The following is a 72,089-nucleotide window of genomic DNA, read 5'->3' as shown; positions in this document are numbered from 1 at the left end:
GTCTGTCTAAAGACCATACTGGTTTCTGGTTTTGTTTTTGTTTTTAATTGGAAAGGAACCCCAAGGGCAAAATTCAAAATTTGTTGGGATTTATGCATACATTTTTTTTACATTAATTTATGCTTTCCAATGGATGATTAAAATTTTCTTGAGACTGGGACCCCTGAGTGCCTCAGTCAGTTAAGCGTCTGCTTTCAGCTGGGGTCATGCTCCGGGGGTCCTGGGATTAAGCCCCAAATCAGGCTCCCTGCTCAGGGGGGAGCCAGCTTCTTCCTCTCTCTCTGCCTGCCACTCCTCCCTGCTTGTGCTCTCTCTGCGTCTCTCTCTGTCAAATAAATAAACGCTATCTTAAAAAAAAAAAAAAATTCCCTGAGACTGAGGACTTTGATGGCTCAATAGAAAAGTGAAGAACTGCTGGCCAGAGCTGGCCTCACTAGGTGGCAGGAGCTCTGAGCTGGGTCCTGAAAAAAAAAAGCTGGAAGGTTGCTGGGTGAGGCACCTACTTTCTGGGCCAGTTCTCAGCTGCAATATGAGAGATTTGGACTGGATAGCACTAAGGTCCTTTCTAATTCCCACAGTCTGTGGTTATCAGATTTTAAGCAGTTGCCAAGTGTAGAGGCTCCTGAAGGCCATTTAATTTTATTCCAACTTACTGGAAAGGCATATGAATGTCATGAATGTTCATAGTATGGTACAATACTCTTGTTTAATGTGAATGATGCTCTTGTTTCATGCCAGAAGTGATGTTCATTCCTGGAATTCCAAGATAGGGAGTGAAAACTTTGGAATTTTAGTTAAAGAAATGATGAAACTGTTTAGTACAATATCATCTTAAGCTTCGTCTTCTCTGTCAGTGTATTAGAAACCACTGGCCTTCTATTTGCTACATTTAAAAGCATGTCAGAAAGTCAGACAGAAAGACAAATATTGTACATATATTGTCATCTATATGTGGAATCTAAAAAAGCTAAACTAAAAGAAATAGAGTAGAATAGCGGTTGCCCGGGCTGAGGGGGTAGAGAAAACAGGGAGATGGTGCTTAAAGGGTATAGACTTCCGTTATAAGATGAATAAATCCTGGGGAGCTAATGTATAGCGTGGTGGCTATAATTTAAAATACTGTATTACGTACTTGAAAATTGGTAAGCGGTGGTACCACTACACACACACACACACAGAGGACACACACAGGTAATTATGTCATGGGATGGAGGTGTTAACTACCTCATTGTGGTAATCATTTTGCAATGTATGCATATATCAAATTATCTTATGTTCCCCTTAAACTTACATCTACAGTATATCATTTTTAAAAAAGATTTTATTTATTTATTTGAGAAAGAGAGAGAGAGAGACCATAAGTAGCAGAGGGAGAGAGAGAGGGAGAAGGGGGAACATGAGATGGGGCTTGATCCCAGACACCTGAATAATGACCTGAGCCTAAGGCAGATGCTTAACCGACTGAGCCACCTAGGTGCCCCATTTATGGTGTATCAAAAAAATCTCAATAAAGCTCAAAAAATTAAATTCACGTTAGAATTTTTGGATCATAATTGTGACAATAAGAATTATATAATCTTGTAAGGATGTGTTCTATTTTACAGAGTTGTATGTATATTCCCTTTGAATTGATTTATTCATTAGTTTTCTTTTAAGTGATGTGTTCATAAATTCAGAGAACCAGTAATGTGCTCTGCCTTCAAGGAGGTTATATTTTTCTAGTCAGATAATTAGACAAGCAATTACAAGAATGTGTGGGTATGTGATCTATGTGGAGAAAAACAAGATTCTCTGAGAGAACATGGCAATAGAGATGAAAATTACTATACTGTAGCAACTTCACAAGGAAAAACTCTAAGTTAGATTCAATTTCACAGGGATGTTTAACCAAAAAAAAAAAAAAAAAAAAAGATCTTTTAACAGGGAAAACAGGGAATAAGAAACATTGTGTGTCTGTATTAAGTGCTTTTTCCATTTTTTTTTACATATGTAAAATTTTTTCAACATGTTGATTATAGATGTTATAGAAAAGCTACGAGAATAAATATGAAAGGAATGTTTTTCTTTAATTTTCAAGTCACACAAATGGTTGTATCAGGAGAAAAACTTTAAATAACCAGGAGGCTTTCCACTCGCTGTGAAACTTCCCCCTGCCTTTGTTACTCTTATCCTTCCTTGAGGAAAATTATGAACTTCTAATTAGAACTTCATAGTTGCCCCAAATTTGAAAACAAGAAGAGCACATTGCGTTTGCAACATAGACCGTTTCAGGTTAATGACAACTTTTGCTTAGGCAAGAAATAAACACACTGAAATCTGTCATTCACACTGTGAACAAAGCAAGGGAGAAAATATTCCTAGAGCCAGTGATTCATAGTTGTTTTTGTGGGGTGAAAAACCATCTTCTGAGAAGAACAGTGGTTCAACGAACAAATGCCACGGTTCCTGGGATGACACAAGCCATACTTGTAGATGAATGGAGGAGGAAAAAGTTTTTTTTTTTTAACAAGGTCAGTTTTGATGCAATTGAAATATTAGATTTCTAAAATGCTACTCCTTGTCAATGAGTAACCTGATTTCACTGATGGTCCTTTGTTTGAGGTACATATATTCTGGCCACTTAATTCCTCTTTCCACCTCCAAATAGAATGTTTGAAGTTTGGTATTATCCTTCATGCTTTCTGGATTATTTCCACACCTTGGGCTCCTTCTAAGTGCCACATCCAATTGTAGCCACCAGAATATATTGTGGATCCATCTCCCAGGGACAATTTTGGGGGGATTTATATTAAATTAGAGATTGTTAGGGGTGGACATGGCTTTAAAGAGCACCTAATCCCTTATTTTACAGATGGGAGATTCAATTGTGCTTATTTACATATCTCATAGGTCATGGAGCTCCAGCTATAACTTGGAGAAGAACAGAAAGTACGAGAGAATTTGTTTTTATGAAGAATTTACTGGGATAGCCACACCTTATTTAATTTTAGTCCTCACAATAATCCAAATCTTTGTTTTTAGATGAAGAGATTAAGGCTAGGAAAGTAAAAGATAGCAGTGTAGATCTAATTCGCTGGCTTTCCTCTCCCTCACTTGTACCTGTTGAGAGCCTGTTAGTGTCACGCACTGTGCTAGGGATACGGAGGTGTGCAAACATAGATGGAGTCCAGGCTCAGCTTGCTTGGAGTCTAGCTGCAGAGAAAGACATCATCTAAATAATTACACCAAAAGATGTAAAATGACCCCGTAAGGCTCTGAAGGATAGAAGTCTTTTGGTTTATGTCGTGATACAAAAGCTGAGTGGAGCCATTGCTCATGAATGTGGTCCTTGCGGTGGCTTGGCTAACTAAGTGCCAACCTCTTGGAGAGCCAGTTTGGGGAAGAAGCTGGACCAGCTGGTTCGATGACAATGGGTGGACAGGTGTGACCCTTTAAGTAACTTCTCTGGAGCCTCATGGTCTTGCTTTCATATAGCTTCCTCTAGTGATTTTTCTGGCATAGTTTCAACAATAGCTGTGTCAACATTTTTTTTTTTTTTTAACTGTAGAAAAGATTTGTTTTGTGAAATTGTGCTCAGGAAGGTACAGCTTGCACTGCTCTCTCCCAATCACACTTTCTGAATCTTGATAAAACTCCATGGAAATTGATAGTGACATTGATGGTGACTTTTCCTTATTATGAACTGTGATCTTAAAAAGTAAGTTGTCAGGGCGCCTGTGTGGCTCAGTTGTTAAGCGTCGGACTCATGATCTTAGGGTCCTGGCATCAAGCCCTGTGTTGGGCTCTGCACTTGGAAGGGAGTCTGCTTTAGAGTCTCTCTCTCTCTCCCTCTCTCTTGGTCCCTCCCCTAGCTTGTGCTCACTCTCTAAAATAAATTAGTATATCTTTAAAAAAAAGTAAGTGCCTTGCTGATTTATGAGTGAATATCTGTCCATCTATCCCTCCATCCATTTCTTTCTTTTAAAAAAAATTTCTTTAATATAGATACTTTTTAAAAAAAGATTTTATTTATTTATTTGACAGAGATCACAAGTAGGCAGAGAGGCGGCAGAGAGAGAGGAAGGGAAGCAGGCTCCCTGCTGAGCAGAGAAGCCGATGTGGGGCATGATCCCAGGATGCTGGGATCATGACCTGAGTTGAACGCAGAGGCTTTAACCCACTGAGCCACCCAGGCGCCCCCCATTTCTTTCTTTTATAAGTTTTTCCTTGTTTCTGATGCAGTAGAATTCTAAGGAAGGTTTTGTTAGTGATTATGATGACTCTGTCAAATTTTGTTTGCTTATAAGGCAGAAGTCAAAGGGAATATGGGAATATGGAAAACAAAATGATTTTGTTTTGACAAAAATGGAAACTTAGAAAAATAGGAAACAAAAATGGAAACTTAGTTATCTTTTTTATATCCACTGTTGTCATTATAAAGTATGCAATACATTTTTATTTTTCTGTTTTTATATCTTTCTAGATATATTTTTCTTGCAAATATATATACATATATTTATACTTACTCATTTTTATGAAAATGAAATCATATTCTGTAAATATTTTTGTGGCCCTTTTTCTTCTTAGCAATTTATCACAAAAATGTTAAGTTCACTTCATAAAGTCTTCATAATAGTTTTAACGGCTGCATGGCATTTCATTTTAAGAATGTGACATAATTTACTCTATTGAATTAATTCAATTAATCACCTTTTGTTGGGTACACTTTAGAATTTCTCCATTTTATAAATTTTACTGCAGTGAACATTCCTGCATGTCTACTTTGTGCACTTGATCATTAATTTCCTTACAATAGGTTTCTAGAAGTGGAATTGCTGTATGAAAGGCTTTTGATATAGTCTGCCAAATGGTTGTTTTTCAGAAGTTGAATCGATTTATGCTTCCATCAGTAAAGCATGAGGGTATTTGTCTCTCCTGTGATTTTCTGTCATAATTCACATAGCAATGCCAGTAAGCATTTTTTACCATTGAAAATTTTTCCATATATCATTGATCTGTTACTTTTCTTATTTTGGAAATTGCCTGTCTATATCCTTTGGTCAATTTTCTACTGAAGTGTCTATCTTATTTTATTTGTAAAGTCTTTTTACATAGAAAAGACATTTTCCCAGTTTATGGTTTACATCTTGACTATGATAATGATGTTTTTTTGAGTTACAAAATTACAGCATTTTGATATAGTCAACTTTATTTACTTCTTCCTTTGTGGTTATTCCACCTACTGTTACAGTAAGGAAAAGTCTCCATGCTCCAAGTTCAAATAATTATTCTACATTTTTGTTCTAGTGTTGTATTTTAAAAGATTTATATTTACCTAGAACCTATTTTAGAATATAGCATATGTTAGACACATAATCTTCTTTGAAAATAATTCAAAGAAATACTTCGATTTGTTTCTTGAGCTTTTTATATTGGTCATTGTTCTGTCTGCAGGGAAGGCACCAATATTACATTGTTCAGATTAATTTTTTTTGCTATTTTTAATTGCTATTTTGTTATGCAAAATGTACATAACATAAAATTTACCATTTTAGTCATTTTAAGTGTACAAATCAGTGGTGTTACCTACATTAACAATGAACTGTATCATTATCCATTTCCAGAACTTTTCTAACATCTCAAATAGAAGCTCTGTACTCATTAAACAATAATTCTTTTTCCCTTTCCCTCCTGCCCCCGTAACCTCTGTTCTACTTTCTATCTCTACGCATTTGCCTATTCTAGGTACCTAATATAAGTGGAATCATACAATATTTGTCCTTCTGTGAATGTTTTCAAGGTTCATCTATATTGTAGCATGTATCAAAATTTCATTCATTTTACAACTAAACAATATTGTTATGTGAATATACTGCATTTTAAAATACATCCACCTGCAGATCTACATTTGGGTTGTTTTCTTCTTTAGGCTACTGTGAATAATGCTCTGTGAACACTCGGGTATAAGTATCTTTTTGAAATATAGTTTTATAATACCCTTAAATACATTATAATATATATTTTTCTTCAGTATTATTCATCTTAAATTTTTTCCCTAGATATTCCTTCATGACTGTTTTTTTTGCTAACCTGAAAATAATTTGATTTGTTCTTAAGCCTCTGATTAGAAGTTGAAAATCCCAAAAGCCAGTGCTTTTGTAATTTTATTTTGTATCATTGAATTTACACATTAATATTGGCAAAACTGATACTGTTATACTATTTAGACTTCCTATTACAATATTATGGCTTGCCTTTCCTATTGTTTTAGTTTATATAATTATGCCCTCAGTAGAGTTTTTGAACTTACTTTTGAACTTCCTCTGTGTTTTTCGTTAAGACTATTCTTGGTATTTTATAGTTTTTATGGTTATTTTTAGTGGGATATTTTACATTTTATTTTCTACTGCTTATTGTTGGTACACAGAAATTATTTATTTATTTGACAGAGAGAGAGATCACAAGTAGGCAGAGAGGCAGGCAGAGAGAGAGGAGGAAGCAGGCTCCCCGCTGAGCAGAGAGCCTGATGCGGGGCTTGATCCCAGGACCCTGAGACCATGACCTGAGCTGGAGGCAGAGGCTTAACCCACTGAGCCACCCAGACGCCCTGGTAAACAGAAATTCTTGTATGTTAATTTTGGTTACCAGATGCATAGTTGAATAACGTGTGTGTAGTAAATGTTAAACTGTTAGTATTTCAAATTGATAGTGTGCTTGGGGTCCTCTCTGGTTCCAAAGCATGGATTGCTTTAGTATTTACCAGATACATATTTAACAGGAAAAAATTTGCTTTCAATGGTTAAATTGTTGTTGCATATCCATATTATATCTTAAAGGCAGACAGCTCTTTTCTTTAGGAAAACTCTTAGTAGATATTTTGGTTATGGAAATCCTAGATGAGTGAAGAATGAAAAAAAAAGTGTTCTGCTTAGTAAAATAACAGGAACATTCATGCATTTTTCTGCCATCTGAATAGGAGGGAGTGGGGAACTGAAGGATGAAAAGAGAAGAAACCACAGGGAGTAATAGCCTCAGTGGGGAGCGGCATCCCACGATAATATCAATAATATCGCTGCTAAGAAATTCTCTGTAGAGACGGCTGAGGAACAGGGACATCTAGTAATTAATTATAAGTTGACTCCTGTTCTGTGCCTGTTGTGATTTGTTCTAGACTATAGTGGGTTAATAGAAAATTTACAGTAAAGCCAAAGGATCACCAGGAGGAACTGGCATGCCATGCTATGGGGGATGGGGGGTGTGGGTGTCGGTGTCATGTGAAGGGGCACCGTAACCCTCTGTCATGAAGGAGTGAAGGGGAAAAAACGTGGATTAGAGTTTATTGTGGTTTCTTCATAAAGGAACAGTGGAGGCAGAGTAAGCAGGCTTGGAATTGGCTAGTTTGAATAATTTCAGCAGACCTCAGGGCGTAAGAGCTGGTTGGGTTGTTTGGGGTGATTAGGGCAGTTGGATAGTGGCCCACAGTAAGGAGGTGGTTGGGGGTGTGGATTCTGGGTTGATTGGTTTGTATCTGAAAAGCAGACTAAGAGAAGGACTCCTCTTTGGGAGGCAGGGGCGACGACTCAGTCAGGAGGCCAAGTTGAAGTGACTCAAACATATTACTGGGTTGTCCCGAATGAGGCATGTCCAACATATGCAGAGTGTAGGTAGTAAAGCATCAAGTTTACAGAAACTAGAAACATGGTTATTCATGATCCTTCTCAGTTTTTCAAAACCTTCAGTAAAGTGACTTATGATAATGGTACTTTGGGGAATTAAGGAAACAGCTATTTTCCATGTTACAGATGTTGTTATAAGAAGTGAATACAGTAGAAAATCAGAGTGAGAGCTGACCAGGAGAAAAATGAGCTCTCTCACCAAGAATTCTCAGAGCTCCAAACACTTACCCCCTTCTCCTTAGCTCAGAAAGGGATATAAATCTCAATTTCCTTAACGCCTATGGACCTCATATTCTTATGGAGCCCCCATATATGTGTAATTACATTTAATTTTTTCCTTTTAGTCTGTATCATGTCGATTTAATTCTTAAATGAGTCAAAAGAAATTTGAAGGGTAGAGGAAAATTTTTCCTCCCTGGACTTTGGGAATCTGATAAAAATAATGCATGAAAAAATCTATATCATTTTACATATCACTTCAGGAGCCCTTGAGCCCATCTGTAGATGCTTGTCCATGAACATTCAGTGAAACATCTCCCATATTAAAGATATAACTCATAGTAAAAGAAATGAATATTATGTGTTCTCCTTAAGTTGGTCATAACACACCTGGTCCAATTACTAGCATATGTTCATTGATAGAACCACTTTTTCTTTAATCAGCTCTACTTGTTGGGTTCTTACCTATAATATAATGTAAAATCAGGTCAACTTAGAATGAAAGAAGTAGTGCTTTCATCATAAAGGCCAGGGCAGTTTTCTAGTATTTATTATTAAAACTTATGATTTTTCTCTACAACCAATGAAGTTAAGGACTCATTTTTATACCCTTGCTTCTACCCAAGAGTGTGGAAAATCTGGTTCTCTTCTGTTCTGAGTAGAAGTGAGGAAATATGATGACCGAAAAGGAGATTTTTATCTTCAAGTTATTGAAAAGTTTGCTGAATAGTTCAGAGGAGAAATAAAAATCACATAATGGAAAAATGAAAGCTTGCTTGACATTTTTCTTAAAATTTTAATAAGAGGTAATTTGATAACTTACTGCTCGCTAACATCTGCCCTGGGACCATGAATTAGAAGTAATTTCACTGGTAAAATGATACCTACAAGGGAATAAAACAAAGCTGTCAATAAGGGTTTCATAAGACACATTTCAGGAGCCTCCATTTATCTGCTTATGTATGTTAAGTTGTAGTAAAAATTGTTATATCATAAATAATTTGTCTGGTCTTTGCCCTGGTTCCTGGGATGGAGATCTTAAACCTTTGGAATTTCCCCAGGGACTGTGGTATTCAAGGTGGGCCCCTCAGACCCTCAGACCCTGCCTGAGATTATGCAAATGAGATGATTCAATGTAGCCCGCTAGGTAGTTTCACGGTGGGGGCTGGCCATGCTGGAAAGACTGACCATGCAATTAGAGGGTTGCAGCTTTTTTTTTCTTTTCTTTTTTTAAAAGAGGGTTTGAGCCAGGTGTCATTAATATAACCTCTGGAGAGGGAAGAGGGGCTGGAGATGAAATTCAGTCACATGTCCAATCACTCAATAAATCATGTCTACTTAATGAAACCCCAGTAAAAACTCTGGACACCAAGGTTGAATGAACTTCTTAGATGGTGACTTTATCAATGGGACAAGAAGGTAATGTGTTCCGACTCAGCAGGAGAGGTCATGGAGCTTCTGTGTTTGGAAGCTTCCCAGACCTCACCCGACAGGTTTCTTCTTTCACCTGGTCTTGATTCTCATCGTTTGTAATAAAACAAAAATCATAAATGTAGTGCTTTCCTGAGTCCTGTGAGTCTTCCTATCCAATTATTAAACTGAGGGGGTAGTGGGAACCTCCAAATTTTTAGTCAGCTGGAAAGAAGTTTGGAGGCCTGGGAACTCCGGACCTTGTAGCTGTGTCTGAAGTGAAGATGCTGTGGAGGAGGTTGTGATCTTAACCTGTGAAGTCTGTGCTAACTTCAGGTTGTCGGATAGTTAGCATCACAATGGCACTGCAGGAGGAGTTTAGGTGGATGTAAGAAGAACATCCCTTCCTTGGATGTAGCACTGGAAGTTGCTACACACTGAATAGACAATCATCTGTCTTGTTCAAAGTGTTGTCTTGACTAGAGCTAAGAGATGTAGGCTAAATATAGTTTGTTATGAGTTTTTACACAGTTACCTGGTTCTGATATCTTATAGCCAGTGTTTTTTTTGGAGGGAGGGGATAACACAGCATTTTTGGAGGGCACTTGGGTGGCTTAGTAGGTTAAGCATCTGCCTTTGGCTCAGGTCATGATCTCAGGGTTTTGGGAGCAAGTCCTGCCTCAGGCTCCCTGTTAGGCAGGGTGTCTGCTTCTCCCTCTCTCTCTGCCCTTCCCCTCTGCTCATGCTCTCTCTTTCTCTCGCAAATAAATAAATAAAATCTTTTTAAAAATTTGCCATTTTTTGTGGTTAATTAAGGATTTTAATAAAAAGTCAATATTAAGATTAGTAATACATTTATGAAATTATGTTGAATGAACATCTGAAGATCTCTACAGTAGAAAGAGGTCTATACAATAATTTTGAAAGGATAAGAAAGGTTGATGAAGCACTTATTAGCACTATGTGATAGAGTAGAAATCTGGTTCCTGATCTTAAATATGACAAAGTTGCTATAGAGCTTTTATTTACATACGATTTCCCTGACACTTGTCAGTAGTTTTTTATAATGGAAAATGTTGCCCTTTAAACATACAGGCCTTCTAACAAAAAATTTAAAGAAATCTCATGCTTTGAGTATTTGGACATTCAAATAAGAAAACGGGGGCGCCTGGGTGGTTCAGTGGGTTAAAGCCTCTGCCTCCGGCTCAGGTCATCCCAGGGTCCTGGGATCACCTCTGCCTCCGGCTCAGGTCATCCCAGGGTCCTGGGATCGAGCCCCGCATCAGGCTCTCTGCTCAGCAGGGAGCCTGCTCCCCCCACCCCCGCCTGCCTCTCTGCCTACTTGTGATCTCTGTCTGTCAAATAAATAAATAAAATCTTAAAAAAAAAAAAAGAAAGCAATTCAGTTATTTTAGACTGAAAATAAAGAAGTGAAAAGCAACTTATTGGATAAATGATTATTTTATCGTGACTATCTTAACCACCTAATCTTCAGAGAAACTTGGCTTTTATATAACAGTTTATGTTAAGATTATATGGACTGAGACTTTAAAATTTTGCCCAATTTGATTAGGGAACCAACATTATCGGTTGTTATCTCATTAATTCCCACAATAATTCCATGAGATAGGTATGGGGAATGAGGGAGATAAGTTTCAAAGAGGTTAACTAACTTGTCTAAGACCAATTATAGAAAACATAATGGGCCCTGAATTCAAATAAAAACCTGTTGGATATTATAAAACGCAAGGAAGCCTCACTATTGCATATACATAGTCAACATGGAACAATAGTGATCTCTCTGTTAGAATATTCTAACTAGAGTGGCATGAAAGCCAGAACCAAGTTTCCTTCCACCTTCACTTTTTGGCCAAAACTTTCAATTCCTTGTATTGGTGAAACTTTGTTATTTTTGAGCAAAGGGTGATACAACCAAAATAAAAATAACCTTAATAAAAATATCTTTATATTTGCTCCCATAGAGACAGTGGATTAGCAAGAAAAGTCTCTGAGTACTGAGGCAAGGGTCTGGGCATGTACCATTCCCACATCCAAGTGGATGAGCTAGTGGGAAAAGTAAATTTTCCGATGATAGCCAAGAATAGAATTAATTACTGGTGAAAAGCCTCCAGGGTCCTGTCTCCTCTCCCCAGGCTACGTGTGTGTGTGTGTGTGTACATGTGCATGTAATGACATTATACCCCAGGTAGGCTAGGAGTGTGTGAGTGCATCCCTTCCCAAACTAGACTTGGGGAGAAATCTAAGCTTGATAGAGAAGCACCTCCCAACGTAGGGTTTGGCAGTGACAAACACCTGCAGGGAAGGTCTGGGCAGAGTGTAGGGAATGAGAGAATGGTTGCCTCCAGCATCCCCTGACCACCCGGAGGAGTGCAGAAGAGCATTAGAAAATTCCCCATGCTCTCAAGAGAGGGTTATGACTGGCTGAGAAAAGGCTGATGGATCAGAAGTTGTCTCCAGACATGAATGAAGGCACATCATGGTGAAAGAAAGCAGTCAGCAGATGTTGCACGGACCATTAGAATGAGATACCACAGCTGGAATAGACGTTCACCACTGAAGACCCAATGAGGTAAGTTTTATCTCTGCAGATACCCACAGAAGACAGAGAACCATTAAGAACCAGATACCTTACCTGGTGAAGTATAGGTACTTCCATAAGTTCTCTGGCACTTAAGACCTTGGGAAATGTCCCTGGATTTTCCTGGGAAAAAAAAAAAAGTCCTGAATTGACTGACTAAAAAACACAGAATGACTGAGTAATCATTCATTTGACAGAGTTTACCTAGAAATTATTCTATTTAACTTTCTGCTATCAGATAATATGGAAATCCTGAGCTTCCATACTGCCTGGTAGCAGTAAATGAAATAAGTGAAATTTACTTCAGTGATAGGAAAACAAAATCTAGTTTTGCATATTTGGTTTATGACTAAAAATCCATTCCCTTCTATGGAATCAGATTATTTTCTACATGTCTCCATGTTTTTCCATAATTTTTCATTGATTTCTTTTTTATTTCTTCCCACACAGTCTGAATTGCCAGGCTATTTCTCTCTCCTTTCTCAGATTTAGGGGCCAAGAACTCCAGGGGACTTGAAAGATGTCAGGTTGTTAGTTATTATTGTAATAACTGTTCAGTTAAATAAGAGCTCCATGGGGTGCCTGGGTGGCTCAGTGGTTTGGGCTGCTGCCTTCCGCTCGGGTCATGATCTCAGGGTCCTGGGATCGAGCCCCGCATCGGGCTCTCTGCTCCGCAGGAAGCCTGCTTCCCTCTCTCTCTCTCTATCTCTGCCTGCCTCTCGGCCTACTTGTGATCTCTGTCTGTCAAATAAATAAATAAAATCTTTAAAAAAAAAATAAGAGCTCCATGCATTCGTGTGTTGAAAAATTTCAGATAGTTTCTATTTATTTTAGCTTTGTTCCTTTGCAATAAAAGCTTTGTATTTAATTATTAATTTGGTTGTTATTTCTGGCAATTCTTGGCTATAAATAAATGTCTTCAGAACATTATCTGCAAACCACTAAGAGTTTTTTTTTTTTTTTTATTCCTGGTGGTAGAGCTGTTATATATGAAATCATTGACTCTGTAAGTAGTGTTTAACTATGAATAAATAATGTAAATTAAATGTAAGTGTTAATTTCTTCATGATTTTGGAAGGACTGGAAGCAAAAAATATAATTTAGACAAAGTTTGCAAGGTCCTAATTGTGTTGGATAACCAAAGGGATTGTGTAATTATAATGAAAATAGAAGTCATTATTACAGATTATGATAGTTTTATGGGTCAGCTTGGTTAGGCTATGGTGCCCAGTTAGTCAATCAAACATTAAGTCTTTGCTCTGAAGGTATTTTGTAAATGGGGTTAACATCTACAATTACTTCACGTTAAGTAAGGAAGATTATCTTTAGCAATGTAGGTGGGCTTCATTCAATCAGTTAAAGGCTTTAAGAACAAAAACTGTAGTTTCTCTGAGGAAAAAGAAATTCTGCTTTAAGACTGAAGCAACAGGGGCACTTGGGTGGCTCAGCTGATTAAGCATCTAACTCTTGATGTTGGCTCAGGTCACTAGCTCAGGGTCTGGAGATTGAGCCGTATGTCAGGCTCTGTGCTCAGCAGGGAATCTGCTGAAGTTTTTCTCTCTCACCCTCTGCCCCTCCCTCACTTTTATGCACTCTCTCTCTCTCTCAAAATAAATAAATAAATCTTAAAAAAAAAAATAAAGACTGCAACATCAGCTCTTGCCTGAGAGTGTTCAGCCTACCCTATGGATTTTGGACTTGCCAACCCCCACAGTCCTATAAACCCATTCCTTGAAATCTATCTCTTCTATAATATATAGTATATATATTATATAGTATCTATCTATTTATCTATTTGATTGTTTCTGTTTTCCTTGACTGATACATATTTGGTTCCCAGAGTATTTTTAGAGAAACAGAATCTTAAGGATGTGTTTTCTGAATTGGTTTTGGGTTTTCTGGGATTAGTTCTGTAATATGATTGGATTTAAAGGCATGAATGACTCTCTTTCTAGTGACAAAGAGGCTATTGATAGTCCATGGCATGATGCAGCAAGAAAGATTCGCAAACTATGACCACCATATACTCTCAAACAAATAGTTGTAAGAAGTAAGATTCTGGGTAACCATATATTTGAAACCTTAAAACGTTGTCAAACCAGCAAGTATAATGAGATTAGCTGGTTACTCCTTTTTTTCTTTTTCTTAAAAAAAAAAAAGATTTTGTTATTTATTTATTTGATGGGGAGGGACACAGTGAGAGAGGGAACACAAGCCGGGGGAGTGGGACAGGGAGAATCCAGGCCCCCTGCTGAGGAGGGAGTCTGATGTGGGCTTGATTCCAAGCCCCTGAGATCATGACCTGAGCTGAAGGTTAACGCTGTATGACTGAGCCACTTGGGCTCTCCTAACTTTAACATTTAAAAAAAAAAAAATTCTAACACTCTAAAACTTGGTTCAGAATACTGGGGACACTCCTATTGGTGGGCTGTGGTGAATCTGACCTGAATAAGAGTCAAGCAGAGAGAGTCAATTATCATATGGTTTCACTTATATGTGGAGCATAACAAATAGCATGGAGGACATGGGGAGTTAGAGAGGAGAAGGGAGTTGGGGGAAATTGGAAGGGGAGGTGAATCATGAGAGACTATGGACTCTAAAAACAATCTGAGGGGTTTGAAGTGGCGAGGGGGGGAGGTTGGGGTACCAGGTGATGGGTATTATAGAGGGCACGGATTGCATGGAGCACTGGGTGTGGTGAAAAAATAATGAATACTGTTATGCTGGGAAAAAAAAAAGAATCCCATGGGTTAAAATATTCAGACTCAGGGTGCTGTGGACAAAACCCCTGTAACTCCTTCACATCTATTCAGACATGCCCATTTTCTAGAGCTTCAAAACCATCAGCTAAAAACAACTCTTTACACAAATGAGTTTGGAGCTGAAGTTACACATATTATGATTTAAAATAAAATGGAGTTTAAACTCTTCTTACAGACTTCTCTACCCTTTGCCATTTCTAACTGATTTGAAACCAAGGTACTAGACCAACGGTTCTCAACATTCTCTTCCCACGTTTTAGCTTTTAATTAATTTTTTTTTGTTAGAACAGGTAAGCATCATGATTTTTAAAAACGATTTGCAAAGTTGCTGTACCTCACATTCATGCCTGCACAGCAGTTAATCTTGTGAATGGCAATGCCTTACCTGCTAGGCCCATTTCTTTAACTGCGATATTTGCGGGAGATTTCAAACAAATCATATTTGTGGTAGTTGTGTGCATCTATGGGTACTTTCTGACAGAGAGTAGTGGAGAAGTAGAGAGGATCTGACTTAGGAGCTGTCTTAGTTTTGGCTGCTCTATGACAGAACACTGTAAACTGTGTAGCTCGACAGACAGACGTTTAGTTCTCACAATTTGGAAGACTGGGGAGTCTAAGATTAAGGCACTGGCAGATTCAGTGTCTGGTGAGGCTTTTCTTCCCTTTTTTTTTTTTTTTTTGAAGGTGACCTGCAAAGTTAAGGCAGGGCTTTTCTTGCTTGCTTGCTTTCTTTCTTTTTTTAGTTTTTTTTTTTTTTTTTAATTTTATTTAACAGAGAGAGTGAGCACAAGCTGGCATAGCAGCAGGCAGAGGGAGAGAGAGAAGCAGTCTCTCCGTTGAGTAAGGAGACCGACATGGGGCTTGATCCCAGGACCCTTGGATCATGACGCGAGCCCAAGGTAGTTGCTTAACCAACTGAGCCACCAGGTGCCCCTGGTGAAGGTTTTCTTCATGGCGGGTTTGCAAAGGGTTCCCTTCTTGCTGTGTCCTCACATGGCAGAGTGAGAGATCATCTCTCTTGTGTCTCTTCTTATAAGGATTCCACTTTCATGACCTAATTATCTCCTAGAAGTTTCACCTCCAATACCATTACATTGGTGATGTGGGCTTCAACATATGAATTTTGGGGATCACATTCTGTCCATGCCAGGAACTCAATAGACAACTTATAAAAATGCATTTTGATTCCAGTTACTTTGATTGTAAACTTCTTGATGGCAGAGAGTTTACATGTCTTAGGCTTCTCTAGCCCTTTCTACACATGACATTAATTGACAAATACTTGGTAATTTTTTTTTTAAATTATTATTAAGTGGAGTCAGCGTGGAACCCAATGAGGGGATTGAAGTCATGACCGTAAGATCAAGACCCGAGCTGAGATCAAGAGTCAGATGCATAATGGACTGAACCACCCAGGTGCCCAGCTTGGCGGTATTTTTATTTTGATTTAGCTTCAGTAGATGTGGCGGAGGTCTACTGACTATGACTGCATATACGTCATATATGTGGCCCTCAAATTCCTGTTTCTCTGTGTGCCGCTATATGTAGTACCACATAGTTAGAGTTTTATGTAATTTTCTGAGTTCCTTTAGCTCAAGAGTTGGGATATCTGCATCACATTTTTGGAGGGCTTCCTTCTAAATATAAAAGTTTGTTCAACTTTAGGCTACAGTGAAAGAGAACAGGCAAAAATCTTTCCTACTCTAAAATATGTGTTTATCCCTATAGTAGAGGCATTTTGAGAGGGAAGATGAATGACCCTGCCTTCAGAGTGAAGCTGACTTTGTAGAGGACTGTCTTTCACTATATTGAGAACCTGTGTGTTTCAGTGTTCTCTGGTGCTCTGTTTGAAAGGTCCTGCGGCCTCCTTCTTTTGTCCTCTGCCTATTGCTCTGAGGCATGCAGTTTTCCTAAAGAGATTTTATTTATTTAGTAAAACACTTGCTTTCCTGGCACAGTCTGTTATGAGGACCTTTAGGGAGTGACCATCACATCCTGTTGCCCTAAGGTATGTAAACCACACAGACAGCTCTACAAAGCTTACCCTGTCTGCATACCCTGGATTAAGGTGGCACAGTAATTTGTTGTTTTAACACACTAAGAAGTATCATAAGATTGCAATCCATTTATAAAGCATTAGATGGAGTTAACAATTGCTGCAATCTCTTAGGCCCTGTAGCCACTTCTGTTCAGCAAGTTTATTATGATTGTCACTTTACCTGGTTCTGTTGTATTTATGGACTCCCTTTCTTCTCAAAGTGCTTTCCAAAATGCTTTAATATATTAATGCTGTGCAGTAATCCTGTGAGGGAGACTAGAATTTCATCCCAGTTTAAAGATGGAAAATGATGGCAAAATGGAAGCCGAAGGTGAAGGTATAAGCACAAAACAGGTGGAGGTTTTGCGGGCAGACGGAGGCAGGACCAGATCCTTCATTCTTTGTGATTAGCTTTACAGCAGTTCATTAAAGGGCTCTTCCATATTTTCCATTGTTCTCTGAGAACTGCTGCCTTTTTTTTTTTTTTTTTTGAAAAGGGAATGATACCTCCTGCCTTAGTTTCCTAGGGCTGCCATCACAAAGTGTCACAAACTGGGTGGTTCAAAACAACAGAGATTTATTGTCTTCCAGTTCCAGAAGTTAGAAGTCTAAGTCAAGGTGTTAGCAGGGACATCTTCCTGCTGAAACCTTTAGCAGAAGGAGCCTTCCTTGCTTCTTCCAGCTTCTAGAAACCTAGATATTTCTTGGCTTGTGATGGTATCACTCTAATCGTCACATGGCATTCTCCTTATGTCTCTTCACATAATCTTCTCTTTGTGCAAATGTGTGTCCCCATCCAAATCTTCCCTGTGTTATAAGGACATCAGTTCTGTTAAATTAGAGACTCCCCAATGACCCCGTCTTAACTTTACAACATCTGCAAACACCCTATTTTCAAAAAAGATTACATTCTGGGGTACTGGGAGGTGATGATTTCAATAGGTATTTTTTGGAAGACATAATTCAATCCGTAACACCATCTCTTGAAAATTATGGCTAATGGTGCCTCAAACATGGCACCTGACCAATCCTGTTTGCTAGATATTGTTCAGACCTGATAATAACCAGCCCTGAAACCTGGCATGGAAAGGATATACTTTATAAAGAGGGGGAAGGTCAGAAGACAATTAAGTGTCTGAGCCTCCTTGGTCTCACAAAATGTGATGATAGACTTGGATCATAAAGGAGCCAAATTCTGATTTACACACAAGTTAGATGATCCACTTCTGAATAATGTAGGATAAACTATAATTCCTAGATACTGTTCACCCTCACTCAGCACAAATCTAATTTAAAACATTCAATTAATCTTATCAGTAATGACTTAACATGAGAAAATTTGATATATACACAGAACATGGTCATTGTTGATGGCTGCGCTGCTTGGCTTTCCCCTCTGCTATGTTTCTTCTTCCACCTGCCTTTGCTCCAGTTACTTCTACAATATGTTGTCTTGGTTCTATGCTTCGTTCTGTCCTGATTTGCCATTAACTTTCTAGTGGAAGTCATAGATCAGACCTCCATGATGAGAAGAATCAAATTGATGCTTAGCTCAGTATGAGATAAAAGAAATTTTGACAAAGAGGAAGTATACGTATATTGAAAATGTATAAAGAAAAGCCAAGCATTGTATTTAATAATAAATCTCATATGGGCCTCCTGGGTGGCTCAGTGGGTTAACCTTCTGCCTTCGGCTCAGATCATGATCCCAGGGTTCTGGGATCGAGCCCCGCATCAGGCTGTCTGCTCAGCAGGGAACCTGCTTCCTTTCTCCTCTCTCTCTGCCTACTTGTGATCTCTTTCTGTCAAATAAATAAATTAAATCTTAAAAAAAATAGATCTCATACATGTTTTTCTTATTTTATACACATATATGTATACCTATTTAAAAATTATTGTTTTTAAAGATTTTATTCATTTATGATAGATTGAGAGAGCAAGAGAGGGAACACAAGCATGGGGGAACTGGAGAAGGAGAAGCAGTCTCCCGCTGAGCAGGGAGCTGATACAGCACTGGATCCCAGGACATTGGGATCATGACCTGAGCTGAAGGCAGACGCTTAACGACTGAGCCACCCAGGCACCCCTAAAAAACTTTTAAGAAAAAGAATGGATAAGCACAAAAAGAAAATTTAAAATATCCACGATCATGATCCCCTTCATGATTCTAACCTTGGTGATGAACATTGTTAATGCTTTGGTGTATGTCCTTCCAGATGCTTACGTATAAGTGTTTTTTACAAAATTGGTATTGAATTGTACAGGTGGATTTATAATCTGCTCTCTTTCTCTTTTTAACAACATAGTATGAGCATCTTTTCATGCCATTAAAGATTTTTCTACAGCATCACATTTCATCATTTACAACAGAAACGATGTTCTGTTGTAGGGATGTACTAAGGGAAATTTAATCAATCCCCTTTTATGGGACACTGTATGGTTGTTTTAAATGCTCCTTATCATAGTTAATGGTGCTGTAAATAGGGTTGCAGCTAATCTTTGGATAGGTACATGCTTATTTCCTCAGAATAAATTTTTAGAAGTAAAATCAGTGGGTCAAATTTCCACATAATTGACAAACTATTCTCTGGAAAAGCTGAATCAATTTATTCTCCTGCCAGCAGTGCTTGAGAGCACATATTTTCTGGCACATTTGACAATACAACATAATAGAATATAAAAAAAATCATTCCATTTTGGTAAATTAAAAAATGACATTTTAATTTGTATTTGTAGGGCCATTTGTGCTACATAGAATAGGTTGAAGGAATAAACATAAAGTGCGTAAATGTAAGGAAATAAACACTATCATGTAATTTTTCATTGGAAAGTATAAGATACTGGGACAACCATCCATTTGCAAAAAGAAAAATTTTGTGCAAATTTGTTTGCCATTCATATTTCTAACTTTGCAAAATTGCCCTTTTTATATCCTTTAACAACATTGCATGTATGTGTGATTGTCCTTTCTTTATGGATTTGTAAGTTCCTTATGTAGATTTTTTTTATGTTCCAATAAAACTTTATTATGGACACTGAAATTTATTTTCATATAATTTTCACATCACAAAAATATTCTTCAATTGATTTTTTCCCCTTAATCATTTAAAAATATAAAAACTATTCTTAGTGCACAGGCCATACAAAAACAAGCAATGGGTTTGATTTAGCACAGGGACTCTAGTTTGGTGATCCATGAATTATTAGAAGGGATAAAGGAACCAGAAACAGTAATTATTTATAAAAATAAATGACTATACATATTTTCGTTCCTTCTCTTAATTTTTTTCAAAAGATATATGACTATTTAAAGTAAAAACTATGACATTATTTTGGTGGTTTAAATTGTGTCCATTTTATATTCCTACCTTCAAAAGACACATGCTGTACTTAATGACTCATTTCTTTCTTTTTTTTTTTTAATATGGGATTTATTTTTTTTCTTTTCTTTGGTGTAAGTGTAACTTTATTTATTTATTTACAGTTTACATTAGTTTCAGGTGTATAAACTCAACACCCCCAAATCAAATAATCCAATTATAAAATGGGCAGTAGACATAAACAGACATTTCTCCAAAGACATACAGATGGCCAACAGACACATGAAAAGATGTTCATCATCACTCACCCTCAGGGAAATGCAATCAAAACCACAATGAGATATCACTTCACACCTGAAAGAATGGTTAAAATCAACATTAAAAAAAAAAAAGGCAGGTGTTGGCAAGGATATGGAGAAAAAGGCACCCTTGTGCACTGTTGGTGGGAATGTAAATTGGGGCAGCCACTGTGGAAAACAATATGGAGGTATCTCAAAAAGTTAAAAATAGAACTAGCCCATGATCCAGCAATTACATTACTGGGTATTTAAATACCCAAAGGATACAAAAACACCCCTATGTTTATAGCAACATTATTTACAATAGCCAAGCTATGGAAGCAGCCCAAGTGTCAATCAACAGCTGAATGCTTTAAGAAATGGTATATATATACAATGGAATGTTATTCAGCCATAAAAAAAAGAATGAAATCTTGCCATTTGCAATGATGCGGATGGAGCTAGAGAGTATTATGCTAAGTGAAATAAGTCAGAGAAAAACAAATACCATACGATTTCACTCACATATGGAATTTAAGAAACAAAACAACGGGAAAAAAAAGAGAGACAAACCAAGAAACAACCTCTCAACTACAAGAGCAAATTGATGGTTACCAGAGCTGGGGTGGGGGATGGTGGCGGGGGTGGGGTCAGAGGGTGGATTAAATAGGCGATCAGGATTAAGAAGTATACTTGTTGGGATGAGCACTGGGTGATGTAAATTCTTTATATTTTGAAAAATTAAATTCCTTATTTTTCATAAATAACGGCAGCATTTCCCCCAAGTTTTCATGTGCTATTTAATTTTATTTGTACTTTTTCTTTTAACACAGAGAAATTTAAACAATATTTTAGTCAATTTCTCAATCTCTTTCTTTTTGGTTTCTTTCAAATTGTCAGTCTTGGGGGGCCTGGGCAGCTCAGTGGGTTGGGGCTTCTGCCTCTGGTTCAGGTCATGACCTCAGGGTCCTGGGATCTGCCCCACGTTTTAACGGCAGCATTTCCCCCAAGTTTTCATGTGCTATTTAATTTTATTTGTACTTTTTCTTTTAACACAGAGAAATTTAAACAATATTTTAGTCAATTTCTCAATCTCTTTCTTTTTGGTTTCTTTCAAATTGTCAGTCTTGGGGGGCCTGGGCAGCTCAGTGGGTTGGGGCTTCTGCCTCTGGTTCAGGTCATGACCTCAGGGTCCTGGGATCTGCCCCACATTGGGCTCTATGCTCAGCAGGGAGCCTGCTTCCTCCTCTTTCTCTCTGCCTGCCTCTCAGCCTGATCTCTGTCGAGTAAATAAATAAAGTCTTTAGGGCGCCTGGGTGGCTCAGTGGGTTAAGCCGCTGCCTTTGGCTCAGGTCATGATCTCAGGGTCCTGGGATCAAGTCCCGCATGGGGCTCTCTGCTCAGCAGGGAGCCTGTTTCCTCCTCTCTCTCTCTCCGCCTGCCTCTCCAACTACTTGTGATTTCTGTCTGTCAAATAAATAAATAAAATCTTAAAAAAAAAACAAAGTTCTATCTGTCAACTTTAAAATAAATAAATAAATAAATAAATAAAGTCTTTAAAAAAAATTGTCAGTCTTTCCTTTCCAATCCTAAAATTATTTATATATTTTTCTAGTATTTTTGTGATTTACATTAAAAAATTTACTCCATATCAATATGTTTGATGTTGTTGTAGGATAGGAAATAGCAATCTAATTTTTCTTTTTTGTACAAGTAGATAGTCAGTTGTCCCAGTACTCTTTCTGCTGGGAATAACATAATAGTGTTTATTTCTTTATACACTTGATATTTATTCCTTTGATCTATTATTTCACCAGCACCACACTGTTTTAATTGCTGTAACTTTATCACATTTTTAATACCTGTGGTACAACCTTATTCATTATTTATTTCTTTAAAAATGCTCTTAAAAATGATACACATAACCTCTTCACTTATTTGAAAATTTCAAGAAACACAAAGAAAAATTGTTCAAACTACTTCCTTAAAATTCATGTTTTGTTAAATAATCATATGCTTTTATGAAAGCTGATGCCTCTTTTCCCTTTAATAATAATGGTAATTATACAGTAATAACAGGGAGGTCAAATGGAAGTAGGAAGCACAGTAACTTTGGAAATAGCTAGCCCTGGGCTGGAAAGCCGACTTTGTACTTTGTTAGCAGTGTGCCTTGGCAAGTTAATTCACTTCTAAGGGTCTTGGTTTACCCATTAGTAAAAATAGGAATAATAGTATCTTATCTACTTCCCAGGGCAATAAAAGGATTAAATGGGAAATTGTTTGCTAACACACAGCTTGTCACTGCTATCAAAGAAGGAGGATCTACTGTTTGTAAAACATTTTTATATATATCATCACATTTGACTCACAAAATGCTTGGCTCACCGGCAGTCATAAAGTTTCTGTGGTATTGAATTACATGATGATTTAATAACATATGATGATGTTATAGCTACTAAATGGTAATCTTACAAAAGTAATACTTTTTTTTTTTACTTAAACAAGTCACTGAAACTTTTGCTACATTCTAGGTATGAAATCATTTTTAAATAATGATTTACGATGGCAGTATTTTTTACCTTTTCAACAATTTGATATGTATAAATAAGGATACATGCACTGTTAATGCACATATTTTTAGAAGCATATCTATTCTGTAAAGCAAAGTTGGTAGTCTAACTTAACCAGTTTGTATTGTGTTAAAAGCATTTGACTCCTATTATATGAAGCATAATTTTTAATTTGAAAATTAATAAGAAATCATTTTCATCTTAGTTGAGCCAAGTCACAGATTAAAGCTCATATTAAATAAATTGTTTGCATTATAACCATAGAGAAAATAAATGTGTAAACAAATATAATTTACTAAATCATTAAGACTGTCTGGAGTCATTGAGAATTGAATTTACATTACAGAGATTCAAGCTGTGTGTCTTCAGTTATGTAACCTAACCACTCTACACTTAGCTTCCCATCTGTAAAATGGAATAATAATAGAATCTAGAAAAGAGATTGTTTGAAGGTGAAGGAAATAACTGATCATGTATTTAGCACAGTATGTGTTAACTAAATAGTTATTATTGCTGTTGTTACCTGATGAGTAACAAAATCATGCAGCCCCATTGGAAGGAAGAATTTAAAAGTATACAAAGCAATAATAATTGAAGTTTTAAAATAGGAAACTCATGGCAAATATAATCATATTCCAAGCAGATGATAACTTAAAACAAAATCATGCCTGTGTATATTTGGGTGGAGAGAAAGATTAGTTAAAAAGTCTTTGCAGAGTTATAATCATTACCACAAAAGTGCTAGTAATAAGGATAAATGAAAAACAAAGGTTCCAGAATTATTACAAAGAAGACTATACTCACAGATAGATAAGGCTGAGTCTAATCCAAGGGAACAGAGGTTTGATGCTATGAACTCATAGAACATTATCCTTTTTTTGATTTACACATAAAAACCTTGTTTTATTTTGTACACAGATCTTCCTTCCAACATTTTCAGAAGCTGTCACAAAAACTCATTTAGGATATTGGGTTTCCTGGATCCTCTCCAAGCTTTTCTTCCTGCAAATAAGCTTTATGTGATCAGAAGATTTAGACTGAAGTAGAGAGAAGACTATCATTTTTGTCTTTTATGAGGACATGTTCTGGAAATCTCAGGAGAATATGGCAGATGCTGCACAGTGAAGTCCGGGGTATGTATTTTTGGTACCCAGTAAAAAAACATTTAGAGAATAAGGTCTTAGAAGAGCCATATACGTGAAACAGTTAAAATCATCTAAACCTGCAGCAAAGCTTAGATCCTAGTTTTTGCTTCTTGAGTGTCTGCTTTGTTTTAAAAAACCAACAAAATTCCTTGGCTCTGTGAATATGCAATTCTGTTCTTGAATTAGAGAGAGAGGCTTTTGCTCATGTGGCTTGGAAAGGCTTCCTGGTTATTTTCAAGTTTGTGAGGCACTAAATTTTGAAGGTCAGAGAACTTGTGACACATTATTGGTAAGCTCATCAGCTTCTTACTTCATGGTGTGTTCAGAGGGCCATGATGCAGGCAGTCCGGTAAGTGATGGTCATGATGTTCTGCTGCAGAACATTTGGGTTTCCCTACAGGTGTAATTGGGATGAAGTGAGTCATTAGTCATCACATTTTCTGGAAGAGTCAGAAGAGAAAAAGTTTAGAGTGAAATTGAATACAGTTTGTAATTTGCTTTGGTCACTGATAAGAGGGAATGACGTTTTGCATCAAACTTGTTCACTGAATAGGTTTACGATAGGCTGGTTCTTAGGCTAAGTAGTGGATAGAAATGAGTAGAATGAGAGTATAAGACTTTTCCAATAAGATTTACTATTATTTATACTAGGAATTAATGAAGATGCTTTGTGCAAACATGTCCTTTCGTATGATTTAAAAAAAAAAAATCAGTGAGGGTAGGTGATGGGGATGGTGGAGGTACAGGGCAATGAGGGAGGGTTACATAGCCATAAAAGGAAGACTCCGTTCCTAGGGTAAGAAGTCTTGGCTGTGCAAGCTATTTGCTAATGTTGTGAAATCATCTTCAAATTCAAACGCTCAGTAAATATACTAGACATAGCTCTCTCATTTGGATACAAAAACTCATCTTTTCAAGGGCTAAACCATTCTTTGAGTGTTCACCGAGGTTTCAAGGCTTGAAACTTCAGCAAAGACAGCTGTGTTGAGTGACCAGAAAAAACAATTCAGGCAAGTGTTAGTTTGACTTGTAGCGAGGATTCACCATTTCAAGACCCAAAGCTCTGTTTTCTTATCTTAAGGACAAACAGGATAAAAAGCACCTTATTATGCTTAAGCATATATATTAGTTAATATATTAGAGGTTTGAAGTTCAGGGTCTTTGTTCATTTTCGACAAATATTGTCAAATAGCCTGTGCTAGGTAGATGGAGGCACAGCCCCAGAGTGATGCCTTCTGTCCCTCCCGTTCTCAGAGGACACGGGAGAAACCTACCCCTGGGAAGAATTCCATGGTTGCAATTGCTTTTCTAAGGAGATGTGGTTGCAGTCTAGTCTAGTATGCCAGTCTTTGCTTCCACAGCCTGGGAAGAAACAGTTGCTGCCTGGGAATTCTACTACCTCTGGTGGGGTCGTATTTGACATTCTTTTGTGTTATCTGTTAACTGGAAGGAAACTCTAACTTTTCTTTTCTTCCCTTTACTCCCTTGTCATTTTCAGTTATATACAGGATATCTGAAGATTCCTCTCTCCCTCTTAACCTCAGTCGCCTTAGGAAGAAGTAAAAATCTTTAGGAGAGAAACAGGGTTCGAGCAGGGTAAAATTGGAAGGTTCTCCCCCTTGTCGTGCCCTGTCCTGACCCGATTCTCCTCTGCCCCTCGCTCCTCTCTCCCCTTCTCCCAGAAAGGATGCTTTAGGTGAGGGTCCTTCCACAATCTGCTTAGGCCCCAGGCCTCGCTTTAAGCCAGATCGATGTCTGCATTTGCAATGAACTGGTCCGTACCAGCGGTAGTTTCCCTAAGTGGTCTCCGCCAAGACGCCTCGTCAGTGCTTGTCGGGGTGGCTCTGGGCCTTGCCAGCTTCGCATTTTACCTGATGCACCTCTTTTTTTCGCCGCTCCTGAGACACAAAGCCCTCCCCCTCCCCCGACAGCAGCGTTAGTTAATTCTCTTGAGTTAGAATATTCCACGACATTAACGGCAAATTACTACTTTCAGGGAGGGCTTGGGGGTAGTTTTGGTCTTTGAGACATCGGTTGCCCCGTATTTGCCTCCATCCAATAGAAAGCAGGAGCCTAGCTCATGAGGGAGGATTTGGCGACGTGGGGATGCAATCACAGACTTTCGCAGTTTTGGAGTCCGGTCCTGAGCTTCTAGTTCCTCCCCTTCCGCAATCTTCCCGGTATCCCCGGGCTCAAGGACCCAGGCCAGAACTTTCGAGAAAAGGAAAGCTTCCTTGCTGGGAAGGACGCCAAATTCTCCTAATCAGAGACCATCAGTGGCCCCAAAAGATCTGTGGGACAGCTCTGTTCCGGGCTCGATTCCCTCAGGAAGCTGTGGGTCCGGGGCTGGGCGGGTCTTTCGAGTGTGCCGAGCAACGGGTGGGTCTTGGAAGCTTGATTTTCTTGGAGATCAGTGACCAAGAATCTCAAAATGATTTCTTTGCTTAGTCTTTCACTTTCGCAAATGGGTTCAGGCCTCAAGGCCATCAATTTCGGAGTGGTGGGCACCGAGTTCCGCGCGTACCTAAGCTGAACGGAGTGGAAGTGGCACAGCCCTTGTAAACCAGGGCACAGTTAAGATTCCTGCGGGCCATGGAGCCAGTAGTCCGTCACCCGCCCCACGAAGTTAATGGTCTTTGTGGTTTTCCTTCTGATAGGCCATGAAGTCAACATTCTCCCCACATGGTGGCTCTCTTTACTAAAGTTGAGTAGTGAATTTGTGCAGGGAGTCTTGGAAATTTTCAAATATTTCTACAGATTGAACTCCTTTCGGAATTCGCGTGGGATGGAAGAGTAAGGATTTTAATCGGGTTCACCTTTGACGCGAAGCAAGGAGGAAGACAGAAAAGTCACAGTCGGTAATAGCTTTGGGTGCGTTAGTAAGAAAGACGTCCCTGCTTGATTATCCGGTTGGTCGTGTTCAAAGAGGGCTCTTTGTGTGCGAATTTACTCCAGAGGCAGAGCTGAGCACGGAACATATGCATGTAAACATTGCAACATAAAAAGGTGAACATATGCACTGGAGACAAAGAGATACATCCCTAAGTAGTTATGGTTCATAGCTTTATTGCAGGCAGGCAATCTGGAGTATCCCCAGGAAAAAGGTAAAATGAAGCGAGTAGCTTCTAATTCATGACCAGGAATGAGCAAAACTTTTGTCTTCTTGACGGGAATATTAGATCTCAAATAAGAAAGTAGTTAAGGAAATTTTGAATGAGAAACATAATTTTGTCTTAGAAAAAGCATGCAAAACTAATATAGCTTATTTAAAAGTTAGCTCCAAATTATAATAGGACATATTCCCACCAAGTTGCCATTTCCTCTAAGTTTTGTTTAAGACCCAAATAATTAGAATGCACACTAATGATTATTGATGGTTCTATTTCCTCTAAGCAATAAAAAGAAATAGGCTGGATTTTCTCTTACTGGAGTAGAAATTTAGGAATCTTCTTAAATTTCCCAGGGGCTTGAAAGCCTCCGGGTGGCTGTAGTCTTCTCTTATTGCTTTCCTCTTCCCACGTCATTTTCAGCTAAAAAAAAATTAACGGTTCCCAATGGAGGGATTCCCGTTAGAAACCCTCAGCAAGTAAACTTGTACTGGGAATCCTCACGCTTTCCCAACCTGTCTGTATTTCTCCAAACAGAACCCAAGTTGTAAATAAAGGAGAATAATGTATTTCTCACTCCCAAATTTTTAAAATTTCAATTTCTGTGGAAAGTACAATTTCACAGTTTCAATCTTTGAAATCAGTAAAAGCCAAGAAAGTGTGAAGGTGTTCAAATAGGCCACCTAGAGATCTACAAACCAGGACTAACAGGAAACAGAAAGCTCTTTACTCAAATGTAGGCAGGGTCTGACTGTTCTCAGCATTAAGGGCATTCATGGATACTGCAAAGGGGGAACGTATCTGAACAGTGGGGAGACTTGGACAGTGAATTGTTACATTAATAGTATCAGCACCAAATCTTCAGATTTAGAGGCTCTGGTGAAAAATTAAACCAATGGTAATTTTCAATGTTTGTAGCATCTGCGACCAGAGTTCAGCACTCAGAGCTTGGACAGCTCCACAGGCCACCCACCGGATGCAGCTTTAACTCTAATCAATCTACTCATAGCCAGACTGTCAACGACAGCCAGACTCATTAGCGATTTACTGAAAATCCTCCAAGACTTCCCTTTAAAAACAAAACGACTTCCACATTTAATTGTCTATCTAAAAGAACATACGCAAGAAATTAGGAGATCTAAATTAAATTTATTAATAGGAGAGGTTGATGGTGCTTAATTCCAGAGACCAGAGCTCTGATTGCTGGGGCTTGATGAAGAGTAAAGAGAAATTGTATGGACATAATTAAAAACATAACTTTCACCATCCTTTAGATTCTATGAATTCTTTACCCATTCTTGAGAAATGGCTAAAACTGAAAACCATCAAAATAATTGCACTTCTTAAAAATTGGATTGTATGAGTGAAAGGTGTTTATGAGAAGTCGATGACTCCGGATCTTATCATCCAAGAGGACAGCACAGAATAGTTAATATGTTCCTTGAGGGACTAGGATGCTGACGTCTTTTTCTGATACCCGATCATTACGTGACTGGGGAAAAAAAAAAGGAAGTCATTCCATGAATAAAAATCGGAGCGCAACAGTGCAACAAAATATTCTGTACTTAAAGGCCATAGGCAGACAGATGTTGACAAAGAAGGCTCTTCTAAATCCACGTTCAGATAGATTTCTGGTAACTGCACATATAAATAGGAGCAGAGGGCCGGTCACCTCTGTAACCACCGGCAGCACCAGCAGCAGAAGCCGCAGCTTCAGACGCAGCCAGGGGGACCTCACAGCAGAGAAGCGCTGCCGACTTGCACAACTGCCTGACCAGGCGGTTGCAACAGACGCCTGCCGAGCCCGGGGCCCTCCCTCTTCCTTCTCTACTTCTTTGACTTTACCTCTTTTCCTTAATCACTTAGTTCTTTCTCCTGGTGGACTTAGACCCCTTTGTCTCCAACCCCCACTTCAGCTCCTCGCCTCCTCTTTCTTCCTTCCCCATCTCTCTCCTCGCCCCCTTGCCTCGGTGTCACGCTTCCTCCTAGTTCTGTGCGTCTGCAAACTTTTGAACAGAATACCGGCCTCAGCAAACAAGTCCTCCAGCTCCTCCTGCTGCTCCTGCTCTTTCCTGCGGCTTCTCAGACACTAACGCCAGACGGTGATGCCTCTTGGGTTGTGACTCCAGCGCAGAAACTTGGAGGAGCCCTTTGCCCGCCGTCCTACTTGGCAACAAACCCTCTCCTAGCAGTGGTAAGAGTTGAATGGTAAGGGGGAAAATATCTTACCAAATCAAACGACTTGTTTGACTGCTGATTCTTTCACCAGCATCAGGGGACGAATTAGCTTTCCTCCGCACCAGGTTTGGCGAGTTAAGCGGGCACTAGGTATATACATATATATGTTTTTCTAACTATAGCGAGAGGGAAGTGGCAGGGCGCGCACGGGCTGTCATTCAGCGGTTTTCAACCGGTGCTTTGCTCTGTCCCTCCCCTAGTTCGGGGAGTTTCTTGGGGTTGGCGGGTGAAAGGGCAGGGGCGTTCTGACAGCTGTATGCCCTCTTTCCCCTTCTGCGCAGAATGGCCATGTGTAGCGGAGCGAGGCTGGCCCTCCTGGTCTATGGGATAATAATGCACAGCAGTGTCTACTGCTCACCTGCCGCCGCAGGACTCCGGTTCCCTGGAATCTGGTAGGTGCTGGCCGCCTGGGCTGAGCTGAGGCTTAGCTTCCCCTAACACTTCTTCGTGGTTGTCCTCCTGCAGTTCCGCGGTCCCGGCTATGATGGTCTCCCCACTGGCTCCCAGTACGCCGCTGTCAGCCTAGGTCCGGCCTTGGGTCCTTGGCCCCGGCTCCGTGCAAGGTCGGGGCAGGCTCCACTGCGGCTCAGCGCCCCTCCCCCAGCCCCTGCCGCCAAGGACCCCGGGTAGAGCAAGGGAGCTTCAGCGGGCTGGAGAAACCTCCCCTCCCCCAGCCCCGCCCGCGGTAGGGGGCAGGGCCCGGCCGGGAGATTGACTTCTTTTCCCTATTCTTAGCTTGAGTTAGGAGAACTACTTCTCTGGTGCCCGCAGCCAGGTTGGAGAGGCTTGAGCGTGAAGCTCCCATGGACTTCGCTTTGTTACAGCTTGTTCTGGACTCTCGGGGCGGGGTCTCCCTCTCTCTCCTCTGATCTCCCTTTCACTTCAATTCGAATTCTTTCCCCTGGAAGAGCTTTCTCTCAAGTGATACGTTTTCCAACTGCAATTTGAGTCTCAAACTGTCTTGGGGAGGGGGACTGTTGGCCGGGTATGGTTGAGGAAAAGCGTTTTGAGAGAAGGAAGGACAAGAATGAGTCTTGGGAAGGGGGAGAAACGGATGAAACGCATGAAAGGAAGGAGGGAGAGAAAGCCGGCAGGCAGGTAGGACCGGGACAACCTTGCTAGCCCGAGGCTGGAGTAACCTGGCTTTTTTCTTAACCCCTGGTTTCAATCGGTTGGCACTGCCAGGTTCCTTAGGCAACCCCAAAGTCCCGGGGTGGTCGCCGGAGAGTGGAAGCTCCCTTTGCAGCGCAGCTTCGGCGCTTCGCCTTGCTCCGGACTCCCAGCAGCTAGGAGCGCGCCTTCTGCCGGCTAAGCTGCTTCTCCAAGCCGTGCCCAGGAAAGGTCGCCGTTAGCGGCCGCTGACCGGAGAGATGTGTTCTGACTTCAGTATTAGCATTCCAGCATCTGGGCACGGGGCAGGGATAAGAGTGGCCAGAAAGACCCGGGGACTCTGGGAAGCTGGGCTATAGAGGAGGCGCGTCCCCGAGGAAGGGCTGGGTGTGGGGCGGACGGAGGGATGTGCTTTCCTTATCCTTACCTCTCCACCGATTGGGGAAAGGCGAGCAGAATAACGAAGTACGACTCTAAACCCTACTAGAGAGCGCTACTTGTCCTGGCCGCGTTCCGAGTCTCTCCAACGGCCCAAAGCGAGGAGGTTTTGCGTTTTAGCTCATCTCTCCCCGTCCTGTATCAAGGATAGAGGCGCTAGGCAAGGGCGACTTCAAGACCGCGGTGTTCCTGTTGGCTCTCGGTCTCCTGTTGACCCTTTCCCTTTCCGCCGACCCAACATCCCTAACAGATTAGCGCGAACTATTTTTTTTTTTTAGCGGACCTAAAAGCCCTATTTCACTCCCAGCAATTTTAAAAGACCTGAGTGCCTGGCACTTTCCTTGGGCGAGGAGCACCAGAGTGCGCCGACATGCCACAGAATGAGCCACGGCCAAACAGGCTAAGTTTAGGGGCATCTATTACTCATGTTCCTGCCAGATCCTCTTCCGCCCAAAATAGAAGTCGGAGGTTCTCCGTGACCTACATCTGCGCGGGGAAGGGCTCCCCTGGGCTCAGAGGCTGGGTGGGGGTGGCTGGCGGAGTCGGCCGCGGCACACCCCACCCATCCACCCTTCTTCTGTTTTGCTCTGGGCCTCCCCTATCGGGTCTTCGCGTTGGCCAGAGTCTTGTCTCTGAAGACCTTTCTCGTCCCCGCCCGTGGCTGCTTGTTTGGGGTGGCTCAGGAGTCAGGCCCGTGGAGGGTGGGGGAGGTAAGATCCTTTTCTGTGGGGAGGTGTAGGGTGTCGGCACAGACGTCTGGGCTTCTTAGGGCCCTGAAGGCTGACCCTTTATCCGCGAGAGGACCGGTCGGAGAGCAATTAGGAGGGATAGGGAATTTCTCTTGGGTGTACTTTCTTTCGCCTTACCTCTACCCCCTCCCCCATGCCGGAAGAAGTGGCAATTCTCCGTGGGAGGAATCTTTAGAATGAAGGAAAATCAGTGCAAGCCCCTTTCTCGGGGTCCTGGCAGAGCCGGGGAGAGACCTGTACTGACCACTCCTTCTGCCCCCGGGCTACCCCGGCAGGCCGGAGGACGAGGTGTACGACGAGGACGGAAACCCGCTGCAGGACTTCTATGACTCCGACCCTCCTGGCCTCGGAAGCCCCGCCTCCGCGCTGCGCGACGCCTACGCGCTCTACTACCCCGCGGAGAAGAGGTACCACGCGCGGCCTCGGCTACGGCCCGGGACTGAGGGGGCGGGAGGAGAAGGGTGGTGGCCCACCGAATAGGATGTTTTTCATAAAAACCCCCAAGCCTCTCCTCTCTCTGGCTGATACCCGTGAGAGCGACAAAAAGTTAGTAGCGGGCCGGTCTGTGTGGCTATGAGGGTCGCGTGGGACCCAAAGATCTGTTGCCCAAGGAGTGGCCGGGAGTGCGCGCCCCATCCAGACTCGATGCCTGGCATCCCCGGAGGGCAGCAGGGACTCCCGTTCCTAACAGTCAGTCGCGGGAACATCCCAAAAGAGTAATCCGCGAGTTCTGTGCCTCCGGGGCGTGTCCCGTCAGCCACCCGGAGCGCCGAGGCGCGTGCGTGCCTAGCTGGGGACCTGGGGCTGCCTCTTGGGGACAGTCAGTGACTCTGGGCGCTCGCTTTGCCTCCCCGTTAGAGATGTCGCCCAAGAGATCCTTAACAAGGCCTACCGCAAAGTACTGGACCAGCTGTCCGCCAGGAAATACCTGCAGACACTCATGGCCAAGGGCCTGGGGTAAGAGTTTGCGAAAGAGTTAAGCGCCGCAGGACAGCGCGCGCTCCGGGGTGGGTGTCCGTGCGAGCGCGCGCGGGGTGGGCGGTGCCGCTTCTGCGTCCGTGCGTGCGCGTGGGCCCGAGGGTGCGTCTGCGCCGCGGGGTCTTCGGGGCCAGCCGGCGGTCCCTGGCGGAGGTTCTCATCCAGCACTTGAAGTTTGGTCAGACAGTTATGAGCGGCAAAAGGCAAGGAGAAGGCAGAGAAACTGGGGAGTTTGATCCGTTTTGAATTTAAAAACGAAGAAAAACCAAATAGCCTTCTTCCCTCCCCGCCTCACCTCCGTCCGCCCCGAGTGACTGAAAACCTTCGAGCTTCGCGGGACGATTTGCTATAATTTCTAAGGGTGACTTAAAAAACAAACAAACAAACAAACAAACATTTCTTTTTCTGTAAATTCATATCGAAACCAACAAATCCTCAAATTTGGTCGGGGAAACAAACAGTTCTTGCGCGTGCCAGACAAACCCAGGGCACAGGGCTTGCGTGGAGCATCTCTGAGCAGAAGGCAACATTTTAATAAAGCCCATGGGGAAACAGATTACATTTTTCGCAATGAATAATTCATGTGATGAAAAATATTGCCTACAGCCTGTCGACTTATATTATTATCATCACGTGTTTCAACTTAGCGTGCGGAAGGGAGGAGTGCCCATGTCTGACTAGGAATTGCAGGATCGATGTTAAACTCCCAGGCAGCAGCCAACGTGGCTCTTGGGGCTTTTTGGTTATTTTCTTTGGCGGGGGTGGGGGTGGGGGTGGGGGGTCGGAGGGATGAACAGGACAATTTAGCGCAAAAGCGCTGTTGGTCAAATCTCAAGGAGCAGCATCTGGAGAGAGGGTGGGCGTGAAGCACGCCTGCCCTTGGCCCGGACCTCATCCCGGGTCCCTTCTGTAAGGATTTAGTGCCAGGAAAGCCTCGGTGGGGAGGGCGGGATGAGGGGTTTACATCACAGCCCTCCCCTCCAGCTGCTTACTGGCAGAGGAAGGCGGCGCGGTGGGCGATGAGAGCTGTGCCTTCCCTGAAGGCTCCCGCGTGGGGTGGGGCCCACCTGCTCCCCGCAGCTATTGAATCTGTGTCTCCCGCCCCGCCACCCTCTTCCCGACCCCTTTCCTTGCAGTGGGAGCCTAGGCGGCGGCGCAGAGGACGACTCGGAGCCTCTCTCCAAGCGCCACTCAGACGGAATCTTCACCGACAGCTACAGTCGCTACCGGAAACAAATGGCTGTCAAGAAATACTTGGCGGCCGTCCTAGGGAAAAGGTATAAACAAAGGGTTAAAAACAAAGGACGCCGAATAGCGTATTTGTAGCGATGAGTTATCAGCTACCTTGTGTATACAATCCTGACACAATGAAAAGTCACTTTCCCAACTGACTGAACAGTCATCGCTCATGTGTTCTATCCAAACATGTATTTATGTATGAAGTAAAGCCATTAAATGAATATTTTGATAATAATATTGTTTTTTCTTTTTACAAAGCACTAGAGAATGCACAGATATACTTTGTGGACCAATTATTAATATATATATATTACAAATATATATATTACGAATATATATAGGTATAAAAGACAGCAGTTCATACAGAGTGTGCACAAGGATTGAAAATTCGCCTGAGCTGTTTATGTTTTTATATAAAATAAGTAGAAAAATAGACAATCATTGTTTTGAATATTACTCCTATTTTTGTAAAATGGAATTAAAAGGATAGTATTTTTATCCACGACAGGCCTGAAGATATTAATACTGATCATTTGCTACTGTACATAATGATGCCCTGCTCCAGGGAGATTTGGAGGTAATGATTTGGGAGAATTGCTGAAGGGCATTCTTTCCTAGAGAGTCTCTGGGGCAGGCTGCTACAGTCCCAGCTGAACTCAACTAGGACTGTCCCCTTTTGTCCCCTCGCTGGATGGCAATTCCAGTACTTCTGCTTTCTTTGATTCTACTTTTATGTGTACTTGTCTCTCTTCAGACTCTCAGCCCAGAAGGAAATTCTCCTGATAAAAACAACAGCTCAATCCAAATTGTGCTTCTCCCCAGAATTCACATCACTCCCTGGGGGAAGTGTTGGTGGGTTGTACAGAAAAGGGAGACTTGGTAGAAAAATCTCCCTTCTCTGTACTTGCAGGAAACTCGATATCCCAAGGTTAGGGCAAATGGAACAGAGTGAAGGAAATGTAGGTATATTGGAAGAGGCAGAGCATAAGGCAGTCAGAGGAGGACCCTGGAGAGGGACTGGTTTGGAGCTGCCCCAGGTCTGGGACGCTGAGGGTAAGCTGAGTCCCACTGTAGGTCCCCTGCCTGACTGACTTTGGGCGCTGGATATTGGAAATGGATGCAAAGTACAATGTGTTTTTCTCCAGTGCTGTCAATATTTCTCATCTTGTGAAATGACCAGGATGCTCCCCTTTGAACCCAGCTCTGTAGGAGTCACACTTTTCTTTTGTGATTTTCTGAAGACTCTTTCTCACCCTCTTGCACTGTTGAAGTACCGTTTACATTTTTCACTCACTTCTCTTAAACTTGTGAATGCTTTTTGTTGTTTGGTGCAAGTACCTATTGTAAAGTTTAGGAATCCCTGTGTAGTTACCACTAAGTAATTATGCTCTAAATATGAACCCTTTGTTTCTTGTTTATTGAGTTTGTAGGTAAAATGTATTTTTCTACATTATGGCTTATTGCTTAGTAAAATTTATTTCATAAAACCAACCTTTGTCATATTAGAATGTGTAGTGTTCACATTTTGCTCAGTTTTACTAACTGATAAATCATTTAAACCTCATCTTCATATGTATGAGTACTATCTTATATTTGTGGTCAAGAGTGAGGTAAGCAAGCTCCAACAGACCCTGAGAACCTCCCCCTTGTATCCTTTCTTGGCTACAGAAGGCATGTCTGTCTGTTTCCTATCAATTCCTTGAACATGTGAGTAATCTCTATAAACAAAAGAACCTACACCCAGCAACCAGATCAAGCTACAACAGGCAAACCAGCCAAACTCCCCAAATTCAGGCACAGATTCTTTCAGAGAAAAAGAAAAAGAGAACAAGAATAGATTAAACATTAGCTTGTAAAGTTTAAAGGACCTTTCCTTTTCCTTTACGGATTTGATTCGGTATGAAGTCATAAATCAAAGAAAACAGAATTGGATTTGCATTCCCAGGCGGGATGGATGCTGCCAGGAGATCACATTGCAAACAGTGAAAGCACAGAGGCATTCGATCTATGCCTGAGTCCTGTGTATGGGATCAATCTTTCTTTAATTCTGCAGTCTCCTCAGGCAATGTGACACGGGATGCAGTTTGCAGCTTTAGTGCCTTTCTTCGCCTTTTAAATCGCCACGAATCACAGATGGCTATTTAGTGGCCCTACAATGCTGCAACACATCGGCTTGCATTTTAGTCTTAATTATTTGTTTCTTCGATAATGGGCAGAGTTTTCTGTATTTGTGTCAGCTGTTAGTGGTGAAATAGGGCTCTAGTTAACCTTTTATTTATGAAGTCTAATTTAGTGTTCCTGTGGCTAGTTGCAAGCATTTACAGTGATCACCCAGTTTAATCTTTTGTATACTTTTTAGAAATGCCAAGAGCCTTACTAACCTGGAGCAGATTTATGATATAGTGATAATTTAGGTAGGTGTTAGTCTTGGAGCTCTTATTTTGTGTGCAACTGATTATAAAAAACATCTTAACCAAGTATTATTACACACATGATATCTATAACTAGGACTTTGATAACTGTTATATAAAGTGTGTAAAATTTGTATGAATAAATTTTTGTAAACAATGTAACTTCGTCTAATGTTTGGAGAAAAAAGACATCTAGGAAATAACTAAAATCTCTTAAAGGATTATATTTTCTTTAGCAATCATAAAATCTTTCATGTTGGGAATATATAAGCTTCCATGTATTTTCATAAACTGTACTTTAATATCTGCTTGCTGTGTTAACTGAATTCAACTAAAAATTTAAAGTAGCTACTCAGATGGAGATGCCTAAGAAGAGAGTAAATTCATAAATAGGCATGGGTGTTGGAACACTTCTAGGATGCACCATTTAGATAAATTTCCATCGCTTAGTGTATTTATACATTGTGCCCAGTATTCAGAAAGTTACTGTCCACTGGGGAAATAATACCTGGTTATCAGTTATGCTACTAAAATAGCAGTATAACATGTTCTTTTACAAGTAAGTCTTCAGACTTAATTGTTCTCGATAAAATTCTGCATAAAAATGACTTAAATAATCAGTTTTGGAAGTTTTAAAATATGTTTAGAGATCTACAAACAACTATTTTTGATTAATGTGCTTTGGGTGGAAGGAAAAAGAGCATGAGCAAGCAAAGAGTTAATTAAATACCTTTAAAAATATATTTTGAAAGGACAAAATGTGAACAGTCATTTGTGGATTCTTTGTTTTATTAGTTTATATTACCTAACTTTAAAGCAAAGCCTTCATATGAAATTCCCATGAATTTCTCAGTTGTGTTTATTTTGGAGCCTTTGATGATTTCTGGGCTTAAAAAATGTATTGAAAATCATTTATAATAAGTCAAATACCATTTAATTTAAATTGCCAGAGTTTCATCTTAAAAATTAATGCATTCAATTAATAAATCAATAACTATGTCTCAGTAATATTAAAGAATGAGCAAAGATCAGCAAGGATTCAAAAACTATCTTCAGAACTTGGCTCAGCATTTAAGGCCCAGAATCATGTAGGGAGGAGCTTATGATCTAGAGATCTCATTTGTAGTAAATTAAAAAATAATAAATACAGTACAATTCATATTTACATTGAATTTTATTGAATACGTTTTTACTTCTTCATCTTCAATTGCCTACCCCATTGAGCTGCTGGTGTGGTAAATGGAAGAATGAAGAAAAATAATTTATTTGGTTGGGGGCACGACTTGTCAAGAAAGTAGCGATAAACTCCAGATTGGCTGACTTCAAGTGAAGTTCATGTATTTGGCACCTTGCTATCTTCTCTTACGGGATCAGTCAAATGATAGTTTTCCCTTGGAAGGCTTGATATGTTTAGGTAGCTAAGAATTGTGTTTTGTTGCTATTAGGGCTGTAAATACATTGATTCAATACAGTAAATATTTATTGAACACCTAAAACTAGGCACATGGGTTAAGAGAGTTTAACTAATACATGGGCGTTAAGGTAGTATTTTTCCAAAGAATATTCTTCTGCTACAAGATCATTACTAATAATGTAATTGCAGGCCTCCACCAGAACAAGTGAATCTGTATTTTAAGTCAAAACCTTAGATTAATGTTCCCTAAGTTTGAGGCCACCTAGATTTAGAATTTGGTGATATGTGTATGAAAGTATGTGTGCTGGGACTGGGTGGATTTTTTTTCACGTTAAATGAGCAACAAGTCATGTTACCTACACACAGTAATATATCAACAATATATTCTCCCAGGATGGATATTAGGTTCTTCAAAAAATCGCTGTATTTCCTGTAGGTCAGTAAGGCCATAGTTAGCATTATTTTACTTATATATTCTGGTTGGACATCTCTATCAAAAGGGCTTCTAGAAGGAGAGTGATCCTATAATTAGAGTCCGAAAAATCCAATCACATGATTGAGAGATGAATGAAATTACTGAGAGAAACCATGCAGCCAGCTGGCAGTAATTCTGCAGATCCAGAAGTCAACTTCGGATTACATCATATCCAGATTTGGCTTGAATGCATCCCTACAACTGTTTACAAGAGGATTTCCACTGGATGCCCTGCTCTGACCTCAGATTCAACCTTACTGTTCACATGGTTACAAGATTGGGAACCAAGATCAAGTCTGAACTCTTGTCTTTCATTGCAATGCTTTTTGATGAAGGAAGGTGCCTGTTGCTCTTGCTACTGCCTATTGCTTCGTAGCTGGTCAGCTCAGTGTAGTCATTCTCTTTGTTCTCCAACTCAATCCTTCCTCTTTGGAAGGATGGATTCATATCTGTCTTTACAATGTTAAAGCTCCTTTTCATCTCCCAACCATCCCTCTGTGCCCCAATGTCTATTCTCTATCTACCCCATCTAAATATTCTGTAAGCTCCAACTCAAGTCCTCTTTTTCTAGGGCTCTTCCTCAGCCTCAAGTGACCATACCTTCATTTCTCCCACGTTCACCCTTGCACTGTCTCCTGTGACCCTTACTCTCTGTAGTACTACTTCTGATCTCTAATTTTGCTCTGCTCTGCCTGCCTGTCTTCCTCTCTCTTTCTTTTATTAACATATAATGTATAATTTATTTCAGGGATGCAGGTCTGTGATTCATCAGTCTTACACAATTCACAGCGCTCACCATAGCACAGACTCTTCCCAATCTCCACCGCCCAGCCACCCCATCCCTGCCACCCCCCTCCCCTCCAGCAATCCTCAGTTTGTTTCCTGAGATTAAGTCTCTCATGGTTTGTCTCCCTCTCTGGCTTCATCTTGTTTCATTTTTCTTCTCGCTTCCCCTATGATCCTCTGTCTTGTTTCTCAGATTCCTCAGATCAGTGAGATCATATAATTGTCTTTCTCTGATTGACTTATTTTAATTGTTTTATAAGCTCATGACTGTCTTCCCAGCTAGATGAACTCCTGGAGGTCATGGCCAGTGCACTGCACTTTAATGCCAACATAATTTTGGGAACACAGTAAATATCTCCTTGAGTGACTGAAATAACCAGCAGACTTACAGAATTCACCGTGGCATCTCCCCCTTACTCTAATAGGACAGCTGCAAACTGTATATAGGAAGTGAAATTAACTTACTAATTAAGTGTTCATCATAAATCAAACTAGATCTCCCTCCAGGAAAAACTATGTAGAAAAGAATGCCAAATTAGATGTGCTCCTGCCATAAGATAAAATAAAGGTAAATGCACTTACAGGCAAAAGTCTGCAATAGGCTCAAGTGCTAGGCATTTGTTTCTGACATTCTGATAAAGAAAAGGAGGATTGTATTTTCATACTAAAAAGAATTTACTTTATGTCTCAAGACAATAATACCTTTTCCTAGAATAAAGGAAAAAGGGATTTCTTGAGACAGAGATGGGAAATTGGACTACCCTTAAAAATGATAATTTACAGAATAGTTTGCTGCTGCTGCCAAAGAAACTTCTCCCGTCAACAGAGATGTGATTTGAACCTGAGTTCATACACAGGAAAGAGGACATAATGGAAACTATTTTCTAACAACAATGGAACATTATAGTAGGTGGTATTATCTTGTCTAAATTTATTTTCTTGTCTCTATCTTTGCTGGACATTACAGAATCCTAATTCAGGGAAGAATATTACCTATAAACCTAAAAGAAAATAGACAATATGAAATGTATCTGTGCACATTTCTCCTTCTCTTATTAAGTACCCTGATTTTTGCTCTATTGACCATATGTCGCTCTTGGCTTTTGTGGGACACTAACTCCACTTCTAGATATAACTACTCAGGATAATTGTACTCCTGGCCACATGGCAGGACTTGACATGTGATCTATCTTAGGATAGTGAGATTAGAGAAGAACTTTTTTTTCCCGGAATTTTTATTGGAATTGTTTCTTATGGGAAAAGAAGTTTTATTTTCCTTCTGGGTGGTGTAGGATATAATGTAACACACCACATAAGGAGCCAGCCTCATAGTGGTGATGATACCAGGAAAGACAAAGAAGAAACATGTCCTTGACAATATCTTTGAGCCCTTGAATCAAACCAACACTTAAGCCTGAAACTACTACTGGACTGTTCTTGTGATATAAGCCAATAAATCCCCTTCTTGCTTAAGCTGGGTTTTTTGTTTGTTTTATTTTTTGTAATCTTGGCTAGGAATTGTGTTCCAAGTAATGGAAAACCCAACTTAAGGTGGCTCAGTATCTTTTCTTCAGAGCTCAGAAGAGGGTATTAAAACTGGCCGGCAGAGGTTCCAGCCAATAGGAAGTGTTACAAATTCCAGTGCCTCAAGGTTCCAAAGACTTCACATTTTCTGCTAAAGTTGTGCTTTAATGTTTTAATATATAAAAATTATAAAATACCTAGAAGTGAACCCTAGTAACTTTTTTTTAAAACTATAGTAAAAACTATGCTTTGAGGAGCCCTCTCCAACCTATGCTACCAAATATGGTACTTCTTTGAACCACTAGTGCCTTAGAAATGCTCCACTCTGAAATTTTTAAAAAACTCTGCTTCCTGAGTACCAATCATTGCTGCCATTGCCTACATCCATGAAGCTTGTGATAAAACACAGCAGAGAGACACTTTGGAAGACAGTTTGGCTGTTTCTTACAAACTGAGCATACTCTTAATGCAAGATTCAGCAGTTAGGCTGGATTTAGGTCTACACAGAAACCTGTCCATGGATGTTTAAAGCAGCTTTGTTCATAATTGCCAAAATTTGGAAGAATCAAGATGTCCTTCAGTAGGTGAATGGATAAATAAACTATAGTACATCCAGGCAATGGAATATTCTGTATTAAAAATAAATGATGATATCAAGCCACGAAGAGATATGGACAAAACTTAAATGCATGTTACTATGTGAAAGGAGCCAATCTATGTGAAAGAAGACAAAACTTAAATGCATATTACTATGTGAAAAAAGCCAATCTTCAAACTATGATTCCAACTACGTGACATTCTGAAATAGGCAAAACTTTGGAGACAGTAAAATAATCAGTAGTATCAAGGGATGGCAGATGGGTTGGGGATGGGGTTGGGGTAGGGACAGGAGATTTGAACAGGTAGAGCACAGGGAATTTTTAGGGCAGTAAAAAAACCCTCTATATTATAATATGGATAATAATGGATATACCATTATACTTTTGTCTAAACCTATAGAATGTACAACACCAAGAGTTGCCTTAAAGTAAACTATGGGCTTTGGGTGATTATGATGTGTCAAAGTAGATCCATTCTTGGTAAAAATCGCACCATTCTAGTGAGAAATGTTGAAAATGGGAGAGGCTTGCATGTATGGCAAATCTCCATACCTTCCTCTGAATTTTGTTGTAAACCTAAAACTGCTCTAAAAACATCTTTTTTTAAAAGAAAAAACTCAATAGAGACTCCCTCTAGTTTTCTGACATCCTATGCTTTGTTTTATAGGCTACCTGCCTCTTTCTCCCCTCACCATTTCCTCACCCATCTTGGATCAGTTTAATGACCCTCCCTAGATCCCTAAATGCGTTCATTCTCTGACTATTTCTTCTATACTCACCTTAACACTTAAACTTGGATCAGCCCAACCATGTGCTTCCTCCTGGTTGCTGAGGACTCTTGGGAAAATCTCGAATCTGTTTTGATCCAGCTCTTCTTATAAATTTATGATTACCTATGCCCATTGAATCTATAATGCATTCACTTCTAATCAGTTCTTTTTTCTAGTTCCTGTACTTGTTCTTTTTATTCTTCAAGATCCTCAGTTCATCTTGCTCTCTAACTTCATTGTTAACTTTGCCTCCCACATAGTAAAAACAAAGAAAAACAAAACTATCTCAGTTTTTTCCCCTTTACTGAATTTTTTTTTTTTCAGTTTGTTTCTATCTCGATTTCTGGCCATCTGTATGTCCTCCAAAATTTTACTGAATTTTCTTTGTATTTAATTGTCCCATACTTTCTGAAACCAATAACTCTGTAGCCTCATCCTGTGTTATCTAGCATCTCCTTCATTCTTGAAGATTTCTTTTCACTTGACTTGAATCTACTGGTTGCCTTCCTGTCCCCATACTTTTCTCCTCCTTGTCTTGGTCTTTTTAAAAAAATTTTTCCATAATGCCTCTTCTTCCTTTTAAATGTGGATGGCCTCAAGTTCTGTTCTTCCTCCTTTATCCTATACTTTTCCTTTTTACCTATACTATTCTATAGGTAAATATATATATATATGTAAAATATATTTTTACCTTGGATGAGCTCATCTGTGATGGTCTGATGACTCTCAATTAGACAGCTCTTGTGAGTGAATTCAAATGTCCATCTGACATTCATTGGTTGTCCAATGGGTACCTCAAACTCAGTATGTTCCCAATAAAATCATTACCCACATTTATTCCACCATCGTTATCTACCATGCTATTGAATCTAAATACCTCAGAGCATTCTTCTGTTTCCTCCTCTTTACTCCATTCATTTAATTGACCTCTAAGTCTTATGAATTTTCCAATCCTATTTTCTGCAGAGCTCCATATTCACACAATCTTTTGCTCTTTTTGCAATAGCCTCCCAACACTTTGGCTCTAATTACTCTTCCTAGTCATTCTCCTCTGCCTCCAGAATGATTTATGTAAAACAAGTCCCTGGTTATGTTACTTCCCTATGCTGGCTTGAAAAATTTCTATGACTTCCTAAAACCTATTAGTTGGAATCCAAAGTCTTTGTACTATCTGTAATAATTGCACCCCAATCTACCTTTCTCTTCTCATCTATCACCTTCTACTTATGACTCTTTTTCTTTGGAATGCTCTTATATTCTTTTTTTTTTCATGGTCAAATTCTACGGATCTTTCAAGAAAAGACCAGCTCCTTTCTGTTTTTCCACTGCAGCTTGTCATAGTACTAGTTTAGTATTTAGTTGCATACATGTCTTTTGCTGATAGGTTGAGAACTCAAGGACCATAATTATTCAACTTCCAATCCTTAAGGTTTGTAGTTTCTGGCACATAACGGACATTCAATCACTATTTGTTGACTTGGAATTAATCCTGTGAAAGTTGGTAAACAATTATTGTCCATATAGACAACAGGAAAAAATAAATTGTAACATGAAGGATTTTGGTTAGATATTAGGAAGGATTTGGGCAACAACAAATGTCTTTTGAAAGAAGAGTCAAAGTTTACTCCTTTGAATACCCAAAGTGTCTCTGTCCTGAGGTTGTATGAATTCTGCAGGAGCTCTGCTTTTCTTCTTTTCTGATCCAAGTAGTGAAAGCATCTTTCAGGTGACAGATGGGAACAGTAACAGAACATGCACATTGTAGGTGCTCACTAAAAGTTATAGATTGGTTAAATGAATATGGGTTTGTTTTCTAAGAAAACATAAGCTTCCAAATTAGAGCCCGGTTCTTTGTAGTTGCTCAAAGGCCCCAAGGATATTTGACTTTGGGCATTGACTTGTATGTCTCTAAAATTTAAGCTTTGATGAGAAATGGAAAAAAAAAAAACATTCAAACAATAGACACGAGACTTTCTTAAGTGTTTGGGAATTTTCCATCTTGCTTGTAGATGCAGATGTTCTTGGATGATCCCCTGCTAAGATCTCTTTTGACTACTCCAGTCAGGGCTCATCAGAGGAAGGCATTCTGACTTCTTTACTGTCATATACTTTCTTGGCTGTGGAAACAAGATGCTTGGTCCTACAGTAGCTGGGGTAGTAAATGGTGCTTTTAGCATTAATTATATGGAGGCTATCTTGGGATTGTGATTTTGCAAGGGGCATATCTTGCTCCTATAACTTTTATAATTATGGAAGGAGCTGATGATCCCATTTGCAGATTCTGTGCTCTGATCATGAGATTATTTATTGTGCTTTAGTTAGAGGGAAGGAGAAGAAACAAAAATGTGAACTAGTTCAATTTGCTGATTGCTAGACATCCTGGTGGAAAGGCTGGTGAAAAGGATATTGAAACTGCCAAAACAAGGCTTCTAGAATTTCACAAATCTAATCAGTACGTGTTTCTCTCTATTATTACCGGTAATGGGGAGAGGTCCTGCTTTTCTTACTAGGATTTTTGTTTGAGAAGTAAAAAGGGAGAGAGTGCCTTTTTCTTTTTTTAAAATGGTTTAATTTTAATGAATAGCTTATATCCCTGATATTACTGTAACAGGCATCCTACCATGGGATAGAAAAAATAAACAAATTTATGAAGTAAGGGTTTGTTTGATTATACAGTGAGATAACTAATCTGTAGTCATTCTTAACAAATTATCTCTGTGTAAACTAGAGTCATTTAGACTTTAGGCTTAGTTTTGCTTTTCATTCACATGATCTAAAAACTGTAGGTAACTTGATCACCCAGTTGTTGTAAGAATATTCAACTCAAGTCTCTGAAAATACCTGTTCTTTCTGGTTCCTTTAGATAACCCTGAGGAAATCCTTCAGAGAACTGGGCTGGAGCATTGGTGAAAATGAGCACTTGGACACCTACCATATTCTATCATTACTGTTATAAGAGAAAGGATCCATTTTAAGCAAACGATATCAGAAGATATCAGGCTGGAGGAGATTTGATGAGCATGATTTCGCAGGCCTTTCAGTTTGCTGGGGATGTGCTTGGGAGGGTAGCCTTGGTCATTGGCCTGTTCAGGAGTGGATATTGTCAGGCAGAGGGAAGATCAAAGTCATAGATTTCCAAATCTCTTTTACTCCCAACTATAATACTCCATATCCCAGCTTAATTACTTAAATGGTTACAGAAACTACCTTTAGCAAGGAAACTACCTGTGTCTAATACCCTAATGTGTTTTCTTATTTTATAACCCATTGACCCCAGTGCATAGATTATACAATAATGACTGGACATCATCACTTTCCAGGCACATGGAATGAAATATGTGAAGATGACCAGTCTGAACAGACACAACCAGTTCTGAGCAGGACCAGCTCCACACTATGTGGGGCCTAGACAAAATGAAAATGCAAAGCCCTTTCTAAAAAAAAAAAAAATGTTAAGAATTTCTAGGCACCACCAGCAGAGTATTAAACTAAGTACAGGTCTGTTCTGAGCTCAGGGTGCAATGTGACTATATAGGTTGTAAGGTCATAAAGGTGGCCCTGGTTCTAGATCTAGGCAGACTGAGTACAGTAGGCATCTCTAGAACCTACTCCAGAACCTTGTCTTTATTCATTTTTAAATGCTCTATTCTTACTCTGTGTGTGTGTGTTATTTTGATATGCATATAATTTTATTGTCAATTCAGTTTGTTATTTACAATGAAGTATAGGGGATTACATTTTTTTTTGTTGTGGTAAAAAACAAATCGGATCTACCCTCTTAAATTTTAAGTGTACAGTACAGTATTGCTTATTATAAACACAAAGTTATACAGCAGATCTCTAGAACCTCTTCATTTTACGTGTCTGAAACTATACCTATTGAACAGTAGTTCCCCATTTGCCCCTGTACCAGCCCCAGGGTAACCACCATTCTACTCTTTGATTTGGTGAGTCTGACTACTTTAGATACCTCGTATAAGTGGAATCACGCAGTATTTACCCTTCCTTGACCGGCTTATTCGGTTAGTATAATGTTCTCAAGGTGCATACCGGTAACATATGATAGGATTTCCTTCTTTTTTTATGACTGAATAATAGTCCAATGTGTATGTGTGTACCCCATTTTATTTGCTTATCCATCACTGGACACCTCTTGCTAGTTTGAATAATGTTGTAGTGAACAGAGGAGTGCAAACACCTCTTGTCTTCATTGTGTTTTAATTGGCCTAAATATCATTAACAAATAACAGCATTCTTTTGCAAATAGACAAGAGTTCACCTACTAAAATGAATAGAATAGAATAATTTTACTGATTTTGCAGACTACTCTCTATTGAAATGACCACCTTACATTACCAAGCTGGCAATGCAGGTATCAAGCTAACATTCCTGAGAACTGGACTCATTCTGGGGGAATGTGAAATGGTGCAGGCCCCATGCTGTATGCTCTGTGAGAGTAAGGGGCACATGGTGCTACCTCAGAAGCCTCTACAGGGTTGCATTCCATTAGTAGAGTAGAAAGATACCACTCTCAAAAGGATGCTCTGAGACTGAGTAAATATTTGCCATAGGCCCTCAGCTCCTTCAGGCAGAGAGGCCTGGGGCATTCAGATATGAGGACATCTCTATTAAAAGTTAAAGCTTGAGTTACTTGTGCTAGAAATGCCTCTAGCAGAATCAGCAGGCTCTTTGCTAACTCTGGAATCTGTTTTCTTGTTTGCCTGAATCTTAGTTGTTGATTAGAATCCTGATTAGAATGTTTCTGGGTCTTTTACTTACCCAATCTTGTTTTGCTTCAGGGAGGAAAGTGAGAAAGTTCAGGTTACAGCAGTTTCCCTTTGTGAGGAACAAATAGCTTGCTTAAATATGCAAGTGGAAAGGGAAAACAAGAGAGAAAACTGGTTAAGTGAATGCTAGTCCAACTGTGATAGATCTAACAAGCGCTGGGTACTTCTGGCTTTCTCAGTTTTGGCCACTTTGCTGATCAAACATGTGAGCTGGGGAATGAGGATAATGTTTCCTTTTATATAGACAGACCTAAGTGTATAAATTACCTACAAACACTGTTAGGCTATTTGTACCTGTAGAGCCTTCATTGAGCACCTATATATACTATGAATTCTTTCTTTCTTGTGTGGTGCTGAACATTCCTTTTGTTCTAAAATTCTGTGACTCTCCAGTCATCTGTGATAATGAGGAGTGGCTACTATTTTAAACTTGTGAGCTGCTGTGGTTCTCTCTTCTCTAGCAGGGCTGCCCAGGAAGGGTCAGGATAGAGTTCCGGGCACGAGTGCTCAACATGGACCACTGGGCTGTAGCTGAGGAGGGAGGGCATGGTCCCAGGGGAGTGGCAGCAAGTGGAATGCACATTCAATGAGTCAGCAAGGCAGTTCTGTTATTTATGTGATATTTGGGCATGAACATGACCCTGGCTCTTATTTTGTGATCTTCTTCCAGGAGCTAAGAAACCAGCCTTTTATTGGTCCGTTCCCTAGAGTAATGCATCCAGGGCACTGTTTTTGGTCTTCACATCTTGAGGTGTGTGTGATAAAATTGGAAAGGGACCACAGATGAGCAATGGAATTGATTAAAGGCATGAAAAATAGGACTTAGGCTTTACAAAGAGCTATCAAAGGAGTTGTGGCTATTTTACTGGAGAGGAAATACTGAAGGGATTCTTAGTAGGCTTTGAAGTATTAAATATAGACACTGATGATCTCTTCCTGAGCAGACCTAAGAAAGCTAGTGGAAAACATTTAAATTAGATTAAAAAAGAACACCTTTTTAAAAGGAAAGATGACTGAACAAGGGAATGAGTCTCTTAAGAAAATTGAAGCATGCCTTTTTTTTTTTTTTCCTGTTCATGGAAGGCTTGATGATCACATGACTTCTTCCAGAATCTGTATTCCCTGGTCTCAGATTTTCTTTTGACCACACAAGATGATGTGAGCAACATTCTCTTTTGGATCAGGGGGTTTGGGATATCTTCCTTACCTGTCTTAATATTTGCCTCCCTTTTATGTTTCTCTTTTAGCCATTTGCCTTATGTTTGCAAGGACACTGGCTTCCCTGATATATTAGAGCAGGCTATTGACTATTGCTGGAGAGCTTGGGCCAGATCTGACCATAGTAAGTGGAAACTGAACCATGCAGCATAACCACATCTCTTTGTGTTGGAGGAGACAGAACCCCCCACTGCTTGGCCTGATACATGCAATCAGAAAGATGTAACAAGAAGACTGGCTAGATTTTGAAGACCGTAGTTTGCAGCCTGGTTCTACCATTTCCTAGTTGAGTGACCATGCGTGAGTGACTCAGTTACTGAATCCCATGTTCTTCCTTTATAAAATGAGGATACACATAACAATACCTACTTCACTGGGATTTTATGAGATTCACGTGACATGAAAAAGTTCTCTGTAACTTACAAAAAGTTCTCTGTAAGCCTCATGCAGCAGTCAGCCTTGGCCACTGGCCAGGGTTAGCTTTTTGCTGATACTTGCCTGGCTTCTAGTGTCCCTGTTACTCTCCTCTGCCACCTGCTTCTTCAGGCTGAGACCCTCATGAAACTGCTGGACTATCCAGGTTTCTGTCTTCTGCCTCCCAAGCAATATTTGGGGCTTCTTAAGTCACCATACATAGCTTTCCTTTTCCTCATTCTTTCAGGATTCTAATCTCAAAGAGATGACAACAGTGGGTGGTAGTGGGTTGGTCAGATAAACTAACTTCTCCAGTCAGTCAGATTTTAAATGTGCATCCTTTAGGAGATAACACAGTGTCCTAATCCATGAAAACACCTGCATCTTTAAGAAGGCTCATAAAGAATGAAGGTTATACTGGTGATAACTGGAATCTCAGCCTTCTGACAAGCCTGTAGGGGTATATTTCTGACAAAGAGACCCCATGAATCCCTCAGTTACACTATGAATGGCATTATCTGAGAAGCCAGGGACAGGGTCTTTCTCCTTAATATGTACTCTTACACACTCACATAGTCTCTCTGAGAATAGTCAATTCAGAGGTTAGGCTAGGGGCAAGTCAGAGAGCTAAATTTTGAACACTTGTCAGTAAAATAATGCTGCCTCTTAAAATAGCTCAAGGATGTTTCTGTGCAAGGTGCTTTCTGTGGATATTTGCATATATACTATATTAATATTATATATAAATATAAGTTTCTATCTATGCATAAGGTGTATCTTTAGCTACAGCATGTATAAAAACATATATTTAAGCACATGACCAAATATAAGTCATGAAACAAAAATGATTGAACTCACATAAGTTATAATATTTATGTCCTAAGGATGGCTAAACTTAGCTACAACATCTAATTTGCAGTGACGTCTTTCTTTAACAAGTTTTATAAGAGGGATGATTTAAGTCAAGGAAGAACAGTGACTCATTCACATGGTGGGCCAGTGGCTGAGCTAAGTTTAGAACAGAAGGAATGCTAGGATCTTCTGGGGCTTAGTTTTACTGTGAAGTCATTTTGATCTTCCACACTTTCTTTTATCATTCATTTAGGTAAAACTAGGAACTTGTAATGCAAAAGCAAGTTTCTCATTTTCCTTATTTAATTAGTTCCCTTAATATAGCTCTCTGTTTTAGGTTCTATTTTGGGACATCATTTTGTATCATTTGGGTTTGATTTGGTTGTTTTGCAGTTCATACTACGGAGTTGATTTTTACCTTTAAAATTATGACAAAGGTAAAGGTCTTCCAGCAATTAGATGTGGAAATGGGGAGACAATTGGGACGTGTAAGAAATTTTTTTGCCTCCAAAGGGAGGAGTCAATGATTTGAATAATACATTATCCACATTCATTCAAAAACCTTTCATTTACTGTATGAGCCAGGTACTAGGGCCAGAAGGGAGAGAAATTACCCTCAAGGAGCTCACATTATTTTGGGAGGAAGATGGAAATGCAAATATTGTCACGTTGGGAGAGAAATATAATAGGAGAGGTGTGGATCAAAACCTTACTGTGGGAACAGGCAGGAGGGATGAAGCTGGAAGGGTAGGGGTGGTTATTTCAGGCAGTCACTGACAAGAGCCAAGACTTGGAGATATGGTGTGTGTAGAGCAGTGAGCGTGGTGTGTGTGCAGCAGGACCTAAGTGAGTCTCCTTTGGATTTTAATAGTTGGAGCCATTTAAATGCTGAAAGGCTGCTTCCAACAGAAATTGCTCCATGGGAGGATGGATGTTGCAAAGGGAGGGAATCTGGAGTCCATGACCTTTTAAGATTCTTAAATTTCTCTCTAAATGATTCTTAAGGTTCTCCAAAAGAGGATTCAGATACTCTTGCTTCTGGCAAGCTGAAGGATAGGTCAAGACTTGTGACCTGCCTACATTTTCAAAATATGCCTCATGCTGGAGGGGAGTAGAAGATGCCACCATAAAATAGGTTACTTTGGCATACTGATTATTTTCAATTAAATTTACTTGAGAAACAGGTACAAGAAAGGTACTCGTGGCACCTGAATGGCTCTGTCATTGGATGTCTGCCTTTGGTTCCAGTCATGATCTCAGGGTCCTGGCCTGGGATTGAGCCCCGCATAGGGCTCCCTGCTTGGTGGGAAGACTGCTTCTCCCTCTCCCATTCCCCCTGCTTTTTTCCCTCTCTAGCCTTCTCTCTCTGTTGAATAAATAAATAAAAGAAAAAAAAAAAAAAAAAAAAAGAAAGGCACCCTGATCTCCTTTGTCTCCCTGGAAGAAAGAAATAAATCTTCCATGTGAAAGATATCTTTCCTGTGCCAGGAGGGTAGAAGTCATCCTTATCACCAGAGATGGGGAACTCAGGGCTAAGAAAGGTAGACAAACAAACTTTGTTACTTCTTCACTCAAATTCAAGAATCATTGGTTTGAGGAGAGTGGTTGTTCCAGGCACCTCATTTCCTTAATTGATTCAGCAACTCTGCACGTCACAGATTTTCTACCTGTGACCTACTGTTGCTACCTCACCTGGCCACAAAAAGCTGCTTCTTTTCTTGGCTCCTTGGTCTGACTAGGAGTCAAAAATTCCTCACTTATTCCAGCCTGGTCAGATTGGAATTTTCAAAAGGACCTTTCCCGAGGGAAAGCAAAAAGGGAACAAATTATATTCAGAAACATGAAAGCCATTGATTAGTATATGGATAACTAAAAGTTCAATTAAGTCTATTCACTTATTTAACATCTGCATTGAATCAGAGACACAAAGATAAATTAGAAATGTCCCTAATGTGAAGGGGCTCAGGGTTCTAGGGAAAGACAAATCTGCAAATAAATGTGTGTAATGAAGCATGAGAGATGCCATCATAGGAATCTGGCCTTTTCACAGGACTCATCAACAGAAGTGGGGCCTTTGTGGGACCCAAAGAATACAAAATAGTGAAAAAATAATTAGGTGCAGGCCTTGAAATTCAGCCTGAACTGCAACTTCATTAGCTTGCAGGTAAACATGTCTTTCCTTATCACAGTTTAGGTGATAGCCTCTTACAGCCTGGACCTGTATGAATTTTTCTCAGTGAAAAATTGGATAGCACAGTGTCTGACACTTAGTAGGGACTCAATAACTATTCGTTGAAAGAAAGAATGAATCTATGAAACAAACTAGTCTTGTCTTTCCCCATACTAAGAAACCCCCAACTGCAATGACTTTGGTTTGACCTTGGTCCTGTGGAAGTCATGGAGCTAGCTCTGTCATACCTAGCTTACCCTTTTCTCTCAGGGTTCCTGTGAAACCTGGACTGTCTAGGTGGATATTATTACCTGGTTCTCTCGTTTCTCCCTGAAGCCTGGACATGTGTGGGTGAAAAATGTTCTTGCCATCCTAGCTTCCAGGAGCATTAGGTTTGTTTGTTGGAATGTTATTGCTGCATTATTTAGGCTTCTTTGCTCTGGCTTCTGAAACTATTCTACATGTTCTTGGTCTGTATCTCAGGCTTATGCTTAATTTAGCTGTGCTTAGTCATAAACCAGATGGTAATAGCTGGTTACACCAATTGGTTAAGCTTGGTTTTCTCATTAGTCTTCGGCTATAATCTGATTTGATGTAAATGTTCACTGTGTGCTTCAAAATGGCGAACTCCGTCTTTTCTCCACATACAGGATATATTTCCAGATTTTTCATCCTCGGTGAGGCTGTCATCCCTATCTGCTTCTCCCCTCTGGGATTGCCTATTTACTTTCAGCATTTGGTTTAGATTACATGTCAACCTAGACCTCATTTACAGAAGCTTTAGGCAAGACCTGACCTGAGCAGAACTTTTACTCAGAGCCTTGGTTACTGTGATTCTCCTGAATATTCTTCATAAAGGCCACTTGGCACAATTTCCCATTGCCTTGGCCACACCACCACTAATACAGCTCTTGCAAGTTTATGACTCTGTGTCTACAGAAATCTTATTTATTGCTTTGCCTGGTTGTCTTTGCTTCACATTTCCCTAGTTCGTCCCATCTTAAATTTTTCTCTGTTGTTGGACATTAATTTGTTTCTTCTTTGGAAACTATGATGTTCTGGGGTCGTGGTAATGTCTGCTTCTTTATTTGGGTGATGGTTCTGTGGGTAGGTTCAGTTTGTGAGATTTATTGAATTGTATGGTTCTCTATAAATATGTTAAGTTTAATAAAAGGTAGACAACCTATTTAATGTTACCAAAAAAGTGCATATTTATACACAAGACTTTATTTATTGTAGTTTTATATGCATAAAGCTATTGGATTACAAACTTTAAAGGCTCCTGCTAAATTGTTTTCAAAGAGTATATGAGTTTATACTCCCACCTTCAGCAATAAGTCTTATTACTGAAAAAACACTTTGATAATATATAAGCTAAACTGTTGCATTATTCTAATTTAAAATACTTTAAATAACCAAAACACTTGAACTTGGTCCAATTTGGAAACTTCAGCTTATAAAACTAATCTTTTTCTTTGTATGTTTATACATACATATGTATATGTTTTTATATACACACAAAGCACATAAGGATATGCATATCTGTATATACATATATGTAAAAATATCTTATATATATCCATATACCTATTGTGGAAAAACTGGAAATGTAGAACTCTAGAAAGAAAAAATAAGTCTAGATGATCTCTAAACTCTGAATGTTATGATCATAATATCAGAAATTTCACATCTAAGACCATATAACAACAGTCATGACAAAGGAGGCTAGTCTCAAAAATCATTTCTAATTAGAGCTGAATTTTTTTTTTTTTTTCCTAAAGGGAAAGCCTGGGTACATTTTAATCTAACAAAAAGCCATCCGGAAATTGTAGATACCATTGTTGCATGTCTACAAGTTACATATTTAGACAATTAAGCTCTAGGAAGAAAGAGATTTTCTTAGATAGGATTCCATCAAGCATTCAAATGGTGAATACTTTACTCCTACTAGTTGCATTTACCTTAAAAGTTTAGAATTTCTTTGTAATTTTGAGCACCTAAGAAAGTCTTGCTTGTTCTGGCACATTCTGAATTTTGTTTAGGAAACATTTCATTTGAGAACAAGCAACAGTGGAAAATCTGATGACTCTAACTCAGGAGTGATTGCTGCCCAGAAGGTGCATCTTGTTCCAAAATGCATCACTGTGTTTATACTTCTTGACTCTAATAGTCTTCCATCTTTCATACTGAAGGACGAAATGCCCATTGGTACTCTCTTCAATTCTCGGAGAATACTAAAAGTTGTGTGTCAAGCCTTGCTGAAACGAAAGGATTTCTTACCTGAGTGTTTTATTTCTAACCATGCTTTTAAAGCAGGCGTTTAAGCCAATTAACACCAACCTGTCTTAGGTTGGTTCCTCAGAAGCAGACCTTAAGTGGATTTTTGTGAAAGCTGTTTACTTAGTCGGAAGTGTCCCCTGATAGGGGGTTGGGAAGTGTGACTTGAAAGGGAAGAGGGTGTAGTATGAAGCAAAGTTCTACAAAGGAGAGCACTCATTCAAGTTGCCTCCTCCATCAGGCTGTAGAGAAGCAGGGTTTTATCCTTTGATCCTCCGCACCTGTCAGTCATGCAGAGGTTAGGGCTGTTCCTGGGGGGCGTAAATTCAGGTTCAGACAGCTGGAGCACAGACTACCAGAAAGAGGGCGTTAAGGACCCAGTGAGCATGAACATGGTGAAGGGATTTGAGGACACGGAAGTGGGTCATGGACAGCATTTGCTGCATTAGCTTATAGGTAACACAGGAGAGAAAGAAGCTGGGTCAGCCTGGGCAGAAGAAGTAGACATTTTCATCTAGTTAAGCTGATCCTCCTTGTCTTTAGTTCCATAATCTCTAGAAGCCACCATTTCCCATTGTCATCCCAGGAAATATGTGGGAGGACTTTCGGTGTGGGTGGGAGGGAAATAGTGCCAATAATAATATCATGGAGAAAACTCATATTTATGTTATATGCCAGGTTCAGCTACATGCTTTATATGTATTGCTGCATTTGGTGAGGCCAGTTTTAGAGTTTTAAGTTGCCTGTCCCAGGTCATACAATTAGGCTATAGCAGAATTGGGTCTCAAATGGTGGACTGAGAGCAAGTTCATATTCTCTGTCACTGTGCAGAGCTGCTCCCTAGCGCATCATCTCAGGCCTGTGGATCAAGTCTCTGCATTTGCTTTGCAAGGAAGAAGGCTCCGGAGGGCAGAATTTTTCATAAGGATGAAGTCATAATTCTTTCTTAGGGCATCATTTCCTTAACAACACTTATTACAACTTATAGTCACATATATATTATATATAATCATATACATATTAAAAATCATATATACTGTCTATGGTCTGAGTGCCTCAGTGTGCAAGCTATTTGGGAGTAAGGACCAAGCTTTTGGTTTACTGTTGATTACTGTGTTGCGAGTCAGTGACGGGGTTGCTCAGCATTCTCCCCACTTCCTGCATTGCAGCAGGACATAGGACGAGCTTCTCTTTTTACTTATGTGAATTTGAAGGTGAGACTGTCTTTGATGGCCCTGTGAATCTGGACAAGTTTTTTTAACCTCTTTGAACATTGGTTTTCCTGGTGAAAAGTGGGGATAATTGCACCTGTTTATAAAGATGTTGAGGTGGCTAGACCTAATAATTATATAGAGGGTCTGGCATACAATAGGATTCAAAAATATTGCACGGGTCAGGTACAAATTATAACTGCTGTGAGGATGGCTGGGAGAGGGACCTTGTTATTTTCTCTTTGAGTCATAACCAGGATTCAGACTCTACAAAGGGTTCTTGGCTTTGTTTCCAGTAAGTCTTGACTGTGGCCATTCCTAGCATAGGCTGTGCACCTATCTGAGGCCAGGCAGAACCACAGCCCTGTGTGTCTTGGCTGCTGTTGAGAGTTGACAGAGGGCTTTCTGTGAGCCCCACCTGCTGCCTTCCATCAGGTAGAAGAATTGGATCAAATAGGTTGTTCCTTAGCCACATAGCTTAGATCCTAGAGAGAATCAAGTTCCTGATGGTACTTCTATTAATCACTTAATATGTGAAGGAGAATCCCCAAATATACCACTTTGGCATATTGATGGTTTTGAATTAAACTTACTTAAGAAACAGCTGGTTCTATAGCATTTTTGAATCACTATATTGTACACCCGGGACAAATGCAACATTGTATGTCAACTATACTTCAATTTAAAAAAAAAAAGAAGAAGAAAAGAAACAGCTGGTGCAAGAAGGATCCTCCTTTGTTTCCCTAAAAGCAGGAAATAAATCTCCCATGTGAAATATACCCTCCCTGTGCCAGGAGGGTAGAAGCCATCCTCATCACCAGAGATGGGGAATTGGGGGCTGAGGAGGCTGGATAAGGGAACCTTGTTACTTCTTCAATGATCTGCTGCCCCGACCCCCAACTCCTTTGTCTTGTCAATTCTTCACAAATTTATTGTGTCCTTGTTTTTTTAAACAAGGAAAGTTTTTTTTTTTTTTTTTTTAAAAAGCTGCCTGCTTTGGTCACTTCTTTGAGGTCTCATATTTTTATGGGTTCCCATTAGTATGAAATTAGATTTGCTTTTCTCCTATTACTCTGTCTTATGTCTTTAATTATTAGATCAGCCAAAGAACCTAGAAGGAAGGAAGAGAAAAGTTTCTGTCCCTACATATGCTTAGAAGCCAGGAACACCAGAAGCGTTGTGCTATCAGCAAGAAAGTATTTCTCAAGGAGGTTGAAACATATTTGTTTCCCTACCCTTCCTGTCCATTCAGAGCAGATTCCTGTTGTCATGGTAACAGAAACAAGAGCAAGTAAGAGTTTTTGAGTGCCCTAGATGCTTTTGTACCGAAGGGTGAGGTTGAACTGAAATGTGGATTTAAAATGAAATATCATTTTCATCTCTCTCTCTCTAAAGAGGGCAGATGTCATGATTATACCTCTGTCTAGCCCCCAAAAGTCAGCATATTCAGTCAGTGCATTTGAAGAAAGAAAAGAGAGAAAGGGAGATGGAAAGAAAAGATGCTCTTCTCTTGTCCCCTTTCTCCTTCCCAAACTATATCATCTGGTGACATCCTTCTGGGAGCATTTTGCCTCTCTGGGCTCATGAGCTGTATCCCCAACACATACCAGTTTTGAAGAAATTTGTGACTCACCCCTACCCACATCTCTATATTTCAAATACACATTGGTTAGATTCTGTTTTTTGTTTTTGTTTTTGTTTTAAACATAGATTTAACTAAACAAACAAACAAACGAATGAATTTGGTACAGAGTTTAATGAAGGAGAGTGATTTTACTTACTATTCTCTCTGATCCAAACTGTGTTCCCTACCCTGGAGGCTCTCCATCAGTTCAACACCCTTTTCCCTGGCAGCAACACTGAGGCTCATGTCTGTACACCCTCTCAGTTCTGTCCTTTTCTGTCCCTCCTCTTCCGAGGTGCCGCAGAGAGGAAGGACACACAGAGCACGCTTCCGGCACGAGGGTGTCCTGTCTGTGCCCCATTCTCTGATTTATCTGACTCCCTTTGGAATCTCCATGACTCAGTTCCACTTCTCTCATCTCATCTCGGGGCATCGCTCGCCTGATTCCGTGGTACCCCTGCACTCCAGAGTGTGTGTTGAAGGGCATCAGTCACCCAAAGTAATCTCTATGTTCAAGGCTTTAAGCAGTTATAACTAGAAATCTGAGTTGGAGGCCTGAGTTCTGGGTGGGACTGTGCAAAGGCAACAGCGAGAGTGCCAAAGGAAGAAAGGATGCAGAGATGGGAGGGGATTGTGATGCTGATTCTGGAGGCATCCAGAATAAGGGGCAGAGAGCTGAGCCCAGCTGGCATCCAGGATGTTGTCTGTGGAAACATCAGTTTTCAGGCTGTGGAAACTCAGTCAAGCTATGGAACTTCTTTATACTTCAGTTTCATCATTCATAAAATAAAATAATATTAACACCTACCTTAGAGTTTTGAGGATCGAATAGAATAATATCAGCAAATTATTTCTTGCTATACTTTGGGGATAGGCTCAAGGCTTGATAAATTTTATTATTATTTATAAATACTATTTTTATTAGAGATGAACTTTGTTGATCTTCACAGGCTATCTCAAGAGAAGTTATTCTTTTGAACCAAGCACCTCTGTTGGTAAATTTGAGAACAAGAAACCTCAAAGGTTTAAATGGGCAGGATATCATTTGTAATACTTCATTAAGTATACTCAGTACATTTGGACATCTGAATGTAAGAAAAGAACTTGAGGGGCGGGGCGCCTGGGTGGCTCAGTGGGTTAAAGCCTCTGCCTTTCGCTCAGGTCATGATCCGGAGGTCCTGGGATGGGGTCCTGGGATCCAGCTCTCTGCTCAGCAGGGAGCCTGTTTCCTCCTCTTTCTCTCTGCCTGCTTCTCTGTCTACTTGTGATCTCTCTCTATATAATAAACAAAATCAATCAATCAATCAATCAATCAATAAAATCTTAAAAAAAAAGGAAAGAATTTGAAGAAAGCACTCTTAACATTTGCAAAGCTGGGGACACCATTATGGGGGTCTACAAACCATACTTCTAAATTCTGAAAAGACATCAAGCTACCAAACTATTTGTTTTTACTTTCTTTCTTGACACATACACTTTTTTTCTTCTTTAAAGATCTAAATGGTTTTATTAAGTGATTCATGAATCAGGCAGCAACTTATCTTGCAAGTAAGGAGATGTTCCTGACACATACACTTTCGCAGTGACCTGGAAGGCTGTTTTTGTTTTTGTCTTTAAAATAGGGTTTTAAAATAGCATTTATTGCCTATGTTTCTAGTTACAAAATTAGTATGTGTGTAATGAACATTGTAGTTAGGCATTTATCCATTGTGCTTCAAGCTTTAATGCATTTTCTCATTTAGTCATTTAGTCTTAAATTATTTATTTATTTATTTAAGTAATTTCTACACCCACCGTGGGTCCCAAACTCACAAGCCCGAGATCAAGAGTCACATGCTCTATGGACTGAGCCAGGCAGGTGTCCCTCTCCATTTAGATTTATGACAATTTAATGAGGAATGTCCTATCATTATCTCAACTTTAAAAACTGAGGCACAACAAATATAGAACACATAGGAAAAAAATCACCCACAATTCCACACTCAAAATTAACCAACATTATGATGCATGTTTATTTCAGTAATTTTGAATTTAGAATCCTTGGTCTCCTTGGTGGTTGTGACACAGGAAGAGCAAACACTGTTCCTTTGCCTGAGACTAGGCACCCCAACCCCCCATTCTTGCCCCTATCTTGCATGCACTTGTGTGGGCTCTCTGTTGGTTACAACCCTGCGGCTGAGGGCGAGTCCCCTAGGTGTTGTCTAGCCCTAGAAGAGGGATTCTGGAAAGTGGGCTTGCACAGCTTCTGGAAGTAGCTTGTGTTGTTTGACCTGGGAACTCTGGGGTCCTAGGCATTCCGAGTGTGGTCTAGGAGAGGGGGTGTCGCCTCTGGGTGTGCATGTATGTACCTTTGGCTCTGCAGTTGCCCTCATTGGCAGGGCTGGGGGAGGTGCAGTTGGACAAGGGCCTGAGAAGGCCCTTCTTTTGCTTGGGTCCAAGGGAGGTACTTCCTTCCTGGTACTGAGAAATCTGGTAGCTTAAGTATTTAAACGTTTCTGCACACCACTCCCCCCTGCAACTTCTCTGGGCGCTGAAGATAGTAGAATGAGCCGCGGGGAGAGCGTGGAGAGACCAGCTACCGAGGACTAAATGTCAAGCGCTGGCGCGGTGGGGTCCAGGGAAGCCGGCAGCCCACAGCCCTGCTCTTCGGGGCGGGGTCGGCCAGAGCTGCAGCGCGGGTGACGTCAACCCCGACGACTCCGCTCAGGAAGGAAAAACCGCCTCCCTGCTCCAGCTCCGGTCTCCTGGTCGTTGCCCTTGGAGCGGTGACGACTGTTTGGGGGAAGGTTAGGGTTAAGAGGACAAAGCACGTTCTAGGGGAAGTAATAACTAAAACTGTAAAATTATTTATCTTGTTAGGAAAAGTACAGTGCCTACTTAAGTTAAAAAAAAAAAAGTTTTTTCCTGCACAGTTTAGGAAGCTGATTAAAGCCTATTAATAGTCTGTATTTAACAAATAAATCTAGTAATGCGTTACTATAATTATATTCTGGTAGAAAAATTACCTTTGTTAGTATCACAATCTCAGTGCTTGCTTATGGTTTAATAAAAAACATTTAGAATCAACACCATGTTGCTGAATTAATTAAAAACACCATTTGTAGTTGTATTTGCTGAGTAAAATATGAGTCACTGATTTCAACAGTTCATTCACTCATGCAATAAATGTTTATTAAGTGCCTACTGAATAGATATTTGCCAGATACTGTACTAGGCACTCTAGATACTATTAAACAGTGGACACAAGGAAGTATACTAGAGATTCAGGCTCAGAAAGGGAAAAGTTTTCCAGAGAGGATGAGGTAAGTATCTGGTTAGAAAATATTTCCCCATTCATAATATGCTCTTGTTTTCCAATACCACTACCTGATTTCTACTTGCTTAAAAAATGTAAATTTTGGAACTTAGAAACATTCCTCTTCAAAATGGCTCTTTGCTGTAATTTCCAAATCCTGCTTATCCCTTATCTTCTGTCCCTCTGGAGTCATGTTTTAAACATATTGACCTGGGTTGACTTTCCTATTTGTTTCATGACTCTATTGTGTGGTGCTGGGGTCCAAGAAAGGGTATCTGATGGCCCAGTCTCTCTGCAGGCATGCAAGAACTGAGATATGGCAGTAATTCCAACAGTGAATTTCAATGCTTGACGCCTAGTAGATAATAAAAATTGGCTGGGTGTTGGAATACCACACTGTGCCAAAGATTTCATTAGCAAATTTAAACCCCTATTAACAATGGTACCAGTTCACCCACATTCTGATGAACATACATCTAGTTCTTGCTTCATTTTTCTTTGTGTTTATATATGTGTAATAAAGCAATGGAAGTGGAAAGCAAGAATCCGTCCTAAAAAGAATGGGTATGGGGAGCTGAGAAGACTGAATAACAGACTCGTTTAGAGATCATGGCTGTATATTCTAGCTAGTTAGAATTCTTTCCCCACTTATTTAAACATCAGCTTCCTGACAGCATCTCGGTATGATATTTGAAATATTATCAGTATAAATATATGCCTATAAGTTATTGGAACTTTGCCACTCTAGAAATAGGGAAAAATGCATTAGTGATCAAACCACTTAGGGTTTAAAGAGTGTGACTCATGGCCATCATCCTTAAATCATATTCTAAGTGCTGTAAGCTCTTAGTGAAGCTTCTTGCATCATGGACAATAGCTACCTTCTTCAAGAAGTGATAATAATGGCTCTCTTTCTCCCACAGTACTGGAATTCTTTAATTTCCTTGGGTACATAGGCTGGAATCATATTTCATCTAGTAGGAATTTATGTGGATAAATAAGCTTTACTTTAAAAAGACGACTACCTCGGAAAACTGATATTAGAATGAATGCTGCCAGTCCTATTGCTTTCCTTCTATCACCTCACTGAAGTGAGCCACCCTGAGAGTTTGGTGGGAGAAGAGAGGAATGTGGCCTTCTTGGTGAAAGGGGAACAGGCTGGGAAGGTCCTGAGTACAGGCTTCCGGAAGGATTTTTCATTTTGTCTCAACCTGCATTATCTAAAAAAGTTTAAATCCACTTAATACTTTTCCTGTATGGTATAGGAAGCATATGAATTAAATAGAAGAATGTTATATATTGTCTGAAGTGATCCGACATCCGAGTGTGTGTAACTTTTTCTGGCAGTGGGTAGCAGTGGTCTTCATTCATTCATTCATTCATTCATTTTCTAGCTTTATTAAGATATAATTGACATAAGGTGTACACTTAAGGTGTAAAATATGACTACTTGATACTGGTATATTTGTATAGACAGTACACTTAAGGTGTCAAATATGATTACTTGATCTGGGTATATATGTATATACAGTAGTCCCCTGTCGGCCGCAGATTCGGTTTTGCTTTCCATCGCTTCCGTTATCCTTCTTTCTGACGAATCGTCAGAAGCTGAATAGTACTCCACTTCTACATGCCAGTGCCTCCGTGGTTCTCCTGACTTTGTCTCATCCTGCAGGGTGAGTATGATACAATAGGATACTTTTGTATATGGTTGGAATTGTTCCATTTTATTATTAGTTATTGTTGTTAATCTCTTACTGTGCTTAATTTACAAATCATACCTTATCATAGGTATGCACATATAGGAAGAAACATAGTATAAACGGGGTTTGGTACTATCCGTGGTTTCAGGGATCCCGCGGGGGTCTTGGAATGTTCCCCGTGGATATTGGGGGATCCCTGTTTGTGAAATGATTACTACAATGGGGACGAGTGGATATTTTCATCGCCTCAACTAATCACCATTTGTGTGTGTGTGCGCGCGTGCGTGTGGTGGGAACATTTAAGATCTGTCTTAGCTACTTTCAAATATATAATACAGTATTTTAACTATAGTTACCATGCTGTACATTAGATTCCCAGAACTGTAAGAACTTATTATCTTATAACTGGAAGTTTGTACCCTTGGACCATCATCTCCCTATTTTCCCTCATCTCCAGCCCTAGGCAACCACTATTCTATTCTGTTTCTGTGAGTTTAGCTTTTTTAGATTCCACATGTAAATAACATTAGGCAGTATTTGTCTTTCTCTGTGTGGCTTATTTAATGGCTTAGCATAGTACCCTCAAAGTCCATCCCCCTTGAAGCAAATGACAGGATTTCTTTTTTATGGCTGAGTAATACTCCATTGTATGTATATACTACATCTTCTTCTTCTTCTTCTTTTTTTTAAGGTTTTATTTATTTATTTAACAGAGAGAGAGAGAGAGAGAGAGATAAATATCACAAGTAGGCAGAGAGGCAGGCAGAGAGAGAGGAGGAAGCAGGCTCCCCACTGGGCAGAGAGCCTGATGTGGGGCTCGATCCCAGGACCCTGAGATCATGACCTGATTGGAAGGCAGAGGCTTTAACCCACTGAGCCACCCAGGCGCCCCCCACTTCTTTATTCATCTGCCAGTGGACACTTAGGTTGTTTTCATGTTTTGGCTATTGTGAATAATTCTGCAATGCACATGGGAATCCAGATATCTTTTCAATACCCTGTTTTCATTTGCTTTGGGTATGTATAGAGAAGTGAGGTTGCTGGATCATACAGTAGTTCTATTTTTAATTTTTGAGGATTCTCCATATTGTTTTTTTTTGTAATGGCCAAACCACTTTACATTTCCACCAACAGTGCACCAGGGTTCCTTTTTCTCCACATCCTCACCAACAATTGTTACCTTTTGTCTTTTTGATAATAGTCATCCTAACAGGTGTGAGGTGATATCTCATTGTGGTTTTGATTTGCATTTCTCTGATGATTAGTGATGTCAAGCATCTTTTCACGTGGCTGTTGGCCATCTGTATGTTTTTTATAGAAAAATGTCTATTCAGGTCTTCTGCCCATTTTAAATTAGTTTTTCCCCCCTATTAGATTGTATGAGCTCCTTATATATTTTGGAAATTAACCTCTTATCAGAAAGATGGTTTGCAAATATTTTCTCCCATTCTTTCTCCTATGCTTTTTCATCTTGTTAACTGTTTTTTTTCTTTGCCGTTTAAATGGATTTCCTAGAATGAATAAGGTCAGTGTTTATGAGTCTTGCATGTGTGTTTAAGGCAGTGGTTAATGTAGTTGAAGAGGATCTTTCAGACACTGAGAGCTTTTTTAAATCTTCAAGAGGGAGTGGTTCATAAGAAAAGATTTTATTTTCAAGCATACATCGTATGATGAGCCAAGATGGGCTAAGTGGCTCTATTTACCTCCTTCTAAATGAGTAACTTCCAGGAACTTGCAAATATTTAACTTTGGACTGCATTTTTAATTTGGGGGAAAATATATATTTAATTTAATTTAATCTTAAAATTTTTTAATAAACATATAATGTATTTTTATCCCCAGGGGGAAATATATATTTTTTAAGATTTTATTTATTTATTTAGCAGAGAGATAGAGAGCACAAGTAGGAAGAGCAGCAGGCAGAGGGAGAGGGAGAAGCTGGCTCTCCAGGGAGCCTGATGCAGGCCTCAATCCCAGGACCCTGGGATCATGACCTGAGCCAAAGGCAGCCCCATAACCAATGGAGCCACCGACGTGCCCAAATTTTGGGAAAGTATTTTCTACCTTTCCCAAACTCTTCTTGAGTGTGAGACCTTATGACTAAAGATTTTTTTATAAACCCCAAATTGCTATGATTTTCAGCAAGACATAATGAAAAGAGCATTACCGACCTAGGCAGACAGACCTGGGCTCAATTGCTTACTGCTCCATGAGTTTAGGCAAGCGTCTCACACTTGCTGAGCCTCAGTCCTCATTTGTAAACGTAGATGGTAATAGATACCTCAGAGCCTTGTTATAAGAATAGTGACGAGGTTCATGTAGTTGACTGCACGTTCATATCCTCTGCTAAGTTCACATGTTGAAATTCTAACCAATGTGTTGCTAATAGGAGATGGGGCCTTTGGGAGAGAGTTAGGTCATTCAGAAGGGTGGAGCCCTCTTGAGTAGATTAGTGGCCTTATAAAAGAGACCCCAGGGAGATTTCCTGTCCTCTTCTGCCTAGTGAGGCCACAAGAAGAAGTTGTGACCTGGTGTGACCAGTCTGTGACCTGGTGGGGAGAAGGCTCACAAGAACCCAATCATGCTAGCACCCTGATCTTGGACTTCTACAGTAAAGTGAGTAGTATATAGTAAGTACTCAACAGGTGTTCACTTCCTCCTCTGTTTTCCCAGACTGATGCAGCATAGAGTAAAAGGGAGAGTTTTCCTTTACTTCATGAATTTGAAAACTGCACCATGGGTTGGAAACACTATACATTTAAAAAAAAAACAACAACTTTTTAACCAAGCATAGCATACATGCAGAAAAGTCTACAAATTATAAGGGTACCAGTGAATTGTCACCAAGTATTTACACTCATTTAGCCAGTATCAAGTTGGAGAAATTATCAGCACCCCAGAGGACTTTCCCTCACTGTCTTCTTCCAAAGGTAGTTGTTTCTGTCTTTGTACAAATATTTTGTCTGTTTTTTAAAAAAATAAGTAGAATTATACAAAATGTGCCCATCTGTCTTATTTCCTTCACACAACATTGTATTTGTGTTCAATCTACATTTGTGTTTAGTCACAACACTGTATTGTGTTTAATGTAGATGGTTTGTTCTGAATCACTGAATTTTCAAGCCAGTCAGGATCAGAGGGATTCTTTTATTACCCTGGTCATTCATCAGAAGTGAGGACTAGAGTTGTTAAATTATTTACTCAAATTTACAAAACTAGTTAATAGCAGAGGTTCAGTTAGATCCCAAGTCTCCCAATAAAGTATCTGTAGCAGTAGCCTACACAATCAAATCCACAACCCGCCCCGCCAAAAAAAAAGAGGTGCAGGAAATCCAACCTTAGCATGCGTGTATATGTCTGAATCCTAGACTTGGTGAGTGTACCATCATCTTTGGGTCTGATCTGATGAGAATGTCTAGATTGATCTTCGTTTGTCTAGCTGTTCTCATGGCATGAAACAAGTGGACATTTTAGAGGATCAGGGCCAAGAATAAACAGTAAGAACTATCTATACCTACACTTTCCTGTAATGATGAGACATTATTCTAATTTCAGAAGTTTCTAGTGCAGATTCTATAATTTCTAGTACTTAAAAAAAATTTATTTATTTGACAGACAGCAATCATAAGTAGGCAGATAAGCAGGCAGAGAGAGAGAGAGAGGGGAAGTAGGTTCCTTGCTGAGCAGAGAGCCCCTGGGCTTGATCCCAGGACCCTGAGACCATGACCTGAGCTGAAGGCAGAGGCTTAACCCATTGAACCACACAGACACCTCTCTAGTACTTTTTATAGTCATGATTTGGATCTGTCCATCTAATTCTGCGTCCTCAGTGTACATTTTAAGGCTAATTTACTTTTATTTAGCCTTATAAGTTCATTGGTATTACTTTATAATATCGTATGTTTGCAAATTTCTAATACTATACAATACATAGTACACACATTTCAGTATCATTCAGAATGCTCCTAATTGGATGAATTCCTCTGGAGACCCACTACTTGTTTATTTATTTATTTGAGAGAGAGACAGATTGAGAGAGCATGAGAGGGGAGGTCAGAGGGAGAAGCAGACTCCCCATGGAGATGTGAGCCTGTTGTGGACTCTGGGATCATGACCTGAGCTGAAGGCAGTCACTTAACCAACAGAGCCACCCAGGCGCCCTGGAGACCCACTGTTCTTGATGCAGCTCCCAAACCTGCTACAGTGCCTGCAATTCTATAATTAAGGGTTGTCCCATTAGGTTCAAGTAGTATTTGAAGTTCTATGTTAAAATGTATATGCATTGGTTGTGAGTGACATGCTTTGTGTCATCGGTTGTCATCAGTGTACTTTCTGCTATAACTCAGAGATAGGGCAAATCCATTTGAATGGGCTGGAAGAGGGAGAGGAATATTTGGTTGGAAGCTGCAGTAGGGTGGAGGTAGGACAGTTTTTCCCAGCAGAAAAAATTTAACTGCATCTCATATTACACAAAATCCTACTCAAAACCAGTTTCCCTTCTTTAATCATTGTCATCCCTTAACAGAGAAAAGGGTTAAGAGCTCTTGTGGAGGTGCTGAAGATGGGGTGGAGGGCAAGGATGGGAAGAAAAGCCAGGAGGACCTTAATTTCTCCTAATTCTTAGTAGTTCAGAGCTTATTCTCTTGAGTTTGAATGTTGATTCTTCCATTTGTTCACTGTGACCTTCACAAGCAACTCAATTCTTTGTGCCTCAGTTTCTTCGCCCGTAAAATAGGGGTGATTTTAGTATCCCCATAAGATTCTTATGAAGATTAAATATTCTGTATAAAGTGCTTAAGATAATGGACTAAATAGTAATATTATGATTATTACAGCTTCTACAACCTCACTTTTCTCATCAAATAGTAGCTTCTCTGTAATTCTTATATCCCTTTATGCTCCAAAATTATACTTTTTACATAAAGGAATTCCACTTAAATAAAAGTACCTTAAAGAAGATAGTGGCAAATGAAAGAAATAGCCCCAGCTGGGCTCTAAATATATGATTTGACTTGCTTGATTATATAATAACATAAATAGGGTGTCAGTTCTATTTATCTTCAGGTCTATTAGGCTAGAAATATTTCTTTTACCAGAATAATGAAATGAAATTTTACTATAATGAAATGGTAGGGAAGCCCTTAAAGCTCCTTCTACTGAGTTTTTTGTTGGTTTCAGCCTTTCTTCTTCTGTGTGTTTTATCCAAGGGACACTTGGTACTGTGTACCCTTGGACACGTTATTTAATCCCCCTGAATCATTTTCCACATTTACAAAATGGCAGTGGCAATATTTACCTTGAAGAGTTCCTACTGGGAATAAGTGGAATGATTTAAACAAACCATTTATCCCAGTTCCAGGCTCATCCAGTATACTTAAGGAATGGATGACATTTTTCTTTATGCATAGATGATGACAGTGTTAGTTGTAGTAGTCTTTTCAGTTCCTGGGATTTGAGTGTCTGTTTGGTAACTTTGTGTTACTTTCAAGTCTCTTACTGCACAAACCACTCCATTAACAAGTATTTATTGAGCTTAAACTACAAGCAAGCATGGGCTTGCTTCAACAAGGATTTTACTGATGATGTTGTACATATATGGGGATGTTTTTAAAATACATCCATGGACATATGTAAACATACATTCTAGGTTTGTAATCAGTTCTAATGTTTACATATTTTTCCCCATTGTCTCACCCCTAAGCTTCTCTATTTTTAATCCAAAACCCATTTTATCATATATGAATTGTTGAGTTAGCAAATGACACCTATATCCTCCACTCAGGTAATTAGCTCAGACTGTGCTGGGTACATCTTGAACTTTGGTAGATTGCTTTGGGAACAAGAGGCTATTCAGATAGCTATCCAGACTGTGGAAATGACCCCCAAAGAAATAGCAAGTAAAATATATATACACACACTCACACATACATACCAAAGAATTATATTACTGTTTAGAGGAAAGAGCACTGGAGATATTGCAACCCATCTGGAATTCACTCTGTGGCTCTGGATAGTTCTAATGGTAGTCCTGGGTTTTAGTTCTCCACCTGTAATTCAGGGATAAGGGATAGAGTTGTTGACTGGATAAATTGGTAAAATAAGTGGAGTACTTTATGAATCCAGACGGAAAAATTTGTACAACTCTGAGTCAGTTTAGAAAAAATTATTAGAAAGGTATTGGAGAATTTGGACTTTTAGGACACATTTTAGGAATTATCAAATAAACAGTAGGCTTGATAAAACTAGAAACATCTTGTTACTTTAGACAGTGAGTAGAAAATCACATACTGCCTTGCTCTGCTTCCCAAGTGCCAATGGTTTTTTTTTTTTTTTTTTAAGTTTTATTTAACAGAGAGATCACAAGCAGGCAGAGAGGCAGACAGAGAGAGAGGGGGAAGCCGACTCCCCGCTGAGCAGAGAGCCAGACATGGGGCTCGATCCCAGGACCCAGAGACCACGACCTGAGCCAAAGGCAGAGGCCTATCCCACTGAGCCACCCAGGCGCCCCCCCAAGTGCCAGTGGTTTAAGCAAAATCGTTAACTCTGGACCCAGTTCATGAGAAGGTTACAAGTCTTTACTTTCCAGGATCATTTCTCTTTCTCTTTACATGCTTACATACTTTTATTTAATAGCACTTGACTTTGTATGTGAGCACTGATGTTGTTAATTTCATAGTTTGAAAAGTTGGAGGAATCATTTTAGGGTTGTTTTGTACTGAAAAGAAGTAGTTTACTACCAGGTGGAGCCTCCGTAACACAGAGCATTACCATCCTCTCTCCAACGGACAGCTTTAATCCTAGAAGTAGATTATATAACAAAAAAATCTAGTGTACTCTTGGAAGCAGCCCCAAATTCTTTATTTTTTATTTTTTTTTAAAGATTTTATTTATTTATTTGACAGAGGTCACAAGTAGGCAGAGAGGCAGGCAGAGGTTGGGGGGAAGCATGCTCCCTGCTGAGCAGAGGGCCTGCTGCGGGGGCTTGATCCCAGGACCCTGAGATCATGACCTGAGCTGAAGGCAGAGGCTTTAACCCACTGAGCCACCCAGGCACCCTGCAGCCCCAAATTCTTTAAAGAAAGAGCTGAAACATGTGTTGTGGCCTCTCTCAATTTGTCTTCTCCAGGTGACTGGCACAATTTCTAGTCTAGTGACTGGCAGTGTTGGCTCTGGAGTCAGCCAACCTGTTTTGGCCCTGACTTCCCTACTTTCTTGCTTATCGCTGGGCAAATTTCCTTAGTTCTCTGCCTCCGTTTCATGCCTATTGATTGGGAGTAATAATACTATCCTCGCTAGATTATTTAATTAAATGAGATAACATACATAAATAATTTAATTAACACCGGGTAAGTGGTGACCACATCTATTGGTTCATTGAGAAAGAGCTTTTCATTTTATAGGCTATCAGGAGTTGGAAGTTGTCTATGTTACTGACAGTCATATTATAATGACTTTTTATTTGTGAAGTTAGTCTGAAAGGAGCTTCCATCTAGAGTGTAACAGCCATGTGGCTGAATCAGTAACATATTTGTCAATATGTTGATGTCAAACCATCTCTTTTTAGAGGAACAAAATGGTTGGTTCTTGAAAATAAGCCTGAAGTTCCTTTTATCCTTACATCTAGCTTTGGGATCCTTTTTAAAGAATATTAAGGGGTGTCTGGGTGGCTAAGTCATTAAGCGTCTGTCTTTGGCTCAGGTCATGATCCCAGGGTCCTGGGTTCGAGCCCTGCATCAGGCTCCCTGTTAAGCCCTTCTCCCTCTCCAATTCCCTGTGCTTGTGACCCCTCTCTCACTATGTCTCTCTCTGTCAAGCAAATAAATATAATCTTTAAAAAGAAAAGAATATTTAAAGAATTGCCATTCCACATTGTCAGGCAGAATTCCCAGGTATAAGAGAAGACTATTTTTCATTCCTCCAACAGAAGAAGTGTAGGATCCCCTACCGATGCCTGGATAAGTCACTATTGTCCTGGAGGTTGTCTCAACTTGGCTGTAGTCTGTACCTTAAGTAAGTGAGCCCACATTATTAATCATTCCCTGTTGATCAATATGATGGTTTTTCATTTGCTTTTTTTGTTGAAAACTTCAGATGATTTTTTTGAGCTTGGTCGTCTTTAAGAGTGAAGGAAAGGTAACAATAGACAAAAAAATCTGTTTGTCACCCAAGTAATGAACCTCAGGGGATGCCAAAGAGACTTGATATAATGCCTGTTCATATGAAAATAAGTGATCGGGGTCACCATGTTGGTATTTGCCCCACTCATCTGGAGAAAAATGATCTGGTAAAACCATGAACAAGGGGCAGGGCACACCTGAGTCCTTGCCTTGGCTTCTAGGGAAGAATCAATAGTCCTTTCTATCACTCAGGTGGAGTTTATTAGGAGACTTGTCTGTGAGAGACAATATCTGTGTTGGGGTCATGGAGACCCATAGGCTCAATGATTCACCAGGAAGATGTGCAGGACTCAGTGTAGTAGTACTTATGGCGATGATTTATCCCAGTGAAAGGATTCAAAGCCAAATCAGCAAAGAGAAAAGGTTCATGGTGCAGCCAGTCCTAGGGAAGCCAGGTGCAGTCTCCAAGGGTTCTCTGAAGTGGAGACACACAGGATGCATTTTAATTTTCCTGGTAATGAATTAGGACAATGCATGTGAAAAACGCCAACCCTGGAAGCTCATTAGAGATTCAGCACCCAGGGTTTTTACTGGGTCATGTAGGCAGCCTCTGCTTGTCACATACCAAAATTCTAGACTCCAGAGGGAAAGCAGGGGTTCAGCATAAACCATTTTGTTTGTGGAAACAATTTAGGCATAATAAGCCACCTTAGTTCTGGGGGTGATGGGAACCTTCCTGAGAACCAAGTTCTTGGACACCAGCCAAAGGCCAACCTTGCAAGCAGATCTTTCAAGGGTTGGCGCTAGGGCTCACTGTTTTAACTCTTTCCTGCACTGTATTCCGTAGGCTGCCGCCTCTGGACAACCATTTTCTGTAATGTGAAAGCAGCAGTTCTCTGCATTATTCTCCCTGCAGAATTCATGGCCTCTTGTCTTGTACTCATGCATACCAGAAAGTTGACTCCACTTCTCTCTTAGTGCTATCTCCAGTAGCTATGTAACTGTGGCCTGCTTGTTCAGACAGGTGGGCTGTTCATTTGCAAAGAGCCCGAGTCCTGGGTAGAATGTTGTATGATGACTGGTGAATCTGGTCTCAGTAATTCAGTAGTAAAGAGGAATCTCATGTGAATTATCATCAAAGGGACTCTTCTTATTCCATAGGAATATGGAGACAATTTAGTAGTGATTAGTTTAAAAGCAACAATTTTTAATGGGCAAAATGTTTTTCATTTTAGACTAGTACCAATAGAACATTTTAGCAGTGATGGGTATGTTCACATTTTGTACTGACCAATATTTAGCCACTAACCACACATGGCCACTGAGGATCTGAAATATGGCTAGTATGACTGAGAAACTGAATTTTTAACTTTCTGAATTTAATTAATATTAAATAGCCATATGTGTCTGGTTAGTGGCTACTATATTGGACAGTATAGTTCTAGATCGTCAGTTTTGTGATTAGATGATAATTGATCTGTTGATGTAACAGATACAAGGTTGATGGGGAAGATGATGGTCTTTCTCCAAAAAAATTCCCCTATTTCCCCAAGTCCTGCCTCTCTCCCCATTGGGCTTTAATTCTTCTCCCCATGGTCCAAACCTTGGTTCAGCAGCCTCAACATTCAAAGCAAGGATATTGTTGTCAAAGTGTTTTCATGGCTTGAATAACAATAATAGAATATAAGTAATCTGTAAGAGGGACAGAAGGTTTCTTACAGTACATCAATATTACAGACCAGGTGGGGGTATTTGGAACCTTCAATTATAGACAGTCTGATAAAACAAATTCCTTGTTATAGAGAAAACTTTTGGATAGCTTTTGTTCTAATAGTAAGTGTGTGCCATAAAAATCATACGTTATTATAAATGTTGTATTCTAGTTTCCCTGGGAAGCAGACTCAGATTTGTGTTCAAGTGGTTTTTATAAAAACGGGATTGGGCAAGGGGGGAGGATGAACTGGGATGCAGTGACAGCCGATCCCATGGTGCACTCTGAAGAGGGATCGCTTTTCGAAGTTGTCCCAGATTGAGGCAGAAGGACCTGGCCTTTGCATCATCAGCCAGTCACTGGGTGCTGGCTGCAGCCCCTGGTTCGGCGGAGGGCAATGCCTGTAGAGGGACAAAGCTGCATGCTTTCATCAGACCACACTCCCAGTGCCCCAGAAACAAGCAGCACCTCAGCTGTATCACAGCAGCCACTGGAATAGATTCAGTTTTCATTTGGAAGGGAAACCTGCCTGCTTTCCTTATGCTGTAGGGCTTTTGCGGGAGGCTGAACGACGTCATGGATTAAAAGCAGAGCTTGGGAATCGGTGTTAAGTCCTGCACTCTGTGATTTTGGTCAAGTTACTTAGTCTCGTAAGGTCTTAGTTATTTATTTATTTTTTTGCCTAGAAATTGAGGATGATGCTACCTATTTATATGGATTGCTGTGGGAATGGAAAAGCACTCAATAAACAGTCACTGTTGTTATGATTCTAGAAATTTTATAAGACAGAACTTTTGGGAGTAAGCATTTCCCACTGGGAGCACAGTGGAGTTGAGTGACAGTTTTTTGCAACAGAGGATGAAAAGGAGCTGTGCT

At 40.0% G+C, this 72,089-nt stretch overlaps 1 protein-coding gene across 1 annotated transcript; it reads left to right on the top strand.

The window, feature by feature from the left end:
* The first annotated feature begins 28,576 nt into the window (after nucleotides 1–28,576).
* ADCYAP1 (adenylate cyclase activating polypeptide 1) lies at nucleotides 28,577–37,398 on the top strand. Its single transcript, XM_045065416.1, is given in 6 exon segments — nucleotides 28,577–28,822; nucleotides 29,020–29,311; nucleotides 29,623–29,733; nucleotides 31,914–32,045; nucleotides 32,497–32,595; nucleotides 33,753–37,398. Coding segments are annotated over 6 exon segments (1,023 nt in total). The 5' UTR covers nucleotides 28,577–28,623; the 3' UTR covers nucleotides 33,943–37,398.
* Nucleotides 37,399–72,089: the final 34,691 nt, after the last annotated feature.

This window comes from Mustela putorius, unplaced genomic scaffold (genome assembly GCF_011764305.1).
Source record: "Mustela putorius furo isolate JIRA1106 unplaced genomic scaffold, ASM1176430v1.1 tig00003858_pilon_pilon_pilon, whole genome shotgun sequence".
In the NCBI taxonomy this organism is placed as follows: Eukaryota; Metazoa; Chordata; class Mammalia; order Carnivora; family Mustelidae; genus Mustela; species Mustela putorius.
The sequence above is the reverse complement of the archived record's forward strand: the minus strand, read 5'-3'. Positions and strand labels throughout refer to the sequence as shown.